This window comes from Platalea leucorodia (genome assembly GCF_965183815.1).
Source record: "Platalea leucorodia genome assembly, chromosome: 4".
NCBI classification, from domain to species: Eukaryota; Metazoa; Chordata; class Aves; order Pelecaniformes; family Threskiornithidae; genus Platalea; species Platalea leucorodia.
In genome coordinates, this window is record NC_138826.1 from 20,735,979 (window position 1) to 20,808,067 (window position 72,089).

Below are 72,089 nucleotides of genomic sequence, written 5' to 3' on the forward strand. Positions count from 1 at the left end.
GTTGTTGTATTGCTGAACATTTTTAATGTTGTGCAGTTCAAGTCCCCAAAACATTGCAGAGATGTTTCTGCACAAAACACTTCTTACCCTTGCGAGCTCTTTGTGTCTCACTGGGGATGTGAGAAACTCTGTCTTCCCTCGGTGTGCAAGGAGGGGCAGTGAGACATGCCCTGGATCCATGCTCCCTGCTACCAGTACTGGTACCAGTGGGACCAGTTGCTGTGTGCCCTGACATAGCTGGTGGGGAGAGCTGCTGCGGTGCCCAAGGCTGTGAACCCGCTCTCTTCTGCACTGCCAGCAGAGGGAAATCAGCCCAAGAAGAAAATCTTTGACCCATCCTGGTGAAATGAATATTACAGCTCTCATACCACACTAGCAGGAGACCTGCATACAAGGTCTTTGGTTTTAGTAAGATGCAGTTGGGATAGATTTCTTTGTAGCTTCCCTCACTCTTTTTCTTTTCTAGCAGTACATCTTCCAAGAGTCGGGTCTCTTGCTCAGGAGTTAGACTCAGGGTGTTCAGAAGAAATTTTCTTCTTGCAGAGGAAAAACTGATTTTGCACTAAAAAAATTAGAAAGTAACTCAAGAGTCTGTGGAAGACAAAAGAAAGTTACTGAAGCCTCCCCCCCGAGGAAAAGAAAAGGAAGGGAAAAAGAAACTTCTATCAGATACAAAGTGGAAAAATTTGGGGCATTTTGAGGGCTTCCAGTTTTCTGACCAAAAATAGTATACCTCCTAAGAAAGCACATGCTTTCCTCAAAATGTCAGTGCTGGCAAACGTCAAACCCCCACTCCTTTTCCCGCAGGAGCAGGCAGGGGGTGACAACCCAGCAGTGAGTGTCCAGGCTGAAGGCAGGGAGGCTGGGCAGAGCAGAGGCAGCTCCAAGGGCCAACTGCCTGGTTTCTGCAGGGGCAGGAGAGCTGCCGGTCCAGGCCAGCCGCAGGCTGCCTGACTGGATGGAGTCTCCCCTGTGAACATTCAACAGCCTTTGCCTTGCTCCTCCTTGCAGCCACAGGGAAACAGGGGAGCAAGCCTTCACCTGCCGTGGTCCCACTGGGATCGCAAAGGTATGTGGGACAAAGAAGAAAACTGCAGCCTTATAGATATCACTTCAGCTGGCTAAAACACCATCTGCTTTTTCTGTAGGTACATATAGATAGTCTCTACATATTCATATTCCTCTATAGAAAACACTGTGGCTTGGAAAAGTTCATCTTGACTGCTGTCTGTCAAAATATTTCCTTACTCCATTAATAACGATTATGAGTATGTTTACATAGCAGCTAACATTTGCAAAATGCTTTACCCATGAATACATATCCTAATTAGTCACGGAAAATTATTTCTTTACCCCAAATTAGCCCTTTTTGTTTGCCTGACCTGCTTCCAATCAGATCATGATTACAGCAAACTTAATGAATGCTTCACACAGGCATATTTCATCCTGTCGATGGCTGGTAATTGTGCGATTGCTGTGAGTTTCACTGCATATTCTGCATTTGCTTTCCAAAATCAAAGCACTTTTGACTGGACAAATAAATCACTGGTATATCTCTGTTATGTCATGTTTTTCCTAAAAAAAAGGCAGATAATTTTGAATTGAAAATTGACTTTCCATAACTCCCATGCAATCTTCAGGTACTATGCATTCCTTGGCCAGCTTTCCTGACTGTAAAACCCTCTTTTTTCCCCAAATGCCCAATACAGATCCAACCACACACTTTATATATACTTAAAACAGTCGCAGGAAGAAAAAAGCAGAACAAAACTCATTATGGGGTAAAGACCATAGTGACATTAGTTCACTTGCTAAAGTGAAATGCAATGTGTTTAATACCAAGCAGCCCTGAAAATGTTCCAGCCAAGTGACACGAGCATTTGGTGAAGTAGAGCATCACTGACAAGCTGAAATTTGTCCCAGATCATGAAGCCAAGACTGAAAAGATGCCTTTAAATCCTCTCAGAGGATCCCATTTGTACATGCTACCCTAAAACTGTGACCCTGCTGCAGCCCAGCATGGCATCGAGGTGGCAAGAGCTGCCACTGACTGCACTTGCTGACAGAGCACTGGGTGCCAGCTGGGCAGGCTGCCCGCATTGCTCTGCAAGCCATGCCGCAGCCTCCATGGAGCAAGAGCTTCTGAAACAGGGCTTTAGCAAAAAGGGCACAGATTTGTGATTCCCCCAGAGGAGGGAGCTTTGAAGACCTGCTTTCTAGAGATTCTGAGCCTCTCTCTCTCTGTAGATTTAAAATGGAGAGAGGTGAAGGGGGAAAGGGGGAAAAGAGAAGGGAATATGCCCAGATGGAAACACAACCTTCAGTGGTTACAGACACCATTGGAAAGCAGCTTGTATGAAGTCAACAACAGGCAAACCCAGTTCTTCAAGGCCAGCATGTGTGGCAGAAAAAAAACCCACCGAGATGCACATGCAGCCCCTCTGCATACAAATCCCTGCAGCTGCCAGCTTTCCACCACAGCAGCTTTCATCTAGGACTGTGCCCACGAGGATGGAACTGCTAATGAGGGGAGGGAGCAAGAGCAAAACAGCCATCATCCCTCGAAACCCCTTCAAGCAAGGAAAAGGGGCGACAAGTGTGTCACTCCGTACCTGGAGGGGACCCAAGCCTGCCACCTCCTAAATAAAGTTGGGCAGGACTGGTCTTGTTCTCTTGAGAGAGCAGCTCTCAAGGGAGAGCAGGCACAGAACAAAGCCTATTGTTTAGCTGGGCTTGCACCATCTATTCTTCTGTCCCCTGTGTACAAACCAGCAGGAGCCCTGGGGGATGCTGCCACATCAAGGCTGGCAGTACTCACGCAGGGCGGTGGTACGGAGCAGCCCCTCGGCACATCTCCAGCTTGGGGGGGCAGGAGGGGACGAGGCAGCCACGGCATCGTGCACGCTTTTGTGCCCGGCCCTCCGGAAGAGAAGGAAACCGGCAGAGACAGGCAGCTAAGGGACAGGCAGGAGACAGGAACAAGGTCAGCACAAATGCAGGAACCCCGGTCTCAGCTGCAGACAAAGGTAATTCGACAAGTGGCTTTAAACTCCTGAGTGAGTAAGGGTTTTATTGGGAGAGCTCCCAGCGGGAAGTAAGCAGAGGCTCCAGGTCTGGCACCACTCAGGCCATCAAGGCTGGGTGTTGTCTGGATTTGCAGAGGGAGATCCCAAGCTCAGGCTTTGGGTGGCCAGGTGGAGCCAAGCCTTGGGAACTGGCGACGCCGACATCGGGATGTCTGGCATGTCCCAGAGTGATTTAAATGCTTGTCACCAGGAAAAAATAGACTTTCCTTGAATTGCACAAATACGCCTCTCATCTGGACACTCACTGCTTTTAGGCAGCTTTTAGAGCAGCAAGGGTTGGATTTACTGTAAAGCTGTGTCCTCCCTGCTCCCGGTAAAAGCAAACACCCACGGCCATATGGGACCAGCACATACGGTGCCAGAGCAGCTGTACAGCTGTGCGGCCCCTGGGGGCTGTGCCGGATGGTGGTGGGATTAAACACCCCACACCCCCACCTAGGATTAAGCCCACCATTTATCAGTGGTTAATTAGCAGATTACTGAGGCTGAGAGAGTCTTTTTAGATAGATAGGGAACTGGTCTGCTTGGCCCACAAACATAAAGCCATTGGATTCACTTTGGATCCAGTGCTATTTCGCGGGGTGGTGGGAAGTGCAGATAATCACCAAAACTTGACAATTGCTCCATTTTTCACAGATTTTCCCACCAGAAAACAGTATATGGGCTTTAAAGCTCTCCTCCTTTGAAAGGCTTAAAGTAAGACAGACACAAAACTCTTGATACTGGGGTTTTACTGAAAACATGGCTTGCAATTAATAGAAAGTTTTAATGAAAACTGTTTACTTTCTTTGGAAAAGTTTGGCTTTCAGTCAAAAGTAAATAAATAACCAAAATGGAATGGAAAGTTTTCCTTTCTTTTTTTTCTTTTCAAGCAGAAAAGATCATTTGCATGTGGTCTGGTTCTCCAGTGCCTCCTGGGAGATGAAGCTGAACATCTTTGTGCTGCTCCAGTGGGGAGGCAGCTGTGGGGCAGCACGGCAGACACTGCCCTGGTGGGAGGTCACAGAGGAGAAGGCCAACAGAAAGGTCCCTGGGGCACCAGCGTGACTCTGGGTGACGACAGCAAAAGGAACCAGCTGGGATGCAGCCTGATAGCTTTTTGTGACAATTGAAAATTATCTCTGGAGAAGGGGGAAAAATGGCCAAAGTATCTATGAAAAGTAATAATGAGCTCCACTTTCCCCTCATTTTCTTGATGGAAGGCCAAAAATTTCTGTCACTGGAAAATAATTATTTCGAATGTGATGACATCTCCTTTCCTTGCTTTGTCCAGACTCTCTACCTGAGGAGCTGGAGGGCCAGAGCCAAGTAAGGACTTTACCACCCAGAAACTCAGTGTTCCAACACTTCTGTCCCTCCAGGCACATTTAACAAGTGATCAACGGACATCCTAGCTTGCAATAAAAAAAAACAAGCCAGCCTGGAAACAGACGTGCTCCAAACACCACAGGAAACAGCGATCTGGACCCCGTTAAAAGACAAGAGGAGATGTTGCCCTTATTTCGGCAGCATTAACACTCAGCTCAGAATTAGTGCAGCCTCCGCAGAATCTGCAAAGAGTCACAGGCAAAACCCAACCTGTCCCTAACTCTCATCCAGGGCTGTAAAGGATCAATCTCCTTATTACTATTTACTAAGTGATATCTTGCAGGGCCCCACCAGGGAACGGCTGTAAAATCCAAGCTACAGCTCCGCCACGTGAAAGGGACGACCTTCAGGCCCTGCAAACATCTCGTTTCTTCCAGCAGAAGGCTGGCCAGGAGGGCTGTGAGGGCAATCCTCTGGTCACCTTGCAGCCCCGGCAGTGAAGCCCAAGTGCCCGAGGTACAGTGGTACCCACAGGATCCACAGCCAAGCCAGCCTGACCCTGCAGCCTGCTCCTCTTCAGGCAAAGCTCCCATGAAGAAGGGGCCCTTTTGGGAGGGGGGGGGTACGTCTACATTGGTCTCTGAGGAAGAAACCTGACCCAGCACAAAAGGAGTACTTCCCATTTGAAATCGTATTCTCCTTAAAGTAGGAACAAGACCCATCCTGAACTCCAGTACGCCCTTCTCCCTCTCCTTCCCTCCTTGCTTTTGTCTTCTCTTTTTTGATCACACATTTCTATTTTCTGAAACATTTTCCATTGCAAAGCCACACATCAAACACATTAGCTGAGGTGCTGTTCCTGAAGACTTGGCATCATGCACAGGAGTGGTCCTTCGGTCTTTCTGGGATGGCTCAGGACCAGCTGCCATTGCTGCAGGGCTGTGCAGGCTGAATCCCACACCCCCTGGCACTGGTGGGCTTAAAGCATCCTGCGCTCCTTCCAGCATCCTCCAGCCAGCCTGGCTGTGTATGGACACACATCCTTGCAGGTCCAAGGACTCCCTTTGCAACCGCAGGGAGGGTCTAGCCATGTACGTCCCATTGCTGACAAACCACCAGAGTTGTGATCTGGAGAAGCCAGCATTTGGAGATCTCCCTACATACCAAGGCAACATGCTCAGCCACGAGGTGGGCAGGGAGCAGTGGACAGCGAGGGAGCCACAAGGGGCCAACAGGCTCATTCCTGAGACACAGTGAGACCTCATTTTGCAGCGCAAGGGCAAAGATTCAGGTAAAGAAGGTGACTTGAACTGGCTGAGCAAGACTGTCAGTCTGGAAGCATTTCAAGTGTAGGCTGTGCTGAAATTTTGGTCATTCCTCAGGCAAGGCAGAGCTTATATGCAGAATTCCATAAAATAGGTTTAATCTTCTTTTAGACAAAAATGCAGGTTTGGAGTCCACAAACTGCTTTGCAAACTCATGTTAATTCTGTTGCCGCGGTCATTTAGGAAAGAGTACTACAAAAGGCATTTAGAAAAAAAGAAGCACTCCAAGTAATTCCTTTCTAAACAAGCCACCTGCGACTTTTGGTTCAAAATGGCTTTCCATTTTTTAAATGCGCTTAAGAATTTCATGCCACTGTATTTTTATAATTGCAAAAGTATGATGTGTTGCAGAAAGTCACTGCAGAAATGCTGTTTCACCCTCCAATGTTCTGTCTTTTACTTCTCTATTTTATGACTCTTTAAGAGATCAATCTGTGCTGCTCCAGACACAAACTGCTTGTTTTAACTGCTGAAACTCACTGCACCCTCATTTGTCCTGCACTGTCTTTCTCTCAGAATGCTGCTAGCAATGTTATAACTGCACCCAGAGATTTGCCCTGAGAGCAAGCTCTCATTGTGCTTGACACCATGCTAGCTAAACCTGAGCAGCACTGGAGTTTGGTGCTAACAGGTAACCCAGCACAAAACAAGACCTACTGGAAAAAAAATCGTTTATTTTATACAGCCAGATTTTGGAAATGCTGTCCTGGTTTCCCCTGGCTATTTCTTAAAAAGAACAAAAAGAAGGGTGGAGGTAGAGCTGGGGGTAAGAATATATCAGCTATGGAGTAAACAGTTTGGAAGCCAAATATAATTGGCTGGTGAGTGCATATTGTGATTCACGAAGGGAAGGCTTTTTTTAAACTCCAGGAGCCACGGAGCAAGGACAGCCATGCAGTCATCTTCCTGTGCAAAACAAAAGCTCCGAGCCAGCGAGGTGCAGCACCAGTGTGCGGGGACAATGGGGACATGGAGCATTACCTCAAGCCTGCAACGTGCCACTTGGTGACTGGCCTGATGTTTCCACAGCCAAGCTATTGCTTTTAATATCAGGGCTTGGTGATTCAAGCCCTGTTCCCTCTCAGGGGCTCTGAGTGCAACAGATCATTCCTATTTGGGGAGCATACCTTATCTAAAAGTCCATTATTGCCTCTGCCTAATATAAACAGTGTTTCACTCCGTACAAGGTCTGTGCATTGAAAGTTTTCTTAAACCAAGGAAACTTGAAATAAATACCTCATTGTCTCGAGGACTTTATCACGGTGGTATGAAAGAAAATCAGTGTGTGACTGTGTTTTCCAGCAGTAAAGTTCTTTCAGTCTCAGGAAGGATAGTTTTGATTTGTGAATTTATTGCTCTCACAGTTAGGACTTCACACTTGACCGAAGTAGCTGATATACTGTCAAGAGTCTGATCTGGCATGCAGTCTGCAAACACAGTATGTTTGTTTGACATTAAAAGAAAAGAGGGGGACTTTTTCACCCAATTTTTTACATTTTTAACTTTAAAAGATTTAGAAGTTTAAAACTTTGCCTTTTAAAGCAAGAAAAGGAGATTCAACAACACCAATATCTTTCACAAACTTGCCTCCAAACTGCTGCTGTCAGGGGAAATTAATTCTGTTCTTGCAAAAGACAAACACTGGTTTTGAATGAGAAATTACTATTATGAAATGTTCTTTGCTTTTTTTTTTTTTTAATAAGAAGTCCTTCAAATTTGACTGAATCTGAATGGAATGCTTTATTTCATTCAAAACTTTAGTATTTCTTTTTTTTTACTTTCTGGCTTGCAATTTTGGAAGTGATGACATACACTTGGAGCTGTAGCAGCAGAGAAATGCAGAACTTTCTGTGTCTCTGTGGTGGTAGAGATCTGCCCTGAGCGTATTCTGCTGCTAAATCACAGCTAAAGCTGGTGCCTACTGCTCTGTGCTTCCAAGGGGCAGGATTCCAGGTGAGGAGGGTCTCTGCCTTTTCTCTCCCACCCCCTGTGCCCTCCTGATGGCTGAGCCCAGATTTTTGTCCCTGCTCACAAGGGTGTGCAGATGTGGGGGTTAATGTCAGCCAGGAGCCCCTGATCTCCTGCATGATGGAGCAACATGGGCACCCCCAGACCATCCTGGGCTGCATCTCCTTCCCACACTGATACATCTATCTCCCTGCCCAAACCCTGTCCCAGGCACTTTCCTTGCACAAAGAAACACCAATGCTGAGCTCCCCTGGCAAGAGGCGAGAGCTGACATAATAAGGGCATTAAGCTTCACAGCTCAGGCGTAACTTAGGAGAGTTTCTGAGCACCCCTGATCATGAATCCAAGGCAGAGACCATGCTGGCACTGCATGATCTCCTTTCCGGTCAGCAGGGAACCTCTGCCGACCACTGAGTGAAGGAGATGGCAAATTAAGTCTCTAGATAAAACTTCATAGGTTCTTGCCTAAAACAACTGTACTCTGAAATGCCCAGGCCAGAAGCTCATTTGTCTGATTCAGACCAGAAGTCATCCTCTGCAGATACAGCTGAAGAGATTCCTGAGCATCCTGCCCATCAGACCGTGCTAGGATACCTGCTAGGTATAACTAACATTTTGCATACTTTGTCTTTTGCTGTGTCCTGCCTGACTTCAGCAAGAGCCATAACTCCAGCTCCACGCTGGAGGGACAAAGTGCAAACAGTCAAATGTCTTAAACTGTGTCTAAGCTGGGGGCAGTGAAATCCCATCCTGACAGGGCAAGCAGTGTCCGTCTGTCAGGCCTCCAGTCCAAACAGGAATTCCAGCTGGCCAGATTGGGTTTTAGCTGAAAGATGTATCTTCGTAGCATGGAAAAACATGAGCAGTCCCTGGAGTGGGCGGAAGAGCCGGGCGGAAAGGCTCGGGAGCACTGGTCCTGCTGAGGAGGACTCGTGACACGTAACAACAAACAGGGTGTCTGGTGAGCCTGGCATAACACCCCAGGCATATGTGAAGGAAGAATCACTCTAAACACAAGAATGGGACCAGATGAGTTGATTTCAATGGTTTATTGTAAGAAAGCTCCTCAGATTACGCAGATTAAAATCTTCATGGAAACACTTCTAGAGACTGTGTGTTGCTCAGCTTCCTGCACAAGGCACTGCTTGGTCATGACTATGTGGAATAGCAAACTTGGGAGAGAGGGTTTTATTAGTTTATTATTATTACAAGGCTACAGAGCTCATGTGTTTCTATAGTCTCCTCCTGCACTGGAAGAAAGTAAATCGCTGCTTCAGAATCACCCACAAGTGAAGGAAAAGACTAGCAGTAAAGCAAGGGGTAGGAACTCAGGGAAGCTTTCCCCCTCAGCCCCTGCAAAACACAGCCTGGGACTCCCAGGCTGGAGAAGGGGAACAACAGGGCTGCAGTTTTTCCTGGCTCTGGAGCTCCACAATGAAACTGAATAACCTGAATTATTCAGCTGTGGGATCAGGGAAGGAGTTACGGCTTCACACGCCAGCCTGGTCCTTAGCACGATTCCTTCAGACCAGTGGTGCAGAAGTCAGAAGATGGTGCTGAGGTTGCACGTGATGGCAGAAGTTCTGGCAATGTGTGCTCAAAGCTCTTCTGCAATCTCCCTGAGATCCTTCTTGGTAAGAGGAGCCCTTATCTGCCCACTGTGGTCTGTTTGGTGAAAAAGCTTTAATTTTTTGTGACTACAATGTGCCCAGTGAGTCTAAATATGTTGAATGCCACTGCTGCTTTCGCCCTGAACAAGGATTGCAAATTGAGCAATGGACACTACAAGTGAAAATCCAACGCTTCATACTTAATGTCCCCTTCACAGCTCCCAGTCCCTTCCAGCTCCTGCATCCTTCTCAGCCTATGCCCCAGCTCCTCCCCAGAGCAGCCCTGGGTTCACCTGCCTGACCTGCCTTCCTCAGTGACACCCCAAGCCTCCAAGCTGTACCAGCAAAACCAGCTTCAGTCACTTCTCCAAAAGCCCGGTAACACCAGGAGTAAAGGAAAACTCCATCAGCCCAACACCTCACCTTCCCCAAGTTTTCTCCCCTCCAGGCATGTCCTGCCTACGGCCATCTCAGCAGGGTTACAGCCAGGGAGGGAGGCCATGTCTAGCTGTAGCCTCTCCAAGAGCTCCGCCTGCAGTAGGGCATAAAGCTTCCCTCCATAGACCACAAGGACATGTGGTCATGTTCTCCCGTTGCAGCTGGGGAGTTACAAGGACAGGGAAGAGGAAATGCTCTCTGGAGAATCTTCTCCTCAGCAGCTGTAGAAGGAGCTGGGAGCAACTAGCTCACATGAAATGTTTAGTTTTTAGAAAGCTGATGTTAGGCATGGAGCATTCTGGGCATGTTGGCTTGTGGCTGCTGCTCCTCCTGGGTGGAGGTGTCCATGGCTAAACTATGTGAAACACAGCTGAGAGGCCCTGGAGAGCTGAGTGAGGGGTCAGCTGGTGGACAGCTGGGAAATCACGGGCAGAAAAAAAAGACGGGGGAGTAGCAGGCTTGGACAGAAACAAAAAGAAAAAAAATTGATAAATGGAGGGGAGAAATAATTTTTACTAAATCCAAAATCCAGGGTTACTTTTTGCTTTCATGTTCTTTAACTCTTGTAAATATAGCTTGTTATCATGCTTGTTTCTAAATGAAAAATCTCCTTTCAAAATGAAAAGACAAAAACCTTAATTTTGCAGCTATCCAGGGGAAAGGGTGTGGTGCTTTAAAATCTCACCCCGTTGTTTTTCTTCCAAACTACTTATCGAATTCAACATGATTCTGGAAACCAGTCCAGCCCCTCTGAAACTGGCTCTCAGTTAATGTACTTCCCCACTCTTAAAACTTCCTATTTCATTTGCCTTCCCCTCCCTACCATGGTCCCCATTTGCCTCATCCTTTTGTTCTTCTTTTCAGACTTGCAGCCCCATGGGGCTGCGATTCGCAGTCCCCAGGTATCCCCCAGCAAGTGGAGCCTGACGTCAGTGACGTCTGTAGGTGCTCCCTGGTCCAAATGGTCTCTAATAACACATACACAATTATTTTGCGAAGTGCTGCTGGCAGCAGGAGTTGGCTTCAGTTATTAACTGTTCCTTTTAAAATTAGCAGCTTCAAAACCTTGAATCCGTACAACAAATCCTAGGGAGGTTACATACTCCTTTGTGTCCTCCTGAGGCATCATTTTTCTCCCACTGAATGGATGTGTAAAACTGCTATCGTGGGGTGAAATAACTGGCATTCATTTGAGGAAATAATACAGGAACCATGAATCTGAACTACCAGAGTAGCAAATAAAACACCAAACTCACTGCATCTCAGGCAAAACTCCTGTTTCAATGTTTCTGCCCCAAGACCTACCAGTGATGATGTGGATAAAACTGGCCTTAAAAACATGAGCTCAGAAAATTACATGTCTGTCTGAGCTGTCTCTGTTTCTTGAACCATGAATACATCTGTGGGTTTTGTATTGAAGTATTCAAGCTCCTGACTGCAATCACAAAGGACACAAAAACTTTGAGGGGTGTTAATGATAGCTGTGATACCACCTAACCCTGCAGGAGACAGGGCTCTGCACAGTGCCAGGCACACCAGAAGAAGCACATGATGGTGGACAGCCCCATCACCCTCACACCATGCTAGCCCTGGCTCCTTCTTGCTCAGCAAGAAGGACAATTTGGACATAGGAGCACAAGAAGAGTAAGAAATCCTCCCGGGTCCTACAGGCAATTAGGAGGAGCCCTGCAATGTGAGGGTAATTTTTATCATCAAGCAGCAATCACATTTCCTTTCAAGCCCCTTCCTCCAGAAGAGTAGGAACAATTAAAATGGCCAAAGATTCATACATATGAGCCGACATTGCAAACTTCCAACAAAAGCTTAGAAGTCTTTCCTTCACTGCAGATGTCATCCCAGAGATATTACCTGCCAGAAAACCAGAAACACCAGTGAAACATTACATTTTAAAATACAAAAAAATATGTTACTCTTTTTCCAGAGAGGCAACCACTTTTTGAGTGTTTTCCAGGAGTTCCGTGACTTATAGAGTCAATGGAAACTGGCAGAAAATAACAACATAATTATGGCTAATGATTTAGGTTGGGAGAGGGGTGAGCAATTAATTTTTATTATGCTTATCAATATCTTTGGTCACAATGTTATGTAGAAAATTCTTCTTTTGTGACCCAGGAAATTAAAAAGCCATTTGTGGCAGCATGTTTTAGTAACATAAGTAATTATATATTTGTACATGTTTTAGGTTGCTACAATACTGTTATTTCCTAGCATGTGGCTTATGCATTCTTGTAATTGTCTTATTAGGCCAGTTTGAGTTTCAAATAGCACCTATATTGCAGTGTTTCAGATGTTTGCTTTGGAAGGAATTATGGGACACAAAACCATATGGATCGCTTTATCATATATAGAAAGCATACAGTAAAAAGCTGGCTTTCATTACTCCATTAGCATGGATCTAGATATGCACTCTATGTTGAGACTTGGTTATTCATATGTTTATGATATTTAGGGCTGCTTTGTGTTATTGTGGATGTACATTCACTCTGCTGGAAATACAACACATCTCTCCACCGAATATTCCTTCTGGTAAATACTGTGAGACCCAGGATAACTGAAATCAGGGCTTGTTACCAGTGAAACATATGTGCTTCCAACCAGCTGGTCCTCCACTATCTCCCCTCATCTCTCTGCTTCATATCTCTTCTCCATCCTGTTGTTCTGCACCATGGTGGTGTTTCGCTGCTCTGACTGTATGACTGAGACCTTCCTAAACAGTGAGAGAAATCCAGTGAGATAGAGGTGGCAAGGACAGAAAATCTTCTTGGAAGACGCCTAGCCTTCACTAATGAAAATGCTCCAGCACTGTGGATAAGATTTTATTTGCTAGCATTTTCTCACATGCAAAGCAAACATGACACTCTGGATGCACAAGGAGGAGTAAGTGCTTCAGCAGCTCTGCATGGTTGAGTCCAGCCTGGTGTGGGTGAGGATTACTGCTCCCATGGTTAGGGCACCTCAGGGCAATGGAGGGCTGGTGGAGTCATGCCTGATTGATACACAAAAGAGAGAGCCTGATTTTAAACAAAACCCATAAACTTTGCCATCATTCCCTCTAGTGGTTAAATCCAGAAGAAGCTGAAAAAGTTTCTAAGCATTAAGCTTCATCTCTCCTCCAAAACAAGGCAGACTCATGCTTTCAGCACCGTAGGTCATGGTCCCAATCGCAGTGGTGGTTCAAGCAGTGTCATTTACAGGATCACACTGCCCTAAGAAATCTTTTAGGTACTTCTAGTTTTCTGATAATATCCAGGAATTGAATGCCATACCTCATTACATTACAACAGCCAGCCTTTGTGAGGGCCTAGAAAGGCACTTTCTGGAATACTTCCAGGGAGCCATTGGCTTTTGCAGAGCAGGCAAAAAGCCAGCAAGTGAGAATTTATTTGGTGCTGAACACACCTCCATAGCCAGATTAGAGCAAGAGTACTGCTGCACACCAGCAGCTCAAGGGAAGCCTGCTGAGGCTGTGTGGCAAAGCACTGCGCAGACATCACACTTTCTGCTGGCAAATGCTTTCACCAGCCAAACCCACTGCACCATGAAACACTGTGCTGGAAGGGCTCTAGCTGCCTCAGTTTCCCAGCACCTTTACATGATGGTGACAATAGCATACAGTCACCTCCAGTGACAGCACCTGGCACCACTGACTGCTCGCAAGGAGGCATTACAGCTGGTGGCCTCAGTGTAAGCAAAGCAGCCAGGACAGAGAGCTGCTGAGCTCTGAATTTCTCCCTGGAGGCACGATGACTACATTCACCTGAGCTACTGACATTACCCTTCCCCTAGTCCTTCCACTCACAGCAAATAGATATAGTTGCTGTTGAGTATAATTACAATTGAATGTTTCCAAACATGGCTTGTGAACAAGTTTCCATGAATCTGAAGTTTTGAGAGTCAGGTATCTTTCCATTACTAGTAACATTTGGGAAAAATAAAATTTGTAGGTACCACACACTTAATGGACCCAGATTTGAATTACTTTAATCTTATAAACTATTCAGCAGGTTTACTTGTAAATTGTCAGAAAGAACATCCTTTGCTTGTGGGAACAATGCTGAATTTGCAGAGGACGTGCTATGTTTCTTATATTTCTCTAGGAGGCTCAAATCATCATTTTAGCAAAGTACAACTCTCTCTCCGTGTGGAGCCCCAACCAAGATCTCCATGACATTCATGCTAGCAATGGTGCATGGCAATGGTAAAATGGTCTTTGTGCTACTTACAGTGTGGGCCACCAGTGGTGTTTATAAATCATAGGCTATTTATCTTGTTCCTGACAGAATGTGTATGATAAGAAAACACAGCCATATATAGAAACCTAATAAATTCTCCAGAGAATTCAGTCAAGGATTGAGGACAATATCACACTGACTGGGTACCCCACCAACACAAACCAATGGTCCCTGATGGGATTTGCTCCTTTGGTTAGGCCAGGCTTCATTTTCACCCAGTTTGCTGCTGTTTCGTTGGATTTGCGGAGAAAGTTTTTATTCCACAACAGATCATTTCTGGTGACAGCATACCTCCTCTGAGCACTTCAATGTGCAGCTCTCCTTCCTCCATTGCATACGAATGTAAATTTCTTTCTGCAGAGTTTAAAAAGCGAAATTAAGTGACCTTTCCATTGGTGCCCCTTTGCAGCCCTGGGGAACTGCGTGGGACTGTTTCTCTTATGTAATTTCTAGCAACACCAGAGGTTGTGACCTCAGAAGAATCGTCTTCTTTCCTTACTTCTGTTGCCTTTATTGAAACAAAATTAAAAGCTTTAACCGCCTAGGAATTCCATGATTTCACACACTTCGGCCCACTCTGATTTATACCTTTGTTAATGCAATAAACATATTTCCTGCTGTATGACTCTGTTGGCCTGATTTTCAGCTCCCACTTAGCTATCCCAGTGTAACCATCAACGATAAATGCTTTGAAAACTGGCCCCGAATTCCCCTCTGCCTCTTGCCTCAAGGGCAGAGTTGTTCTATTCAGTAAAATAAGAAAGACACAATGTACGATTGGACTTGCACCTCTTTGCTGTGTCATTTGATCTAATTCTGAGACCACTTTGCACAACAAAGTCAGTGAATAACAGACTTTTAGTTCACTTGCTGTTCCAGTAGATAATTAAGTACATTTTTTTAGCATGATGTAGATCCACCTGATAAAAAATATTTTCATTTAAATTTTTTTTTTTTGGATGAGATGAAAATTAAAAATAAAGAAAACATGCTGGGATTGACCCTAAACCACCTTTTGTTTCATTCCTGATATATTTTTTAAAGTATTTATTTTAAAGCAAACTAATTTAAACATTGACATAGAACATTTATAATGAAGGAAGTAAAATGTTTTGCACAGAAAATGCCAAAAGGAGATATTTTCATTTTTTCATGAAGGGAGGGACTTGGGCAAAATAATTTTGTAAATCTGACCCCAATTTATATGTTTCAGTCACTCCAAACCTACAGTTGCCAGTGAAAAAACCCAACTGTTTGAGAAGTTCACATGGCTCTATTTACACATCCATTCTGGTGGCAACTTTATCCCTGGCTCCCCATCTCGGGCTTCTGTTATTTAAAAGATCTTAGCCATGACAGAAGAAACAATGATCCTGAAGTTCACCACAAAGACTCACAGTCTTGGCTAGTCTGAAATCTTCCCCCCATTCATAATTTATCTTACCCTCAAGCCCACTAATTTGTAAACTGCAAAAACAAAGACAGTGCCCAAGAACTGTGCAAGAGATTCCAGCTCTCAGAGCGCGCAGGAGTTCAGAGAGTCCCCTGAGATAGCCTGTGAACTCAGCAGCACAAGTTTAATGTTGCCCAATAGCTTTTACAACTTACTTTCATGATCTTTTTTCAATGGCAATATAATAAATAATGTCAGTTTGGGATTTTTTCCTTGCCTTTTTTTTGTTGCAACAGACACACAGAAAATCCATGATAAGCATCTGTTGTGGAGAAAAATTAAGTACAATATGTATACACAGAACACATATTAGTTTCCCAAATCATCTTAATGATGGGCTATAAATACTTTTTTGGCCTGCCTGCAAGCATATTACTTGCGACTGTGATCGTGTCAGCTTCCATTAACAAAGCTGAATCTGTATTTTTAATGGACAAGTAACATAAATGTAGCTACAAAACAAGAGCTCTTTTTCCTTAGCACTGATCATAAGCTCCACAATATTTCACAAGGGTGTTGTATTACAGAAGAGTCACCTGTCTGATGGAGGTATAAAGCAGATGTTTTATTTGCACTGAGGATCTCATGGCATTATCTTAAGAGTGCTGCATGAATATGAGGTTCTACCCAAACTGTAACTCAAGATGTTAAATGTTTGTACTCTGCCTCCTGAAAGTCTCTATTATGGTTTGGTTAGATCCATGTCCTGTATTTCCAATGACTGAGTGCCCAATAAATTTATGCAGCTGCTGTGCTCCTCACTAGAAGTGGCTGCATTCCTACACCACAGCAAATAACCCCTCACCCATCACAAAGTGCTGCTATGAAGCTTATGTAGGTAAAACTCCGTAGGGCAATCAGATGAAATTTGACAGAGTAGGAATTATCTGCAATGGTCAGAGTTAATTATATCATTAAATATTTAGCAGCAGCTGGAATTCAGCAGTTGGACAGACTCTAGATAAAGGGGAACTCCAGAAAAGTATCAGAAACATTTTGTTCCAACAACAGCATTTCATCAAAATTTCCAGCTCCCAAGCAAGTTTGAGGTGACTGCACTTAATAGTATAAAATGTAGATGCTGCTAATTCTTGAAGAAAAGATACGACAGGGAACAGTGCTGGAATCACAAAGAGTTGGAGGTGGAAGAGAAGTGAATTGGGGAGGAGAGGGATAAAGTCCATGCAGTGAGGGAGCACTGGAAATGAACGGATACTGCACAGCAAGAAGAGCAAGAGCAAATAAAGAAAATGAGTTCTTCAAAGGATACAAAGACATAGAAATAAGAGACAAATTCATGCTGTTAAATGAATGAGTTATTCACTTGACAAGATTGGTTCTGGATTTCAGTTTGGCAAGAAATGTGTGGATTTGCCTGAAGTACAGAGTATACACCTTTAAGTCCCACTAACTTCAATAGGACTATGCTTACACTTAAATGTAGGTACCTAATTAATTAGTCTGCTGAGACAAAGGCACAATGCACAGTCCTTGCCAATGGCAAACTCCTGTTGTCTGTCATGAATCTGGTATCAGGCAAACAAGCGCAGTTAAAGCAAAAATTCAATATTCACTTTGCAGAAAGTTCTGATGAAAAGAATCCAGGTTCATAGTTTATTAATAAACTTTGTAACTTTCAAAGACCTTTACAAAATACTGGTTAATTAGAACTCCCATGATCACAGTATAGGTAATTATGTGATGGTTTGGGGCAGAAAGAGAAAAAAGAAAGTTTGGGTTAACCAACCAGTGACCTCAGATGGAGGCACCTTCCTTGCCTGCAGGGCCTGGATTAAGCTGACTTGAGCAAGGGCCCAAGTTCCCTTTTCCCACACTGAAGGGGAATCTGAAATATGTCAACAATATCCGAGGAAATCAGGGGAAGAGAAATGAGAACAACTGGCGATCTGGAGGGGCTGCCTGCAGGAATGGGGCAGAAAGCGCCGGGGGGCTGCCAATGTGCCCAGCGAGCTGCTGAGCCTGGGCTGCTCCATCCCTTTTCAGACAATTCTCTCTGCTGAAGGACACCAAAGAATGATTTCAACAAAATCCAATGAGTGCCCAAATCCCAAGCCCACTCCAGCTCAGCATCAGTGTGGTGGTATCAACAAGGAAGTACTTGTAAAACAGAGCTAAGTCACAGGAAACAGCATCGCGGACAAATTTAGCTTTGTCTGTTCACAAATCACCTGGGAGAAAGTTGCAACTTTTAGTAGCGTAGTTGTAATTCTAGACAAATTGCCCCCCAGAAGCAGGACGTGGTAATAACAGGCAAGGGCTTTTTCATCTGGACTCACATGCCATATACAGAGTTCCCCCTGAAAATGAATTACAAAATTGGTGTCACTGATGGCAGTGTGTGAAGCAGAAAAAGCCCAGCCCAACTCTGAAATACCAGGCTGAGCTGCCAGGGCTGGAGAGAAGTTTTCAGCCAACTTTTGAATCCTTTGGTCCACTTTGGCAGCAGACTCAAATAAAAGGCTAAATGCCCACCCTGGGTGTGAAACAGAGGTGGAGGAATGCATTTTCCAGTGCATTAAAGAGGTTTTTAATGCAAAGATCCAGGTACAAGCTCTATCAATGACCCTTGCAGAGGGATTAAACTGTAAGAAGGGGGAGAAAGGCATTAAATAAATTGCCTGTGAGTGTTTGAATATAAAGCAGTGACTTGATCAGGGAGTAAATCGTGTTGAGGATAGGGAGTCACCTTGTTTTCTTGCAAGTACAGACCGTGCCTGCAGTGGCCCTGGGGGTGTGTAGACCCAGCGCAGAGGTGTGAATGCCGGAGGCATGCCAAGAGCCGGCCCTGTCTCCAGGGCTTTGACTGGCATGGAGACAAGCACATAGAAGAAACCGGCTCCCTGAGACCCTCAAAGGTCTGAATGGGTTGAAAGGCAGCAGGAAATCCTGCCCAATTCCTATGCTGGAAGGCTCTCAGGGAGGGAGAGGTGATGGGGAGGCAGCGGCCACAACACAAGCAGAGGAGCCTTGTGGTCAGATACCAAGTACTGCCCAGGAAAATGCTGCCCAGCATTTGGAAACCATCCAGAGGCCAAAGAGATGGAGCCCCCAGAGGAGTGGAAGATGCGCAGATGTGCAGTGGTTTCTGAAAGGTGCTAACCCAGCTAAACAGTAGGCATTGATGCATAAAATGGAGCGGGATGCTATGCTAACAGCACCCTTGGTACCAATAGCTTGACCCTGGTGGCAAATGCCAAGCGCAGCAAAGATTTAGCCTTAGCTGGAATGGCCTAAGGGAATTCTAGGCTCCATGTCAGTCTCGACCTGATAAAGCTAGTTCTTGCTGCTGAATTCCCAGTGAATTTTTGCCTCCCCCCCAGCAAAATGGGACAGTATCCACCCCAGGCTGAGGGGCAGGAGAGGGGATCCCCCTCCTGGAAGGCCAGAGCTTTCCACATTAGGATGAACAAACTTGGCTTTCATTCTTTCTTTGCCCCTTTTAGGAGTTTTCCTGATCGAAGTAGGTGTGTAAATCCATGTCTGTCTGATCCCTGTTGTAGGAACAACCCAGGGGACAAGCCCTGGAGGGGATCCCAGAGAGGTCCTGGAATCTCTATCCCTGAAGATCTTCACGACTCACCTGCTTTAGCAGGGGGTTGGACTAGATGATCTCCAGAGGTCCCTTCCAGCCTAAATTCTTCTATGACTCTAATAATCCCCCTTCTGGCAAATATCAAAAGAGTCTCCTCACCTAAGCCAAGCCCAAAGCTAGCTCACAATCTGGAGCACCAAGGTTTCTTCTATAACCTCAGATACTTGGGGAAAAAAAGCCTTGAACTCCTGGAAGGGTGGAGGAGCACAGCTAGAAGCCATGACATGCTGCTGCTCAGCCTTCCCTACCCTCCCAAGCAGCTGCTAATGACTCACTCACCTCAGAAATGCTGCCAAGAGCCATAGGAGCCATAGGGACTGGGGGAGAATTCCTTTCTCTTCTGCGTCCAATAATATTTATTGAATAACAATGCTACCAGCTCTGAATCACTGCTCCTGTCAGTGGTCAGGTGGTGCGCAAACGTGCTCCTCCACCGCTTCCAAACTGACCTCCTTGGCAGGATGCTGGTACTAAAGAGCTCAATGATTGAACCCCATTTGTCAAAAAACCATCCGGAGACTAACTCTAGAGCTGAGTGACAGTTTCATTTCGGATACCAAGCACATGAGAAATTTGGCTAGGTTGAGGTTTGAACAGAAGCAAAGCTGTCTGAACTGTGAAAAGAGGCCATTTGTCAGAAGGCATTTTGCCTGGGCCTTGAACAGCAAAATATTGTATGTGTGATGGTTTTTATGATAGGCCTGCACTACCAGCATAGGAAAACAATCATCTGTTTTTTTAAACGGCTCCAAGATAAATCACAAGTAGTGTACTACTATTGATTTATTTATATCTCAATGGAATATTTGAGCTATAAATTATGGTTGAATAAACACAAACTGTGAAGAATTTTGCATTGTTTGAACTTGTCAATGGCAGGTCTTTCTCATGTTTTCATTTTAACGTAAATCAAACTGTGAAATGTATGGATGCAATTTATTTCCAGTTATGTTTATTGGACTTGGGAATGACTTATTAACTGGAGGCTTTACCCAAATTCTCATTTGATTTCCATGGATTTGACTGCCCAGCCTCTGTGGAGCTTTCATGGCTCGAGCACTGCAGCCCTAAATCTGATATAAGAGACAACAGTGGTTTTCTCACAGTGCCCTTGTGGAGTCCTGGAGTGAGACTCTAATGGAAACAGTACATCCTGCAGAGCAGAGCGCTCAGAAGAAAGGGCTGGTGTCTGGGTGAAACCCCTGCTTGGTTGCCAAGTCTTCCCTTCATTGCAGCAGGGCCAGGAGTTCAGTTTCTATGTGTAATTTAACTCTGTGGGGAGACTCACCCTCCGCAATATATACTGTAGATCCCCCTGGTGTCAAGGAAAAGACTGCAAGGATACAAGAGAACATAGTCTTTATGCAATTTTGAAATAAGGGAAACAAACCCTAATAACGCTAACCAAATCCAGATCAGCAAGGACAAAAAAGGTCAGTCCCAGGATCTGATGGTCTGTAAAAGCAGTGGAGATGTCTACAGCCAAAGTAGCGCATGCCTTTTCATGCCACGGCTGATGAGAGCCTCTTTCGAAAATGGAACAGACACAGAGGCAGAGGTGGAAAGGCAGAAGGGCACAGGTTTTTCAGTCCTCCTTTGATTTCACCAACTGAAAAATCCTGACCTGACATCTTGACAGAGCTTCCCTGATGACTCTTCTCCAGTCCAGCACTTCAGTGAGTCCCCTATGGGCCTTGGGGAAGTCCAAGTGAAATCCTGGCTATGAAGAAGTCAATAAGAAGTTTATCCTCGCCCTACAACAGACTTCCCCTTGTGACCCTGAGGAAGTCTCTCATTGCTGTGTACCTCAGTTTCTCCAGAGAATATAATGCTTTCCTGTTTGACAGAGGTGTCATGAGGACAAATTCCTGGTGCCTGGGGACAACTAGCTGTGACGCTGATAACAGGCACAGGAAAGTCTGTGTGGGTCACTGGACACATTCCATTCTTATGACACTTGAATCCAAAAGAGCATTTAAATCAAAACATCACTGGTTAAACTCAATCCTTGGTGAATGGCAGCCTGTAAATTTCTTAGCCTAAATTATTACAAGAACATTGCATACTTTATAACTGCACGTTTGAAAATACTCATGGGGTCAGGCTCTCCTTTTAGCCCCAACAACATAAAGTTGGAGTCATTGCCTGACTCCAAGGCAGTTACTCCAGATTTATTTCAGGGTAACTCTGAGCAGGATCCTCGGTTTTGTTTATGACTTTTCATTTGTATTTTGTGAAAACTTAATAAAAATCTTTTAAAATTGAAAAACATGGTTCCATAAACCCCACATATGGGATCTTTAAACTCGACCAACTTATGAACTTAACCCTGACTTGTCTTTGTCCTCTTGGCCTTTTCAGCAGCTAGCACTCTTCAGCCATGTCTGTATTTACAGAGGTCAGAAAACCCTTAGACAGCCAGCTCTTTCCTTTGCCTAAAACAATAACAGGAACATATGACAAAACTGAACCACAATGTCCTGAAATGAAAAAAGAAGTGCATAAAATGAGGCTAGACAGCTGAGGGAACCCAACTTAAAGCCTGCGAAGTGGAGAGCCTGCCCAGGTTGGCTAGGGCATGGCTTTAGATAACACTGGAACCTATTTAGAGATGCTGGTACACAACTAGCACCTTTTTTTTTTTTTTTTTTTTGGAGTTTCTATTAATGCAGTGGAAAAGTTACATGTCCTGTCCTAAATGTCTTCCACTCAAAATTCTGCTTGTGACTGGTTCTGGCCGTGCTAGTGACAGTTATGCAGAGATTTTAAGGCATGGGATTTTATAATAGTCTGTTCCAAATTGCTCAAAGCTGGCCATGGGTTTTTCCACAGTGATTTTCACATTAGACCCACCAACTTGTGGTTGATACAAGGTACATCTAATGCAAGGTATCTGGTTTTGATTCAAACACTTTGAAGGACAAAGAGTTCAAAAGCTACTAAATCACCTAGCAATGTTTTCCAAGATTTGACAATCCTCCCTGTTAAAAAAGTCATTGTTTTTCTGAACATCCCAGTGCAATTCCATTGATTTCAGTGAAGTTCCTCCTGTGTAAGAAAGGAGAGAAACAGGCCAACAGAAAACTTTGAGGAATGGGAAGGTAGAAAGATTGTTTCAGATTCAGACCTGGGGTAAGACCCTCTGGTTTAAACTCAATAGATCTGTGACACTTCATATCTCCTGAGGATCTGCCTCCTTGCTTTGCTCCTGAGTAAAAAAAAAGGTGTTGCAGGCTAAAATGTCAAAACTGCCTAAGAAAATTTCATTAGTTGAGAAATTAGCAAACAGATCTCTCCAGAAGCTTTGAAAACCTTTACTTCAGTGTTTTCAGGAGCCATAGAACAGTGAAGAATGAAAGGAGTAATTAAGGGCCTGATCTACATCCCTGGAAGCCCAGTGGCAACACATCCCAAGGAATTCAACATTGGATTTGGAAATGAAGGGGAATAAAATAATATGAAAAAGGTTAACTAAAGATACTACTTAAACGCACAGGTGATGTACATTGAGGGATTCCTCAGTCAGCAACAATGGAAAAACATTGACCTACCAGCCCCAAAAGCACCAGGAGCCACAGGAGAGCAGCTTCCCACTTGAGTACCAGGAGCTGCTCTCCCCACGGGTGCTCACAGAGACACCCTGGGCTCACCTCAGTGCTCCTGGGCAGGCTTGAGATCTGCAGCCCCCCAGATCACCACAATCCCCACCCATGGCTGGCAGCATTTCTGGTGTTGTTTGGGGATGCTTCAAGTAGTGCAGATGGCCGAGTGAAACTGCTTATTCTTTGACAGCTGCAGTCAAAGGTCAGACAAATAGCAGGAGGCATCTTCTCAATGTCACAGACAAAAGAGTCTGCCCAGGAAACCAAGGTCTTGATCTCTCTGGGTGATGTAGGCAAGTGCTTTCCAAACTCTTGTGTACCTTGTTGCAAGCTCCTTGGGGACCAGCCTGCTGCTTAGTCCTTCTTAAGGGAAGGTCTGACACAAGCAGACCCTCATCTACTTTAACATCACACAAGGACATAATAAATGACTGGAGAACTGGATAAATACCTATCTCAGAAGGTAGCTAATAACAGATAAACACCAGTCTAGGGTATGGGAGGGTGTAGTGAGGCCAGCTGGGTCACTGATACCAGCCTATACATTACTAAGCACTTTCCTTAATGATCTGGAAATAAAGACATGAAAAGCTGGATCAGTTGTTAAAGCGGGTCCATGTAAACAAGATAGAATTGACTAGAGACAAAAAAAGATGTCTAGGGAAAATGTAATTATTTGAGAAATGAGTGCCAGGACCTGAGACCTTGGAAATTTTAGATTTTTTTCCATAGACTGGAGGAAGGGAGGCAGGCAGAGCAATATAAAAGGCAATAGGAAAGCCTTAAAGGGACTTTACTGAAGGACTATACAGCCAGAGCAGACAAGCTCAGCCTAAGCTCCAAGCATGCTCCTCTGGCAAAATCAGCAAATACCATGGCTCAAGGTGCAAGCGGAAGAGATGTGAGGCAGAAGAGAGATGATTTTCCCCATGTCTGTAATAGTCACATGCTGGGTCACAGCTGTCAGTTTGGGTGTTTTTCAGAAAATGATGCTGGATGTTTGGGAAGCAAGCAGAAAGGAATCACTGAAATTATTTAAGGGCTAGAGAAAATGTTGTCCAGCACAGGTCTTGAGAGATGTCACCAGAAGGGGAAGTCCACGGGCTGCAGCCCCCAACATTTCATCAGCAAATATTCTCCTGTAGCAAGGCATCAAAGAGCTAAAAGTACTCAGCTTCTCAAAAAAATCTAGTAGTGATTTGATTTTGGTGTCTAAGTATCCTCACATGGAAGATATATCAGTCACTAACAGATTCTTTTAATCTAGAATGGAAAACAGTAACATGAACCAATAGCTGGCAAATCAAAGCCATACAAATTCCTGTTAGAAACATAGCCATACTTTTTTTTTTTAATCCATGTCTGTCAATAGATGTTGAAGCAAATGACCTAAAAAATTGGAGGATGTCTCCATCTCTTGAAGTGCTCAGATCACAGCTGAAGCCCACCCTGGAAGAGACACTTTTTGCTAACACACAATACCGAACTCAGTCCAGAAGTAACTTTGCAAAATGAAGTGGCCTGCAATGTGCAAGAAATCAGACTCGATGACTTCCTTGCAGGTTTGGCAGTGTTGCAGTAATACCAGTGACCTGAAGGCAACTGTTTTTTTTTAGTATTTGGCATGCAAGAGTGGGCAGTCAAGCACTCCCACGCTGCCCAGCAGGTGGGGTCAAGATTTTCCGAGAAGGGTAACTATCCCAATAACTACCCCAATGCTACCATAATGCTCCTCTCCTAAGCCTTCTGCAAAGCCATTTTTGAGCTACAGTAGGCTGACTTTGAGAAACAAATAACTGCTTCTCCAGCCTACGGTCTGTGGTCTGGTTTTGAATCAATCACTCCAGCACACAGGTGGTGGAGGGAAGCGTTCTAGCCCACGGCAGGAAGACTCGGCAAGGGCAGCCAAAATAAGCTTTTATGTCCCAGCTGACGTCTGTGGGAATGGACAGGTCTTTCACTGTGTGGGACATACATGATTTATACGAACGGATCCCTAAACACTTTAGTATTCATTATTTTTAAAAGAAGCTGGATTCTGCAAGGTGGAGGGAATGTGTTTTCATACCTTGAGAACATTGCTCCTTGACATGACACCAATGTTTTAATGACTCACTTATTTTCGCTTGTCTAGCTGAACAGAAAAAAAGAGAGGGAAGCATATATTTACCAGCAAATTATTACTTTTCTAGGGAAACAGAGAAGAATAACATTTCTTACTCATGTTGATTTTGTAAGATCCTCCATGCATGTTATTTTTTTGAGGAATTTTTTTTTTTTTTTCCTAAACAGTGGTTCATGTACATCTAATCTTCAGCTGAATATGTAACGGTCTTAACAGAACTGCTGGGTGACATGGCCCAGACCTTAAGCCTTACATAACTCAGGCTGCATTGCCGATTGAATATATGTAGCTGCAATTTATTTTGTACATGCAAATTAGGAATATAATGAAAACATTTCAAATTATGAGGCTGGAACGCCATTTTTACAGATGGCTTTTTCTGCTAGCGGGCAATTTGTTCTCCTCATATAAACATTAGGAAAGTTTAAGCATCTGCTCCTAATTAGTTCCCTTGCACAAGTTACTGATGCACATAACTCACACTTCCCCATGCTCATTGCTGAGATCTCAGATGATTAGTTTGTTTGCACACTGCTCCTTGGAATTAGACAAAGCTGAAGACGTGGAATCACAGCTGTTCTCTCTGCACCAGAAATCAAACCCAATTTTATTGGAATGATGAAAATTGCCAAGATCAGACAACCCTGGGAAGCTAAAGTGAGTTAATTGGGCCCCAGTTGACCCTAATGTAAGCACCTGAATTTGGGGAAATTCTGGCCAGTACTTAATTAATTTATTTACAGAACATGTTGTTCGAATGATTTTTCTATACTAAAGTAGGTCTTCTTACCCAGGAAAGTGTTTGTCCCTTTTATCCCTCAGCCATCATGGCTTCCTAACCAGAGCTGGGACCAAGCCATGGTACATTTTTCAGAGTGCATTGAGCCCTAACCCTGCTCTGCCATCTAACACCTGAGCTTTGGGTCCAGAGCAAATTAGGTTTTGGTTCTGGCCATGGTATAAAACTCTGTCACACTCAAGTGACGTGGAGAATCAACAGAGCCATCCAGCGACCCTTTCTCTACAGCTGATTAGAGCACTGTTTGCTTTAAACCCTTCCAGAAACCCTCACTCAAACTCATCTTTAATGCCTTTAACAACGTCATCAAAGCTTTACACATTCCTTAAAAGCTTCCAGAAATGTTAGCTCTGGAAAGAATTTTCCTCAAACTTTTTATTCAAACAAAAGAAAGAGAAATCATTAGACTGATTTGGAGAGTCATAAAACATAGAGTCCCAAGCCTCCCTATATTCTAGTATCCGACAGAAATATTGTAGCAACATGGATCCAGTTAAGAGAAGTGTAGCAAAGCTCAAAACCCCTTATTGTCTATAAGACAATACAGCCACATTCATCCACAGTACATGATCATATTCATCAGCAACATATTTAAACCTTACTTGCTTAAGTGCTAAACCAAAAGGTTTTTATGCCTTGTATGGTATCTTTTGACTTTATTGTTTATAAAGTAGTACAAAGGAGAGTATTAAGAGAAGCCCAGTGAAGTGGCCACTCTTGTACACATTTTAAAAAAGTGTGATTCAAATATCTTACAGTCTAACGCCTCAGCAGCAAGAAACTCGATTTTAAAGTACATGGAGCTTTTAATTACACCTATCTCAGGGACCATTTCTTTGCAGTAGTCAAAACACTTTCCAAAGAATTTAAGCATCATTAACCCCATTTTTAAAACAGGTCAGGGACCCCAGGAATGGAAGAATGGAAGACACTTACCCAACATCACCCAGCATACTGCTATTGAATCCCAGTTATTCAGAGCCTGCTTCAGTTCTCTGTTCACAGAAAATACTGCTCTCTTTCCAAGAATGCATAATCACCCATATGCTTAAGTTTTTTTCCAGAGAAGGATGTTTTTTTAATCTTACCCAAATACTTGAATGCAGATAAAACTAGGTATGCTGCAAAAACAAAAGCACCAGATTCAATGAAGCCAGTTTCCTTCAGATTTATGTTTCATGGATGAATGACTTTGATATCTAAAATTTTATTGCAACTGAGACATCTGTAAGGGTTTTTCCCCCATATGGATTCTCTCATTTCTAATAATGTGGACTCTCATTCTGCTCTTTTCCCTACTGTCAGGTCCTCCCAGCATCATTTTCTTCCACCTGGCCATCTGCTTTTAGAAGCTTACTTTTCTTAGACTTCTTTACTCCTCTGACAAATCTGGTGGAAGTCAGCCAATGAATTCAAGAGGTGTCAGGGACACACACAGACATACACATGTACATACAATCCTCTTTTCTGCAAGAAATCAGGGCTCATTTCCCTACACTCAACTGAAAAATCTAAAAAAATTGTACACAAATAAACTTGCCTTCTACAATTATTAAATCACGGTAATAATTAACTGCAAATTGGAGTGACTGGTATTTCATTTTAAAAGACTCCAACACCTAAGCATTTACTAGCATCTAGACTTGAGTCCATTAACACACCTGTTTAATACTGACATGAACTCCACTGACATCACAGCAGTCATATATCATACAGGAACACAAAATCAGCCCTATTTGCTTTAATTAATACAGACAGTAGGACAGTGACTGCAGTGTGTAGCTATCTACTAAATATTTGGAATAGGAAAGAAAATGTGCTGTTCTTCCTCCTCGATAGACCAGGGCAAAGACCACCGAGTTTGTTTTTCAAGGATCTAAATAGTTTTGTTCTATTTATTTTCTCAGCAATGAGTTTCACCCTTTGTGTGCGGTCAAGTCTGTCTAGTGTGGAGTTATGAAAAGGAGAACTGGTTCTGATAGACACGTGGTTCTATAGCAGCTCTTTAAATGTTCTTTGATTGTGAAATCCAAGGGGCCACGCCGCAAACACCCTCACAAAGGGCCAGAATTTCAAAGTTCATATTCACTTTTGCACTATGTGGCAAATAAAATTATTTAGATGTGATCTGGACTGTGTCTATTAGAGATTAGCGGAATTTTCTGTTACAAGAGCTTAATTTAAAACCACCAATTAACTGAGCACAAAATACTTCTTATGAAATACTTCCAGTTTAAAGACTTTCACCCAAACATGCATTCTTGATGCATCTGGGGCCAGAGACTTCCACAACTGCTCAGTGAAATGCATTCTCTTACCAATTTCATAGCTAGGTTGTCAGCAAAAATAACAGAAGCTATCAATTTTGGTGAGCAGATTCTCCAGATCACTGGAAATATCTCTGAATTTGGGTTTTGTTTTGATTCAGAGTGAAATCAACTTAAAAAATATATAAACATTTTGGCAAACTAGAAAACAGTTTTTGTTCAGCTCTAGTGCCCACTTCCACCATGGACCGGCCAACCCTTGTCTTAGTATCTCATCAAAGGCGACATCAGTGTACCTGTTTACCTCTTCCAGAGAAATAAAACATTTGCTGCTGCAAGCTGCTATTCTGCAGCCAAGAAATCACCCCCAAGTTCTTACTTGGTTTCCATGCAGTGCTTACTCAAGCAAAGGTCCTATCCATTGACTTTCGGTGGGTGACTGGTACACAAGTAGGAACTTCAAGATTTGGCCAACATATGTTTTGTAAGCAAACATAAGGGAAAAGCAATTTGATCTCATTTCCAAGCCTGGCGGAATACACTATAGCATAATCACTAAAAAATCTAAGACAGAATTTCATCAAGCAAAAATAAACATTGTTCAGAAACTCTGCAGGAGACAGCCTACAGTAATTGCAACGTTGAGAATAGGAGTAAATTCCCTGAAGATGCTCCATACAGTAGCAAACCATCTGTCTAAACACTTGCAGAAAAGGCTCATGTTTGAAAACCCTGGATCTCGCCAAGGCCTCTGCCATTGGCTTTGGAAGTGTAATGACATGGGATATTCACAGATGTTCTTTCTGAATGTCCCCCACTCCCTGTAAGCAGATGGATCTTGGAGACTGCAAAATGAACTAGCAGGAAAGACAACAAAACCTTTTTCCGCCTCCTGTTGCCTTTCTCTACAGTAGAGATCGAGGCTTCAAAATCAATTAGCATTTTTCCGCTGATGGGCAACAGTAAGGAAAATGTTTCCTTCAAAGATTGACCATCACTGAAACTGACCCCCACGTAGAATTTCATCAAGGCTTCCTTACATATGGCCCTGGACCACCAACCCTATCCTTCAGAACAAACATCTGTGATTCACAGCAACTCCAGAGAGTATTTTCTAATGTATATTGGGAAAATGATGACAGCTGTTGAGACCTAGCAAACACTGAGCCCTGGGTTTTTGCAGAACAAGTACAATTCATCACTAATACATCTGAAAACTCCAGTCCACAGCAGGGTCTTTAGTGAATGACACAAGTTTGTAAAGCAGAAAATAATTCATAAAAGCAATGACGTTTGAAGTTAAGGGTCAGCTGCCAATTCTCTTGTGAGCTCTATTTTTCAGGGCTTTAGAACTTGAAACACACAACATCAAGTTGACAGTCTCAATGATTTTTCAAACAATGGATTAACTTTCTTAAGCTGATTTCGATACTTACAGTAAGGTTTAATGGGAATTTTAGGAGCTGTGAAAAGAAAGCCCACTGAGTGGCATACAAACTGGAATCTGCTTGTCCCTGTACTAAGCACAGAGTGTACAACACCAGAGGAGGCTTCCTCTGCTGCTGCACTACTGGGCTTCACCCCAGCAAAGAAAAAGCCAAGAGCAGGTTCATCCCTACAGTGTCCTGCAAGTGGCCCTCACAAGCAGATAGATGAAGACTGACATTATGGGAATTTCATGCTGTGGAAAATCTAAACAGAATATTTCATTTGCAGTCAGCTTTCTTTTCAGCATCCAGCTGAACTCCTTGTGTTTGGTTTTCAGGCCCCACCTGCCTGCACCTGCCTGTGCAGGCTTTCCTTGGTGGCTGGACTACATCATCCACGCTGCGTTGTGCAGTCTCCCTGTAGCTCAGCTGCCACAGGATGCTAATTTTTGAGCTGCTCCACTCAACATTTTGCTCCATTGACAAAACAAAGCTGTTGACAAATGCAGAGGCCTTAGGTCCAGAAGAAATTCCAAACAGATTTTTGCACTTCATCCCAGGCACATGAGGAAGGGAAGGAGGGGCTCTGCTGCTGGGCTACCTCCTGTTGTCATCTGGCTACTGTCTGGCTAAACCTGCTCTGAAAGATTCACCTCAACCTCTACTTGCTGCAGTATAGTTGCTCGGTTTGGGGCTAGACATATGGCACCTATATATCAGTAATTGGTGGAGACAAATGTTCCAAGTATCAGCATCTGTGTTTCATAAAGAAACATGAGGATCTGATAGAGCCAGCCTGTGGGACCTCCCAGAGAACTGACGAGAACCATCTCAGCTCCCCATGGGCTTCTAGGTAACTGCGGCACAGCATTTTCCCCACCTTGACAACAGGGAGATGTCATAGCTGCTTTATGGCCCTTCTCAATGTAGTAGCTCACTGCCTCCCAGTTTATATTGATTGTTTCTTCAAAATACTGCTTTGAGGCAAGGAAGTCTTATGTCCCTATTCACACACCAGGACAGCGAGGCCCAAGTCTGATGGAGAGAAAGCACCAGGAGCCCAAAAGCTGCATCCACACATCTGTCACTCAGCTGCCTGAGCCAGCACCAGACTGGGACCTTCTAGGAAGGACGATCAACCACATCAGTGCATCTGCCATATAGTGGCCATAGGAAGGCTGTAAGGTATCTGACAAATGTTGGGAACCTTGGCCAAGACACCATGGCCTCCTCTAAAGGCTGAGCTGAAGATTCTTCCCAGCTTTACTCAGGAGCTCACTTAAACCTGCTCCCAGATCATTTGGACACTAGGCAAGTTTGGGTTCAAATGCATGCTCAAATTCATGCCTAAAATCTAAGCCAGAGAATCATTAGATCATGCTGTCTTGGAAGGTGTGTAGCAGAGCAGAGATCTGGACCCAGGCTTCTCTCCTGTAACTGGTCTTTCTCCCTATATCTTGCTTTACTCTTAGGGGTCTTTTCCCCACTATTTGTTTGCCAGCCACAGAGAAAGAGAAAAAAAAAAAAAAAAAAAAAAAGAGAGAGAGAGAGAGAAAAAAAAGAAAAGTGCCGAAGGGGTTAGTGAAGAAAAGGAAAAATGGAAGAGAAAAGCAGGAAAAGCAAGGAAAACAAAAATTTTCAAACTACATCATTTCTAGATAATGTTAACTGAAGAATTTTAAAATATCAAAACCTATAAAATCTTGAAAAAATAACATCAGTATCCTAATAATTTTATTACAGCAACCTTCGGGTTAAAAAAAAAGTGAGAAAGAAAACTGTGACCAGCTCCTGCCAAGAGCCTTTAAAAATTTCTCATGACAAGGATTACAGCACATTTATGAGATGGCCATTCCTCATGCAATAAGCCAACTAGCTCTTTGTGTTCCTAATAATAAAAAGGAGGTGCTGCTACACTAGTGTAATATTCCTGATGAGAGTGCTGAGATAAGTTTGCTTTCAGACAGGTCCTTCTCAAATAAATTTTATAAGCTATACTTGCCCCTTTTACACCAAACTGCATGATCTGCTTTACATCTGCAATGGAAAACATGATTATAAAAAGTTTTCTTTACCCTTGTTTTTATTTAACATAATACCAGAATCAGTAGCATAGAAAATAAGGACCCAGATTACATGCCAGGAGCCTTGGAACATAAAACCTTGCTGTGGGCCGATAATATCTCACCGATTCTTACCAGCCTCCAAGACTCTGTCCACGACCCTTCTGCAAAATAAACTTTATGAAATCAAAACTTGCACCCTTCTCAGAAGTCCAGTCCCTTCCTGTGGTGAACACTGCTTTTGTGATAACCAAAGGAATTCTATATTTAGGGACAGCAGTTGTTCTTGACCTTCAGAGGATTGTTTCTATTGACACATGCTGAAAAGAAAAGGGGTAAAAATCCCCTTTGGGATTTCAGTTCAGATCCTACAGTTCTAATATGAAATTTAACCTGCTCCAAGCTGCTAGTGTTATAATACCGCCTGCTAAGTATAAAGCAGAAAGGGAAAAGTCCAGAAGACAATACTTCATTACATGGAAATTCTTTGAATCCCAAAGCCATATGGGACATTAAAAGCTTCCCCCAAATCCCTCTCAGATCAATGGAATTCAATTGTTGTACAAAACTGATGTTTGGAAGAAGAAGAAAATTCTAATTTTCTGCATTTCTGGGACCTAGGAGCTGACTGAGATTCATCTGTAACTAGAAAACTAGCTTTTATTTTAGAGCAAGTATAAGAGCCAGGAGACAACATCGCTTTTAATCATTTAATCAGCAGCTTTCTCAGTGAATTAGGCTGTGTGCCCTCCTCCAGTTCAGTGAGATCAATGCTTCCCAGTCATAAAAGATCCTTTAAGACCTTTTGCAAACCCTATGCAAATTTTATGAGTAAATTTTCACAAATAGTTCTATGTGAATATTCCTACAATAGCACATTATAGGCAGCCCTGCTCACAGTCATTTTGAAAATCTTGTGTTTATTCTCTGCTGAAGTACAGTAGCTGTAGTGACCCCATCAAAAAGTCTGTAACTTACACAACTCACCACGTGTAAGGTGCAAATTCCTTCACGGACATACATAGCAGATAGTTCATATACAAATGAATTTGCATAAGCAGTTAGTCAATCTGTTATGAGAAATTAACAAATCTAGAAAGATGATGGCCTTGGTCCTGGAAAATTCATGGACAGAAAAAGAGTCCGCATTTGAGAAACGCACTATCATTTTCCTACCACCACCTTGAGTTCAAGAGCCTGTAATGCTGGATTGGGAAAAGGATGTGATCCCTAGCTCCCTGATCAGTGGCTGTTCCAGAAAGGATACAACTCTGCTTTAGGGCTTTCTTGAAAACCAAATTTGAAAAATTTTGATTGTCCCATGCCATCCTCAAAGGCTGGTGGTTTTTTTACATTAAGAAAACTTTTCACAGGACACAAAAACTGTTTTCCACCCAGACAACAGAAACCAGGATTTGGTAAAATACCATAGCAACATACTAACTTCCCTGGCTATGTGAGTGACACAGTCTTTACCACAAAAGGCATTAAAATGGCATGACATTTTAATGAAACTTTCAGAGCACCTCTCTAGTAGTTCGGGGGGAGTGTGCTGCAATTTTTTGCTGGAACAGCTCACACAGAGGAATAGCATGCTGTGCTTGTTGGCCTCCTTCCATTCAAGGTTATGAATCAGAGCTGTGTTAATGAACTTGGAGAAATCTCCCGCATGCTGAGCACAGCAGAAGACCAACCAACATTTAATTGTCCTTGCTATTACTCTCCTCTGCTAGGCTCAAGGTAGAGGCTTCAAGCCCTGGGTGGCATGGCTATTCCCATGACACATTCCCTGTTGCCCAGAACCCACGTCCAGCATGAAGGCAGAATGGAGCATGACCAATGACTGTGAAGCAAGATCTCTGCTTGCCATCACCTTGACTTTTCAATGTGCCGCAGACAGATGTTATTCATCCATTCTATTGCACACTGAGGGTTTGCATACACCTACCATCATTGTACCATCTGGTAACGATTTTCTGCAAACAGCAGCATCATATGTTCTTGCTGGGAGTTTGTATGAACTACATGGCTCTTGCTGCTCCCCATTCAGGAAATACCTTCTCTTTGGTAAGATCAGTGGGCCAAACCTTGGTGTTGACATTCAGCTCTTTCTCGTAGTGCAGAACTCTGACTATCCACGGTGGGCATCTGCCTCAGTCAGGATGAAGTAAAATACAATCACCAGACCCTCTCAAGCTGCATAATAAAGGGCTCTTATTTTATGTTAAGCTTCTTTCTAGTAGCTTTTCCTCAAATATGAGAGGATGATATGCAAATAGTTACACAGGTGAAATGTTCCCTGTGCAAAACTGGGCGTTTCAGGAGACTGCATAACCATGTTACAGTTTTTGTGGTCCTTTCCCATCATGGGGTATCAGGCTCAGCTTCCCATCACCTCAGGCTGATCACCTCTGATACAAAAGCAGCTTTCACGTTGCAATAGTGTAGCTGGCAATACAGCAAGTGAGGCTGAGGAGAGACAGGCACACAAAACCCACTTCCACGCCATGGGGGCAGAGGGCAATCATGAGGAGCAGTGAGCAGAACGATGCATGTTCAGGCAACTAGAGGTAATTAACCCAAAGGACTTGGTGGATCTTCTGTCTCTTGAAGACTTTGAATCAACTTATGATATCTCTGTTTTTTAAAAAAATGTACTTTGATTCTGCCACAACTCAGACCTCATAGATGAATCACAGGGTATCCCAGATGTATGCTATACAGAGTCCACGCAGACAACCACAAAAATTCCTACAGCCTTAAACACAATGAATCAGGCCTTGTTTAACCTACACCTGTGTTATTTCCACGGCCAAAGCCAAACTGCTTGCACAGCTTCAACACATCTGAACACAGTCGTGCCTGCTGATATCACGGGCCTGCATCCCATCTCCACAGAATATCTGCTGTTTTTTTTAACTTTTCCCAAACTTCTGAAAAACTTCCAGGCACCATGAAGCTTCACTTCTTCCAGCTGAATCAGTGACTAATGAATCCTGGCCAGAATCTCTCCATTAAACACCCAGGTTTCTCGATTGTGCTGATCCATTTACACCCAAGAGTTTATTTTAACACAGGACTTTTTTCCTCCTTCTCCAATTCCTTTTTTTTTTTTAAATAGAATTTTAAAAAATGCAAGAAAGTCTTTGCTGATATTTGGTTACTCACCACATGCTGAGTTGAGTTTCCTGTTTAAAGAAGAGAGAGACTGTGTGTGTGTGTATGTATGTATGTGTGTGTATATGTGTGCGTGTATGTGAACCAATAAGCTTAGAACAGCCAATACCCAGGCATGAGATTTTTCTGAGATATCTTGACCCAACTAGCACTAAACACAGCTTGTGCACTGCAAGCAGCACTAGGCAGAGGTCCCAACAAATGCAAAACAATACTTTTAATTCATCTGGGGGATTTCCTGAAGCAAACCTTGGCATGGAAAGAGCAAGCTGCAGTACAGCAAGAATGGTGATGTTTGTCTTTGAGGAGGATTTAGCTGGCGATACATGGCTTTAGTGGAGTGCAAGTTCTTCCCAAAGTTCGTCCTTGAAGTGGGGGTGCACGAGGTACAATGAGAGGGCTGCAGAGCATGAGAGAGAAGGAATTAATAGCAGATGGAGGGAATAATGAACTGCTTTCAACAGGGCTCCGAAACTGTATGGAAAGAAGTGGGAAAGAAGGGCTGCAGAGAAAGCTATCCTACCCCTTGTAAGAGTTGCAGAAAAAGGGGCAGGGGAGAGTGGCATGCCTTGAAAAACTAGGTTTCCCAATATACAATACATACAATATATACATGACCCTGAAAAAGAGGGTCACGTGTGGAAGGGAAGGAAAGGAAAATACTGAAACTAAGAGTCAATGGAGACAATACTGAAAAAAATCCTTTCAGATGCAAAGGGTCACTATCCCTCACAATCTGATTGTGGGTATTGCAAAATCTGGTGGTTTTCTAAAAGTCCAGCTTGCGAAATCCCAGGATTTATGTGTGAACCTCATCCAGCATTCTCTCTCCGCTGCATGGAGACTTCTCGCCCCCACTCTTAGAAATGTAACTCACAGGTTACCTAAAGGCTCAGAAATCAGCTGCAAGGAACAGAACACTCAGGTCTCCACTATTGTAAAACTCATTTAAGCCAAGCTCAAGACTTTGTAAGGCTCATTATTTAGCAGTAGTGGAAAATGTGAAGCTGAACTTTGCTCCCTTTTGACAGTCAGGGACTTGCATATCACTTTGGCAAAACAAAACAAGCCTGAAAACAATACAATTAGGTAAAGCCTTTTCTATTAATGTCCTAGCAAGAAATCCTCTATGGAAAAAACAATGTACTAATCTCTGATCTGCCTCTAACTCTATAATATTACTCCAGGCACTATATTAAGCCTTATTGTTCCCTTCAGTAAAAGGCAGTTCTGAAACTGCATTTCTGGGGACAACTTCACACAATTAGAGACTGAATAGCTTTAAGCATAACTTCTACAACTGGAGAGGAATGAGGATTTAGTATGGCCCTTCCTAAAAGACAGAAGACATGAGGATAAAGGTCAAGTACTTTGAACCAAAGGCTGAGAAAGAAAACCAGCTTCTTGCTACTGTAGGCAATGATACCATCATGTCTGTTTTGTAGATCTGCTAAGCTCTGAATGCAGGGTGCATGTGATAACTTCCACGCCATTTTCTCATGAGGTTACAGTTTGCTTCGTTTCTGTTATACTCATGATTGTAATTGTAGTCCAGAAAGAGGGTTAGAGAACAACAGACCCTAAAGAGTCCTTCCACATTTCTAAACGTGCATTTGTTGTGAAAAGCAGGAAAAGGAGCAATATGAAAACAAAAAGAGAGGCTAGCACTCTCACTTCCAGAGCCTTGCTCTGGCATTTACATCTGCTTACACTCAGGTGTATCACTCCCTTGTTGCCTTAGTTTCCCCCAAAACAATTGTACTTCTATGGTAGGGAGAACATTGAATCTGGCTACTGCTTGCAACCTGCCATGTAGATGTAAGGTATGATTTAGTAAGTGATATTTATGACTCATAGGAAGGGCTGTATTTAAATATACAAACTAATTTTCAAATATATACAAGATTATTGTCATTCGATCCAGACTCCTCTGAAGTCACCAAATATATACCATTTTGATGTGAATATAAGCAGGATTTAGCCAAACACCCTTCCCCACAAGATACTAATCCTTTCCTGGTGCTGAGTGCCAATCTGGTCTTGACTCTGGGCATGTCTATTCTGCAAACTGCTCTAACCACAGCACTACTGGATTTTGCACATGTATTTTCAAAGAAAAAAAAGAATATGTCCTCTCCACTCTTTCAAGGTGCACTAGCACACTAGTACAAAGGAAAAGGCTCACAGGTTTAAGGCTCATCATTTTCCTAGTAATGAATTCTAGTTTGGACCCTGTTTGGAGGCATTAGACACTGGATAAGGAGTTTTGGCAGGTAACACAAGATCACGGTTACTTCCCTGGGTAGCAGGAGGTTACTCTTTGGTTTGTTCCATGGCAGTGACCAGAAAGGTGGCAGAGAGCCTCAAAACTTACTGGAATTAACTAGAATCAGGGATCATTGCAAAGCGCCTTAAGTTCTTTCTTTCCAATGCAAATTGGTCCAGTGCTGCCCCTTCAGCTGAAGGGATTTCCTATTTCTAATCAAAAGGCAAAATCCAGAACTAAAGCAGAGCAAAAAGCTGCCAAAGTCTCAACCAATCCCACATCAGCCTTTTTCCTGTAGGTTCATCCAAATCTCCCACAGAGTAATTGAAATATCACTATATAATGAAGCTTATAAAACTTTAATATAGGATTTATACTTTTTCACGTCTATCATTTCCAAAGCTTGCCTCCAAACCTTGTCAATAGGCTTCCCCAAGGGTAGGGGTAAGGATCTCAGTTGCGTCTGATTTGACTACATCCTAATGAAAATGGTGAGTCGATCAGTATCGGATATATCTGAGCATTCTCCCAAAATTACATCTGACATTTACAAGGAAATAATACTGTAAATTCAGCCTTAGGATCTAGTAGTTGCTTGTAAAGCAAGAATTGGCATTGGCAGGCTCATGTTGATCTAGAAATTTCAGGGAATATAAGAATTCCTTCAGCAGAAAAAAATCTGTGTCTGCATTGGCAGTAAATTTTAAGCATCCAATGCCAATCAGAAATGAAATGCAATGTAATTCAATCCCACCCCTTGAGATCTGGCCAAAAAGGAAAACTTTCGCAAGTCGAAGAGCAGATACTAACCCATCCTCCCTTATTGCACAATGCAACCCAGCTCACATATGGTTCTGCTCAGTGTTTATCAGACAACACAGAACCCTTCCATGAGCGGGAAAGAAAGTCCTAAGGACAGACCAGGACAGCAAAAGGGACATCCACGACAAGCTGCATTCCCCCAAGGTAACTCCTGGAAGTAGAGGGCTGAACACCATCTCTTTCCTGAGACAGCTGTTGGGCAGGGAAGATTAGTTTTTTTTCATGGTTTCATAATGCAAAGCCATTTCATTAAAACTGTTTTTCTCCCAAGGAAAGAGTTTTTTCTTGTAAAGTTTCCAGCTTGAAGTTTCTTCCTCCTCCAAATTGCTCAAACTTCTACTTTTCAAAGTAGCTTTTAATTTCCAAATTTAAGCTAATTGTAGTGGCTAGAAACCCTTTATAAATATCTAGAACTAAACTAAAACATTGGAGTATTATCTAAACAAAGTGCTGCACTTGACCCCAACCTTACTGCTCTTTTCCAGATTTTCAGTTCACCAATATGTTTCAGATTTTGACTTTCCAGCCTCTGTCAGGACAAAAAGGTTCTTCCAGTACTTTGGAAATCCACACAAACTGAGATAATAATTTCCAGCCTAGATCTAGTGCCAGTCCCTTGCCCTGCTTCCTCTATAATTCTCAGTTTTGCTCTAGTGACAAGGATGCTAAAAGAGAAGAGTTTTGGCATTCAAGAGCATGCAAAGACTGTAGCTGTGGTGGGGACAAAGGAGAGGCAACAAGAAAGGAAATGGTGTCAGACAGATTGCATCCTCCTGTGAACGTCAGTCCTGCCTGTTTCAGTTTTCTCTGCATCCTCAGTAAGTCTCTGCTGAAGCCGATACGAGACATCTCCCAGGGCACCCTTGCTCCAGCCCACGTGAGGTCCTGGTGGCAGTTCCCTTTGTCTTCTGCACTTGATCCCATGTGGATCAGCCATCAAGTTCAGATCTCAGTTAGGGACAGCCTCACCCACAGACTCATTACTTGTTCTGGGTCAGATCCATAATTTTAGTGCCAATTCTTACTCAGCCAAAACTCCCAACTGACTCCCAGAAGACCTGACTGCAAAGTATGTCTCTGCCATCACTCATAGCTCTTGCAAAACATCTATGACCTTAGAAAAAACACTGGGTGCCCTTTTGGATTTAGAGAAATCCTTCTTCAGAAGAGTTTTCATTCACATCACCCTTGCCTCTCCAGCTGCAATAGGACACCACAGCCAGCCTCTCCAGCTGTCACAGGCCTGAGTGGGAATAGGAGAAGATCACACAGCCACTAAAATTTGAAGTACTTCTCAGATTAGATTAGTGCTGTCTCTGCTCCCCTCTCATTTTGTTGCACTGGCCATTGTAACATGCTGGAGAGCAATCTTCCAGCTACAGACATACAAAGCAAGGAAATAATGCAAAGATTATTGTTGACACACACAAGTCTGCTCAGGGGACTACTGCCCCTTGAAATCAGTCATGGACCAAGCTGGCAGAGGTAGGGATTCACCTGGCTGTAGCCATTTAGAATAAAGCATATAACATAGGCTGTGTCTTCTCCCTCAGCAGTCAAAAGAGAGGTACTGCAGGAGAGCAGAGACTTCATCACAAAAACATCATCTCCTTGTCCACACATAGTGATGTCTGGGAGACCAATGGAGACAGGGCTTTAGGCAACACTCTGGCATCACAGTATAGTAGGGAGAGAGGTGATGCCAAAGGTGCCTGTGGTGCACTGGGCCAGGCCGCCTTGGCTCCACTCCTTGCTCCTAGGCATGCCAAGAGAAACCAGCCCAGAAGGGAAAATAAACCCAACTCTAAACCAAGGGCACCACTTGGCACAAAGCCAGCCAGATGAAGAGACAAGGGTGTGCTGCACTCCCTGAAGGCACATAAAGCACATGCACACACTGCAAGCTGCGCAGCCAAGCCCAGAGTGGGGCCACATGGCTAGACCGCTGTCAGCAGACCAGAGAGCTCATCTCTGAGCTGTCACAAGAAACGCAATCTGCCACATCTCCTCACTAAGCATGACTTTTGCTTACAAGCCCAGAGCTGAATGCCCCACATGCAGTGGGACAGGGTGCAATACAGCCAGCATGAGCTCTGGGAATCATCTCATGTGAGCAGTTCCTCCAAGGCGGGACACACTGTTTCAGCAGTTAAGTTTGAGGGGGAACAGGCTGTTTGTTCTGGCATCTCATGTGCCTCATTAAGCCAAAGAAGCAGCAGATACTGGAAGTGGCCTTTGCAGCTCCCTAGTGCTCCCATTTCTCATCCTCCCTAGTGCCTCCACTTCTCACCCTGATCTTTGTAATGACTGGAGCTGTGTCTTAGGCAGACAATCTAAAAAGACTGATTTTCACTCCAGACATCTTAATACTACAGCAGATCTCAAGGCAGTGAGTGACTGCGAGTGCTATGAAGAGCCTGTGTGAGGTTTAGAAGGAAAGAGTGCTATAAGACCTGGGTGTGGAGAAGCATGTGTTTCTCACAAGTCTGGCCAACCCTACTGTTCCAAACCCATACATGAGATCCCCTGAAGAAGGCAGCTTAAAAATCACTGGATTTTATCAGCATAACAGTAATGTTTCTGCAATTATTTTTACTTGCCTTCTGGTTTGGGGGCTTTTTAGATAATTTTTTTTCCCTGCAATCATAAAACTTAAAAACCGTGTTGAGATTTTTATTGTTCCCATGAATCTAGGAGCTGGAGGTTCACAGAATGTTCATGGGACTTACGGTAAAACTCATGAGCTAAGAACGCGTAGGCTTGCATGAGAAAGGCTGTTGTGTTGTGCTAAGAAAATTTAGTCTGTATAACAACATGTGAAGGGAAGCCTGTGAGGAGGATGTTGTAAGTTAGTATGACATGTCTGCAGGGGAGATGATGGGTACATAGGGGATTGTTGTACTTTAGGACCATACGTACCTCTCTGGCAAGCATGTTTTCTGAAGTGTGCCTCGTATTTTATTTTTTTTTTTGCAAAATGCAGAAGTGCATGAACACAGTTTGCTAGTGATTTGCTGGCTGCATACAGGAGGTGTTAGAGAGCACAGAAACACAGACAGGTATTTGAGGGCTACATGGACAAGGCCGTGAGCAACAATAGACACAAATGGCGTTGGCCTTTGGGTTAATCCAGACATAGAGCAGACTTTTCTCCTAGCACAAACCCACTATAAGACTGCATGAGCTCCCTGAATCCAAATCATAGAGAGGATTCAATCTAGTTGAATCACGTAGTGCTGGCTGGCGGTGAATGAACTCTAAAGCTAGAAGGTAAAATACCAGAATCAGCTATTTTTGGCTGTTCTGCATCCTTTTAGTCCTCAATGCTGGCAAGCCCATGGCTTCCTCTAGTAGGCCCACCTGCTAGTAGGAACCCTGTGATGTGAATTCAAGGCACCTACAGTCTTACACTGCCTGGCTCTGAGATCTGTCAATACGTGAGCCACCCCTGGCCCCCACACCCTCTTCATTTCAAGAACTCGCACGTGCTGTGTACCACACAGGCGCACCCCTCACAATAGCACAGTGTTTATCTGCAGGGGCAAATCCTGTCACAGCCTCACTGAGCTCCCAGAGCTGTTGCAGCCGGAGCCAGCATTGTGCTGCTGCACAAGGCAAGGGCAGGCAGCCAAGACCGCCATGCCAGGCTTCCCTGTGAGCCCCAGAGACATGATGCTACTGAGGCAGTGCTGGAGTATCGGCTGCTCTGTGTCCCTGCTGCCCTGCATAGCCCCACGGGCATCAGCGGCGATGTCACAAATGGAAACATTCAACATTCACAACTTATTGTAATCCTCTAAACACCACTCAATCTTTCAAGTGAGACCGCCCGTTCAAGCCCAAGAGTGAGATATCTGGTTACCCTTATCTCAGGGACATAACTACCACGCTATTATCAGCCATTAAATTGACTGATCATTTTTTGATACACCGCCAACACAATTGACCTGGTGACCTCTCCCCTGCAGTGAATACCACAGGCAAAAACCTCCAGGAGACCCCCAAGAAAGCCAGCACTCAGTAAACTGTCTCGCTCCTGTTTTCTGGGCTGGCTCTGCAGTTTAAATGCTCAGTCATGTCAGGGTTTAGCTCTTTGGAAGACCTGGCTCATCTTCCTATCAAGATACAGTACCTAATCATTTATCATTTGTCTTCTCACAGTTTTCTGTCTGAGGGCCAGCAGCTCACTTGGAAGTTAAGTCCTAATTGGTTTTTAATACCTATCACTTTACTTGGTGAACTCTGATTTCTCAGTTAGCTTTCTTGGGGATTTTCACTGGGAGCACATAGAAGTGACCACCAGGAACATAAAATACTGCAGACTTTCACATTACCCACCCAAGATTTAGTACTCTTTTAGGCATGCCGTAAAATGGACTCTGTTGCTAATTAATCACCTGATTAAGGTTATTGGCTTGCAGATCTCATTTCTTCTGCTGAGCCATGCTTTCTTTCACTACCTGTTACATAGCTGTACTTGAACCCTTGCCGAATGTAAGCACAGCAATGTTCTCTTCATGGGCATTGCTTTAGTGATCATCAGTGAAACAGTGGCTTCAGATCCTGCTGACCTAGAGGATTACATGGAGATCTCAGCTTCCACATGACGAACTGATAGTGACAACGTAGAAGTGTTGTAACAAATACAGTAAGATAAACATTAGAAGAAATAAGACTTTTGCATATGCACAACACCCTCAGAAGCTTCATCAGGACATCATATGGAGCTTGCAGGGCTGGATGGTGAAAAATAACCATATTTTTTTTCTACTACTTCTTTCATCCTAGTGTTCACTTCTGATCTTGCACTGGGAGCTGAAGCAGAAACATCAAAAAGAGCAAGAAATTCTTCTTTGGAGGTGGGCATCACAGTGATGCAGGCAGACCTGAGGAATCATCAGGGCTTTGAAGAGCTGGAGGCAGAGTTGTTCTGGTCCAGTTTAGCTTAGCCCATCAGGTTCAGAGCTGAATTTGCACTTCTCAAGATTACAGGGGTGGTCTGTGCCAAAGATAAGGAGGAAGAGCTATATGAAGAAGTAATTTTCCAGTGAGTTATGTTTCAGTGATTCAGTCATGTTACTGGTGAGCGTCGAATGGCTCTCAAGTGATTCCCTTAAACTGATGGGCAGCTGTTTTTCAGCATCAAAAAAATTCAATTACAGCAAAATTCCAGGCATGACCCTTTCCACATGTATTTTAGCTCCTATATAAATCCTTCTGGCAGCATCAGAAGGGAGGAAAAGGCTCTTCGGTCAAACAGTTTAAAACTTATTGTTTTTTTTAAGTAAATACTTGATAACATCTATTTAACACAACCTCTATGTGAATACGTGTATAAGGAAAAAAAATCTGTGTATGAGAGATATAAGATTATAAATAAAGCTGGTTTGCAAATTTCCGACTAAACAAAGTTTCATCAGTAAACACTGCTTCCTTGAACCTTTCATCTGAAGCATCTCACGTTTGATCAAGTTTTGCTGAAGTTGAGACAAAGCAACATTTTAAGAGACTTACAATGAAATAGCTCTGTACTACTAAGCAGCTCCAGATGACTTTCATTTCTCAGACTTTTCTGAATTTTCAGTGCACAACAGTAAAGAACAAATTGGAAACTGAAAATAAGTGCACCCCAGAAGACTTTTCCAAGAGCCAGAAATGCTGATTTTTGGTCACACTTAATGACCACATCTTCAGTTGTGATTTGAGAAGTTCCCATCCTTATCCTTGATGCTTTAGAGAGGCGAGATCAGATATTACTAAACAGAGACCAATTATAATAAAAAAGTATTGTAATTTCTGCCCGAAAAGCAAAAAAGCAACTGGGGGGAGGGAGGAGGAACAAACAATTTCCAAAGTAGTTTCTAATTCTCACCTCTTCGGTATTACTGTGCAGAACCAAGACAGACTGGGGTAGTAAACGGAAATAGCTGCAAGCTCTTTGTTTATTTATATTTCTTATTTTTGACCTCTGACAAAGTGGTCAGTGATCCCAAAGACACCAAAGATCCCACAGAAGGAGCTGTAGCCACTTTTTTTAACAGTGACTGGGAATTTAGAGGAGCATGCAATTTAAAGCCTATCCCAGGTAAAAACTTTCAGAAAGCGCTGAGAAGTCATGCCCTGGGAATCAACTTCTGCAGTATCTCCATTCAGAAACTCAAACACCAAGGCATTCAAAATCACCACCACATGGGCTCTTTGTAGTCCTGAAATCTCAGTCTCTAATTAGGTAGATGAATAAAAATGTGGTCAACGTTGCTATTTTTAGAAACTATTTTCTAAATAGTAACTCAGTTAATCTCCTAACTAGATACTGGGAAATTACCTCCCTCTTAATCATCTAAAACACTGATTAAAACAACTTTGTAAGAATGTGCCTCATTTACTCTGGGAACTTTCAACACTATTTCATACAAATCAGCCTCAATGCTATCATTGTCACCCTGCATCATATATGTAAGTGTGTGTGTTCATGTACCACACACATATATACATGGTGCTTGAAAGAGCCAAAATATGCCAAAAGGCCGTCCTGGCACTACAAAAAGTCTTAGAGGTATATGGAGTAACTGTGAAACAGAATTTTTTATTTCTCAGTGTATGTCAGCATCCATATCTGCACTTCTTAAATACTATTTCAAGCACTAACTATGCCTGTTTGTGTGTGCATATATGTGTGCTTTGTTTTCTTTTCTCTCTGGGTCATTAACTGGAGTAAGTCAGCTCATGTGCAAAACATCTGTTTTTCAGTAAAGTCCTGCTTTTCCTCGGCTTAACAGCTGCATTGACTGAGGCATGAAGCTGTTGCTGAATTGTTCACAATCAGTGTGACACAGGCAGAACAACAACCTAGACTCTTTTCCAACCTTGGTTGCTTTCCTTCTGGTGCCAACTCAGAAAAATTAGCATCTTGAATGATTGATGGCATGCAATCAGCTGCTGCCAGGACTATTACCATCTCTAATTCAATGAGGGAGGAGGTGACCCAGTCTTGTTTATACTATTGACATGTGGCTGGAGGGCTTTGGCTAGCCTGTGGAGGCTCAGTTCAGTCCATTTGGGGACTTATGTCAGCATTTCACATGTTCTGGGAAACTTCACTCACCTTGTAGAGAGTGCCTCTAGCTCTAGAAGTTAACCTGGCTTAGAGAGACAACTACATCATTATCCAAGGTGGTTTCCATCTCAACTCTAGTTTATGGCTAGTGTTTTTTATTTCTAGAGCACCACAGGTATGCAGAGCATGCTTTATGGCCATGTACAACACAGAATCTAGGGCTCAAATCCTGCAACTAGGTCTGCTGCTAGAAGCTCCAGTGACCATGCTTTGTCTGGGAGGGCTCTGCTGGAGCATCAGCATTTGAGTCTCTGCATCTTGAGGCATTAGCCTCAATACACAGATAAGCATGGGTCGGGGTAGAGGAAGGCTGAGATGAAATCCTGGAGCGCAAAACACTTTGGTAATAGGTAGTTTCAGGTATTACTCTGGTGGTGGCAGTGTTGCTATTAAAAGAAATCTTCACTTAATTCTTTTTTAGTTATACTAATTTAATTCAGCCCAACTAACATCTGGACTTGCCTTGTTTATGCCTGTCTCTCACCACAGATGAAAAAGGAGTCAGAGGCAACAAAGATCCTAATTCGGTATCTCAGTTAAGTGTCCATATTTGGGTTCAATGGATGTGGGATGTAGTACTGAGGAGCCTGGAGAAAGACAGCATTCCTTTGAGAAAAATCAGTACAACTACAGATGATCCCAGTAGAAACAAAGTTGGGGAGCACGCACAAACAGACAAGGCATTCCCAGGAACTGTGAGAATGACAGGCAGAGATTTCAGCACGCCAATATTTAATCTTATCAACCAGTCAACCCACATCAACCAAGCCTGTCCACTGCAATCAAGGGCTTCTTGATGCAATGACATTATTGCAAAGTTTTTTGCTTAGATGAACTAGACTAACCAGCAGCCCTGTTTTGGCTGAATTTGAACCATACTGTTCTTCTCAATGTAAATATGAGCTAGCTGTCCTATAATAGCAGTGTCTTTAACCTTTCAGGAAGAGTGAGGCAACTTCCATCTGGTCATCTGTCTTTCAAAATGCACACATATAGGAGAGGAAGCAGGAAGACCAGGTGACTTATGACAATGCTGAAGCCCCAAAGTATTGGTGACCTCAGTGCTGTAAAGTCTGTTTTTGTCCCACATGTATTCTGTTGCTTTCCCTTGCTCGTGGGGTTAGCAGCCACATGCACGATCACTGCCAGGCTAGAGGTCCTCCCTCTCTTCATTTGACATTTATGAAATTGCAAGCAGATATGGCTGTACGAGTCACACTTACTGCCCTGCTTCAGCAATGTTTACAAAGCTGTTACCTTGCTGGGCTCCCAGTTCAGTGCCAAGTGGAGGAAAAGCCTTTGAGGTTGCATTTACTATTTTACCTCCTTGGATAATGTTATGTCTGCTAGCTGGAAGCTGGATACCAGTGCAGACAGAACCAATTAGCCAAGCCTTTCCACATCTGGCACGCAAGTACCTGCATGCTACCATAGCTAAATGGCATTTGACCTGGGAGCCTGATCTTCCATAGACAGCAACTTTATTAAGAACAGCTCAAGGAAATTCCCCTCCCAAGCTGTGCCGTGCTGAGTTGCCCTCTGCTCAGTCATAGCAGACTTCGGGGCATATGCACAAAGCCACTACAATGGATTTTACTGGCATCCCCAACTCTGCTGGTGCTTATTGCCATCTTTCAGCACAGTGTCATGGGATGTTTGTGTAAAAGGTTTAAATATTAATCTCTCCGGAGGTTCATTTGCACTGTAACATCTCAGACTTGGACTCTACCTTTTTTTAATACATTTATGGGATTTGCAGTGTGTAAACCAACACAGAGGGGTTTATGAGAAGTTTCCTCTGGCAGCATGTGCAGCCAAAGTTTCTTGGAGCATGGGAGTTTGTGTGGAGGGTGCGAGTTTTGCTTTTTGAAGCGTTTTTGTTCTTTGTAGCCTGCTTAGCCCAGATGTACATGGCACATTACATCTGAGTGAAATCAAATGCTCAAAATGAAACAAACCAGTTTCATGGTAAAAAAAACAACCAAACAAAAAACCCAAAACACAAACCCTGTGTAGTTTTGATGCAATTGATGAACACGACATTAGCAGAGCGCTCAGGAGCTGCACACCCAAGTCATGGTAAAAAGGCCGAAATATGCATAACTCCACTCATACATACCAACTATAGCCTTCTTCACAACTGAGACACCTTTGTAGATTACTCGACCATGAATGGCACACCAAAAAAGGTCTATTAAGAGATGACCCATTCTAATTACTTCTATGACTCCACTGTTGTAGCATATGAAATTCTGTAATGTTATTATTCCTAACCTGTCCTGCTGAGATGACAAGTGCAAACTGGGACATAGAAAAATAAAAATGGCACAGTCAAAGCCTCACAGGCTCTTCAGGGCAGAAAATTGACTTTGGAGGCTTGGAGCACAGGTCTAACCTCCTTTGCACTAGACTGGCTGTTGTCTCAAGAAGCTTCACTTACAGATAATAAGGACATGCATTCTCTCTGTGTATGTACAGCAGACAATGGGTTTGTTGTACTATAGCAGAGTACAGAAGAGACACTGGTAAAAGTCACTTGAGGCTGAATCCTAAGGAATTCAAGATCTGGTTGTAAATCTCTGCTACAAAGCCTGAAGTGAAACACCACTGTCCTTTAAGGTGAAACACCATCTGTCTTCTTTTGGATGTTGGTTGTTCTACTAGGCTGCTCTAATCTAACCAGTCACCTGTTTCTAGGGCCATCTTTCTCTACAAGTTCGTGTCACTCCCTTTATAAAAAGTGAATTTATGTTCTAAAAAAAGAGAGAAGTGGTAGCACTTTCCAAACAATACTGTTTCAGTATTGTTTCCTGCTATGGGTAGACTAGCTTAGAAATATAGCAGTAGGAAATATACATCATGAACTGTCATTGCATCTGTACTATAGACTCATGATTTATATTAAGTGCCTCAAAGTCTGTGGGCATTTTCAAGTGACATTCCCCTCCCCCAAACCAGAGCTGAGTAAAACTGGATTGGTTTATAGCTCCAGGTCAGAACTATAAGAAATTTTCTCTTTTGACCTCAAAGCAATTGATTTTAAGTACGCTTAACCCTCAGACCTTGGATATGTCGATCAAAACCAAAGAAATCCTTTACAACAGAAACTCTTTCACTATGAATCTGCACAGCTTTCCTTCAGAACCAAAGGAAAGCAAGCTGTTGCTCATTCAACTTTGAATTAAGAGCACAAATTGTTTAGGATCAACAGTGTCAGAGGAGCAGGATGCTGCGGTGGTTTATTAATGAGCCTGGGATCCTTTATTAATGAGCCTGGGATCCAAGACATGTGCCTTCACTTCCCACTTGTAAAACTACACAATGTGATTTTCAACTAGTTGTTTAGTATACTAAAGAGGTTACCAATGTGGTGTATTCAGAATACAAAACTTGCCACTGGTGAAGGAGGATTTTAACCTTGATTAAAAACTGTAGGGGCTACAAGGGAAGAAATAGTAACAATCAATATGAGAATACCACATGAAAGCGCTATAACCCGTTCCTTCACTCAAAGTCTTCAATTTAGAAAATTAAGTCTCTGAAAAACAGAATGTGCAGAATTAGCAACATTGCTAATACAAAGACTAACTTGACATCCTATACCTGACATTTAGAAGAAAGAAAATCACTACAGAAAGGTTTTTTCACACATTTGGATGAATGTTTGATTCTGCCTTGTACTCTGCTTTCAGTTGCTAATTGATTACAACATTTACATCAGCTAGAAATTCAAAAAGGATATACATTTACTGGGATCACATTTCAGGCAGGTATAAAAATAAGAAAACTAGACTGGTGGAAAAGCAGCAGCATCCAGGGACATCCATCCTGCAGTTACTCAAGACTTCCCTTGCGTTGCCTAACCTGGTTCAGAGCAGAGCAAGAGGACTGGGAGAGGGGCTCAGGTATCATTCTGGCAGGCTCCTACAGGGATTCAAGGCTCACACGTGTCTCAGTTTTTCTTTCCCAGAAGGGCTTTGAAGCTCTTAGGTCATCTAGGATCTATTGTGTGAGACACAATGAGCCCCAGTCACTGCAGAAAAACATCATTAGGAGTATTTTCTGCCTTTAAATCTAAAAGCCCTTTCCACAGGTTCTGGGACTCTTTGTCCCATCAGGTTTTCAGCAGCTCTTGGAAGCCTAGGACGATATCTCTAGCCACCACCCCCAACAGAAAGATCTTCTCCTTTCAAGACTACACCTTCCATGTGAGTCTGTAGTGAGACCCAGAACTCCATAGGAAACTTCAACCTTCAAGAGAGCTCTCTTAGGTCAATAGCAATATGGAAGCAGGCAGTGGGAACCTGACCCTGTGTCATGGGAGCATCCTGTTATCCCTGGCGACTTGAGCAGAGAAAGCAAGCTGCCCTGGGTATCCAACAGCCCACAGAGAGAGACCACTTACTTGGTGGGCTGCCTTTCTAACTGACTGTATCCTCTGCAAACCTAGGATCTTTGGTCCTGAGAATCAGCTTCCCATTCAGCCTCTGCCCTGTGGGAGAGAGAAGAGGTCATCTCCAGACCTCACACCTCTGACAGACAAAACAAAGGGAGCTGGAAGACTCAAGGGCTTTGAATATATATATATATTTATATAAAATAAAATTAAAAAAAAAAAAAAGGCAAGCTGAGAAACTCAAATGTTGGATGTGAAAGCTAGCTAAGCTCTGTATTACCCAATCCAGAATGCCATGAAACCTCTAGCAGGTCGTTCCAAGGGAGAGGGATTATTCAGTGGTATTTCCTGCACTTTCTGCATTTCTCCTAGGAAAAAGAAAGAATCCTTGAGCTTCCCTTTCTACCCAGCCCCTGCAAGTCCTATAGCAGTGAGCTCCTTGGGCTCGAGATGAGATGCAGCCCTTCCACCTCTCACAGCACAAGTAAGTCTCCTCATCTGCATCTATTGAAGGCAAAACAGGTCTGCTGCACTCATAAATATGAGTCAAGACTGCCTGCTACACTTATAGACATGAGAGTCATGCCCTATCAAGAAAAAAAAAAAAAGTCATTTCACTAGGCAGTCTTCCTATTTTTAATTCTCCATTGTTTATGCTCTGGCAGAAATTATGTTTAGAAAAGGCCATGCTTCCCTTGCAATAACTTACCTTATGAAGATCACTATTCCTTAAGCACCATATACCTCTCTGTGGACATTTTCCCTCTAACCAGTAGCACACTCCTTATCTGCCTGCTCTTCTAAACAATAAAGCAATGAGCTGGACTGACTCTTAAAATAACTGAGCTCTTTCTGAAAATTATGTATATATCAGTGCTTTATAACTGAAGCTGGCCAAATGATTGGAAATGACGAATAATTGAGTGGGCTCAAATCTGTTTCCCCATCTTGATTGAATGGGCATTATTTTAAATGTTAATGACTGAAGAGAAACAACCTGGCTTGATTAGCTGTGACTGGGTGGAGAAGTCACCTGAGTTTTTTACTGGTGGATACAAATTCTACATATGCTGAGCAATATACTCATTTGCAGGTGGTTTGCCTAAGCCCATGCCAGTGAAAATTGTCCTGTCAAAAGCTCCTTGAAAGCTGAAAGCACCCAGCTGCTCTCAGATCATCAAACAGTATTTAGCAAAACAAAACCTTGTGAAGTGATTGGTACAACCAACATCCCCATCCTCACAACTGCCTAGAAGCATCCAGTTTGAAGAGGATCCACTCATGCTAAGCATGCTCAATACAGTACAAAAAACCTGATTCAGAAAGCTTGTCTTCAGTGGTATTCCCAGTCCTCCTCTTGTTGTACTGTGGCTCTTAAATCTCCTTAATCAAAATAGCTGATTGAATTCTGTTTCTCAATGAAAAATAGCTGGTATTGGATGGAAATTTAAGAGATTGCTCCTCCTCTCTCTTTTTGTGTAACAGGACACCATTCAGGATCACAGTGTTAAAATCTAAAGACTAAAACAATCAAACCCAGTGTGGTTTGTGTGGGAGCACCATAAAATTTGTGTGGGATATCCTGTAAAAGTTTGCTTTAAAGTGCCATGCCAAAAATGGAGTTAAAAATCAGGCAAATTGTATGGGAATGGTGGCAAAGAAATCCTCCTCCAAACCACTCTTTTCTTTTCAGCCACCCTACCCCAGGGCTGGTTACCCCCATAGCTCCCATACCCGTGTAAAATCTGTCACTGGAGACAGAAGTTCAGTTCTCGTTGAAGTCAGCGGGTCTTCCACAACCCTTCGCAACCAACATGTGCCCACCACCCATCCCTCCCTCCCCTGCACCGGGTATACCATGCAGAGCACCCCTTGAAGTGAACAGGAGTTTTGCCAAATTAAGATCTGCAGATTCAAGCCCTGCACGTTATAAATACTTAGCCTTAAAAATATCCACACAACAAAATTCACTGCCTGAGGACTTGTAAATGTGTACGGTAAAAATAATTCTCTTGCTGCCTGTAAAATGTGTTTCTTATTAGAGATCTCTCCTGACCCCAAGAGTGCCCACACTGTATTTCTCTCTCTGCCTCTCACACTTAAACTCATGCGCATGCGTGCACACATAGTTTGTTCATTTCTAAACCTGGCAGCTGTAGCAGTAACAGCAGTTGTAGACATTTTGAGTATTTATTCATCCCCCATATGTTGGGAAAGTCTTTAGGGTTTCAAAATAAGATCCTTTGCCCTCCTAGAAAGAAGAATAAATATATTAAAAAGAATGTTACAAATTTGGCAAACATCACATCACAACATCAATCCAGACCCTCATCAGAGCTAAGCAAACAACAACGTGCAGATTTTATTAAAAGTACAAGAATGAAAAAATTGTTTCCCACAACTGAGGAACCTAAAGCCAAAAATAAGCAAGGCTGAACTCTAGCTTTGCCTGTGGTAATGAGCTGTTCCTCCCCTGGCGGACTGCAGATGACTATTTGCTTCACCCTGCATTGCACTCCTTTCTCTGAGAGTTGTCAGTTAAAAAATAGATTGCTCTGACCAAAAAAGAAAACATTTTCTTCAGTAGCCAATGAATCCTGATCCCTCCTCTGCCCCAGCTTTATATGTTCTCTAAAGCAAAAATAACATTTTAATGGATGAATGCTTTTCCATGCAAGGTGCCTTCTGTTCGGTTTCCCACTACACAATGGCTGTTCAGTTTCCACAAAGAGGCAACATCACTTGATCTTAACTTTAACCATTCCTGATCAGAACTAAAAGCAATTTATCAGCACAATTGGGCACAGAACAAACACATGTAAGTGACCGTGTTCTGGGTGCAGCGATAACCACAGCCATCAGCACCACCGCTCAAAGCATTTTTTGAGGAGAAGGAAAATTCTTTTTGCTGTCATTTGGATTGTAATCACTGAGATCAGGCATAAGAGGGAGATGTGGTCACATAACAGGGCAATTCAGAGTTTAATTCCATTCTTTCTGCTTTTAACTGAGGATAGCATGAGATCAGAATTTCCCCAAATGAAAATATGGAATAACTATTGGTTCCGCTGAGGCTGTTCTGATTTATGCTGATGGAAACAAAACACTGTCTGGCCTTAGGGACTTTAGCTTTTTAAAAGGACTTATTAGAAGGGTAGAATGCAGCACAGGAGATTAAAAAAAAAATAGAGTCAAGTTCCCTGCTCTAGACAGCCTCAGCCCAAACAAGAAGTTCTGGGATTGATGCTGAACTCAGAGAGTGAGCTTTCAGACCTATGCTCTTCAAGAAGTCAGATTAGGTGATCACAGTGATTCCTTCTGGCCTTAAAACCTCCAATCTATGAGATGAAACTAGGTAAACCAAGATAAACATTTTATGAAAGATCCTTCGCCTAGTTCCTCTGTTTTCCTTTCTATTTCCTATTCGCTCCCTTCATCACTGCTGTACTTTGTCTTTGCGTGAAATGAAATGTTCTTCAGCTCATGAAAGAAATATCACTAAGGCAAGTCTCTAGCTAATAATTCCCAGCAGAACCCCTTGGTGGATAACGCTTATTTATCAAATTTGACATTGACTTGCAATTTCGACACTTGCAGCAATTTGATCTCTGGCACATTTACATTGTCTTCAGAGCTGGAGGGTGTTTAGAATCATTCTTCAGACACTGTGAACCAAGATCCTCATCCCACAAGAGGATTTTACACAGAACTTTGACTGCAAATTTGAATCAGTTATATTAAACCTGAACATTTTTCAAGCAGTCAGACAAGTTTAAATTCCAGTGGAGCCAAAACATTTTCAGCCATATAACAACCAGCTTTTAGTGCTAATAAGTGTCATTTTCTTCCTGTCTACAGCATGTCACTAGATTCCCCCAGCATGAAATGAAGCTGCTCCTAAAGAATGCTAACAGAGACACACAATACATTTTACCTCTTTGAACTCCTACAGTTGTGCAGCAAGGGTAATTCAGGGGTACACTCCAATCTCTGGTGCTTATAAAGTAATTATTCTTTGTCCTGAAGACCACACTTGTCTCTCTGATGAGGTCAAAATGATAACTGGGATGGAGGGACTTCTGACTGCAGATCTCATTTCCATCATAGATGGGGCTGCTAATTCTAGGCAGGTCACCAGACTCCTGAGGGCCAAAATCAAAGAGGGAGTCTACAATGTTGTAACATCTATTTTCAGTGGCTCCTTTCAGCTCCCTCCATCATTCCAAACACAGTTCCTCTAGCTTTGTTCAGACTTGGACTCACTTCCTACCATGTAAATATATGACTCACCTTTACAGAATCAACCCAGAGCATGATTAAACCAAGACAGCACATATAATGCCATATGGCCTTCGTCTGCCTCTGGCTGTCTGCTTGCATCCCTTCCCCTGCATGTATGTATGGAGTCCTACATGCCAATAGCTCACACCAAGAACAGAGTGAAAACAACTAGCAAGATGATGTAGAAAGTTGTAAATTAGGAGTCCTACTCTGATGAATGTGCACCAAAGTAGATCAACTGCGTTGGCTGGGGATAAACAGATCTATGAGAAAATGAACATAAAGGAATTTAAATCAGAACATTGCACTACCCTACTGAACGTAGCCAAAATTTATTTCCCAATTTGCTGTCTGTAGTCTGAGCTAATAAGACCATATTACCTCATAGTGAATTAATTAGCTTGGCTGAGTTTGAATGCATGCGTCACAGGACCTCTTGGTGAGCTGTCAAGTGTTGCCCCAGACGTATTATCCAGTATAACCCTATTAATGGAGAATAAACTATGATGTATCAGAACAAGGCTCTAAATGCAGATGAAAAGTCCGCTTGTATCCAGTAAATGCATGCAAGTAAATTCTGGTGATAAGACTATATAAGCTGCCAGGTGTAAATTCCCAGTAAAAGGATACTATGGTTTCTGAAACATTAATTTTAATGATTGAAATCTTCCAGGCTCAGTTACTTTCCCAAAACCACTTGAGAGTTTGACCAAAATGTTCAGCAGCTTCTACAGTAAAAGGATAATGAAAGCCTTCTCCAAACTTATTTTCATTATAAAATAGGGAAGGAAGGGGAGATTTTTTTATTAAATCCAAATGCAGTAAAAGTTTGCACCAAAATAAGTAAAAGAAAGAATTAAAACTCTTCCTTGGACATGTGTATTACAGATCCTGCATTTCTTGTCCTCTCCTCCAGTCAGGCCCTAAGACAGATAGGAAAAACAAGGTAAAACCAGTCATATTAATAAAGCCATAAAGCATAATTATTTATGGGCACGTAGCCAGTATCTACCTGCCATAACCTGGAACTGCACTATGCTCCCAGATAAGAATGTGAACTGTGAACAAGTACAGTGGAGGTCACAGACAGCTTTGGGGGAAAAGGAAATCCAGCATTTTTGCTCCTGTTTAAATCTTCAAATAAAATAACATGGCTCCAAATTGGGGACGTGGCTGTTTTCACTGGCAGCTAGAGGGCTGGCTGGGGTCACTGTGGAATTCAAGGCTATCTGAAGGTAATAGGCAGCATGAACAATCCTGGGACTCTGGCTGGACACAGAGGCTGATTCATCCCTTGGCAATGATTGTCCACAGAGCCTACAAGCAGCAGGGAAGCAGAGGAAGCAATACAGGGAGAATTATAAAATACTTAAATATTCTACAGAGTTAGCCAGAGGATGTGAGTTAAATTGATCTTGATGTCATGAAGTTCTAATTAGCCATTTTACATGTCACTGTGAGAGCTATGAATTCAGGCAGGCACATATTCACAGCGATATTTTATTACACATCTTATGATTTTGCCCTAAGGGGGAAAAGAACTTGAATGTAATTTCAGAACCACAGTGTACACATATATAACATGAAGCTGCCTTTGTGTCATCTCTTGATACTGTTATATCACGTTTTTACTGAGCAGGGGGAAGCTTCTTCCAGAAACCACAACAGTCACACTAAGACATAAGCAAGAGTTAAGGTGAACATGTGCTGGGGGCAATTGGACAGTACAGTCAAAAGTGGTTCTTAGAAGTGGTTCATGGGCCATTTAAGCCTGTGATCAAAAACTTCTAAGTATGGAGAAATCTCAGACCCATCATTTCCTACTGAATTTATACATAAGATTTCTCCAAGGGCTTTAATGGTTTGGTTCCTGTTGGTTCTGGAGTAGACAGGCTAAAATTCCAGCCCAGATTTCTGATATGCCAAATGTGAGTTTTGCAACACTGAGACACAGAGCAATCTTTAGTTCAAGTGTTCTGCGTCCTAGTCCACTGAACTAGTCTTACTTTTTTTCTGACACTTCCTTATGTAAGAGAGGTGTAAACAAGTACAGCATGACAGTTGTTACTGTGGTTTATTTCCATCCAATCTTTTTATTTGGAAATTTGCAATTAAAAAATAATTTTAGAAAATGTCTCATCTTTTACTATTTTTTCTTCAAAATCCTGTAATTTAACAAATTTAAAATTTTTGCCAAAATGTCTTGACTGGAGATGTTGGTAGAAAGAGGCAGGTATGCGGGAGGCAGATAGTAATCGATAATGTCTGGGGGAGGGGAGCCGTTTTCTGCCAAAAAATGTTCAACTTTCAGAAACAAACGAATTTTGAGTTTTCAGAGTTTGAGGCAGATTTCTGAAAAGAAAATAAAAGTTTCCATAATGGGAGTTATTTTACTAGCCTTACAAGATTCATCAGCTCAGTTGTGTGTTGGATGAACCAGCAGCCTGAAGTTCACTGTGCTATTAATTAGCCAGAGTAATGGGGGAAGGCTGACATAAATGAAGCACCAACATGTATAATATAAAATACATGTGGAGAGGCCTGAGCACTGTACATGAGCAGGGTGTAGTAGCAAAAGGAAAGGTCATTGAGAAGAGATCTTCAATTTGGCAGAATAATAAGGTATTATTGGGCAGGTCTCATGGCAGTGGACTGGGCAGACAGATAACTCACATCCAGAAGCTCATGCAGCATCCACACAAGACAATAAATCCTGCCAACAGTTTACATAACCACTAGTTCAGGGGCAGCCCTGCAAAGGCACAGCCAGCCTGCTTGCAGGGCAGAGTTGGACAGACCTCATGAGACACAGTATCTCTGAACCCACTGCCTGCTTAAATCAGCACTGTATCATCCAGAGTATTTTCCCATTCTTCCCATTTTGTTAAGATGAAAAACCTGTCTTTACACATTCTGATCCCTTGAATAACCAAGCAGGTAACACAGCATCTGATTGACTAAAATGCTTGCTGATTGCTTTTGAGTCACCTGAATGGAAGAATTTCAGTGAGAAAAGGCACCTTAGTCAGGTCTGGAGTGGAACTTATCCCAAGAGGAGATGGGGTCCAGAATCTGAATCTGAATCTCTGAGATCTTATGAACAAAATTCTGTTGTCTAGGAAAAAGATAATTTCTAAGAAAACTTCATTTCAGATTTCCCCATCAAGACATAGTGGCTTCCCTGCAGGAAAATTAGAAAAAAATTGAGCACGGGCAGGGGGAAGGGTAAGAAAACAAAGACTCGCTTTGTTCCCCATCCTCTGACCATCCTTAAGCTTTTGTCAGTTGAAAACCAGATAATTTTTTTTTATTCTAACTTTGCCAGTTGGAAGAGAGCAGTGGAACTATGTGCAAGCGTTACTTTCTGAGTCGAAATAACACTTCCACATGGAAATGAAATTATTTCCAAAAAAGCTGTTCAAGAGAAACAAAACCTGCAATTACACCCTATTTCATCCTGGTGAAAAATCTTATTTTTTCACAAAATCTTTTATTTTCATTTAAAAGGTTTTCTAACCAGTTCTGCCTACAGAAGATGTTTTAAAGATCTGTTTCACAAATCAGCGCGAGCCTTTCTAGGGCTCATCATTGAGGCACGCATTACTTTGTCCAAAGCTATTACCCTTATCCAAAGCTTTCTGCCTCAGCTCTCAAGCTGGTCAGCTTGCAACTGCCTCATTTCATACTTGAATGCCTCATTTACACCAATGAAAACATGTGAGAGCCATTTGTGTTGGCTCACATCATATTCTGCTCAGCACAAAAGAACCGTGGGCAATTTCACTATAGGCATAGCAACGGCCACTGTGCCTGAGAGACCCATGGCAGCTCCAGCCTGCATTATTTACAGCCCCACACGTGCTCCACCACTGCTCCAGCTGGGAAGACCAGCCTTCCCGTTGGGGCTGCTTTGCTCTGAATGTTTTGGTTTCTCCAGCAGGAGATCAGAGGCAGATCAAACACACAGGATCCTCCTGCTGAACAGAGAAAGGTCCGGGAATCACCACGAAGTCACTCTTCTGTTATGATTTGGGTGGGAAAGAGACTCTGGGTACTTTCTCTGCAGTTATAAAAAGTCAGAAACACAAAATGTAAAGATATACATGGAGCGGTTCACATGACAACAGCCAGAGTTTAGGTTAAGTAAGTGCCAAATTCTCAGTGTAGAAAAAATGCCAGTCTTCATGAGGAATAAGTGCCCAGCCTAAGACCAGATGCTACCCAAAGAAATTCATGGCAGTGTTCTAGCAGTGCAAAACCGGCCCTGAACGTTTAAGGGAGGTGGTCTTTCCTACCTAGTAGTCAGTAGCAGGGCTGAGAAGTTCTGCCTGGGATCCCTGAATTAATCCACCTGTACCCACAGGCTACACAAAAGGCGTAGCTTTAAAGATTTCCATTTCTAGCCATGTTGGAGACTGGATTCGAAGCAGAGGATAGGAAGAACGTGAAATCACATGGAGCACTCTTAAAAACAGCTGCTCGGTGTATCTCTGATTGAATGGACAGATCAATATCTTTTTTTCTCTGTTGAAAGAGTCATTCCTCAGCCAAGACAAGGATTATAAACCTTGCTTAATTTGGCTCCTGCATAAGGTCATGCCACCATTCATTACCTTCCTCCCCTCTCTGCTCTGATATTTGCAAGCCCTCAAGCCTTCCTGTATGACAGGGCTGGAAAGGAAGACACTCCACTGCAGCCTGAAACAGCTTCACACACCAGTCTTTGTCCGTCTTGGGTTGCCCTTTGGCACAAGAAGCCACTTTATAATCGTCTATTAGTTGGGAAAAATATGCAGGAAACACCTAAGGAAAATATCTGATTTTTCTTTTCTTTTTTTTTCTTTTCTTTTCTTTTCTTTTCTTTTTTTCTTTTCTTTTCTTTTTTTCTTTTCTTTTCTTCTCTTTTCTCTTTTCTTTTCTTTTTTTTCTTTTCTTTTCTTCTCTTTTCTTTTCTTCTCTTTTCTTTTCTCTTTTCTTTTCTTTTTTTCTTTTCTTTTTTCTTTCTTTTCTTTTCTTTTCTTTTCTTTTCTTTTCTTTTCTTTTCTTTTCTTTTCTTTTCTCTTTTCTTTTCTTTTCTCTTTTCTTTTCTTTTCTTTTCTTTTTTTTTTTTTTTTTTTTTTTTTTTTGTGAGGGGCACAGGGGGACTGTTAAATTGCCCATTTGTAGACAGTATTTTCTAAAATGTCCCATTTATAATTCATCTCCTTTCATAGCTGACCTGTCAGGTAACTCTCTCAGGAATGCAAATTCCTGAACTCTAGAGTCTGCCACAGCAATCTGTGGTTGTTACCTGTGTTAAGACTTATTTATGAAGGAAACTAAATGGTAGGAACATCCTGGACGGACGTGCTGGTGACTTGATTTCATTTCTTCCCTGTGGCATAAGTCTCATTACCAAACACATCGTTATCCTCTGGAACTCATTTCCACAGGATCCTCAGGAGTGGGAGTCAGGAGCCAACTACACATACATACAAATAATGGGAACAACCACAGCCAGACTAGTTGGAAATCACTTCAAAATGCAGAAGAGATATAAGCCTAACTGTACTTTGGGGAATTAGCCAAGCACCATTTAACAGAAATTAGAATAATGGTGCATCCTCTGGTAATTTTTTTCCATAATAACAAAACAATAGTTCACCAAGAATTTTTCTATGATTTCTTATGACTTATTTTCACAGCATTTCATACTGGTCACTAGCAGAAAGAGGAGACGGGACAAACTATTTGACAGAACTTATGAACAATTTCTATTTCCTATCTATTTGAGTAAAAGCCACCAGCAGGCTTTAAAGAACACATTGGCACCTAGATGATGTTGGTGTGAGCTCAGCTCTGTATATGACCAAAGAATCAGGGTTTAAATTGCTTCAGCCTCAATTCGGGCACATAGGTAAGCACTTTCCTGAAGAAAGGCCCCTGTGTCTCAGTTTCCCACCTATTTAACAAGCTCAGTAAACTTGCCACTTCACAAAATCCTTTGGGTAAGGAGAAATATGTTGGTTTCCAAAGGGTGAGAGGGCCTTCTCCCTCTGCCTCTTTGCATCCCTACAAGGAAGCAGAGGGAATCAACCAAGTGACCAGTCAGATTTTGAAGAAAGGCAGGTTCATGGTGGTAGCACTAATAATAAATCCTCTCAGCCACCCCACTTTGCCTTCAGTAGCAGCCTTTCCTGGGACTTATAATGCACTGTGGCCCTTCCATGCCAAGCAAAATGAGGACCTGTTTCTTGGCTGAGAACCATTTTGGTATGCTGTGATAATGACAAATACACAAAAGATCAGTTTTAAGCCATGAATCCAGATGTACGGAGCAATGCCATGAACAGCTGACTTCAGCTAGATTCTTCCCAGAGCTGACATGGGATGGGATATCATCTTTTGGGGGCTGCTGATGGTGAACTCAGGAGACAAAGACAAGCAAGATGTCTGTCTGGTGTTTGAAAGGAATCAGGAAAAGTTAGAAGAGCAAAGGGTGTCTCCACAGAGGGAAGATAAAGTAGTGATGACATCCAGCCAAACTGCGCATTCACATTCATGCCTTAGAGGGATCTGAATGAAACCCCCAGACTCAAATATTACCTTGTTTTGGAGGGCACCTGCCCCAAGATCTGTGCCTCGCAAACACCCGCTCTAAAGACAGCGAACCAAAACTTGTATCTGAGTTTCCCATGCTATGGGGTGGCCAGAGAGAATTGCCAGACTCAAATTCTGAGCTTGATCCTCTTCCACAGATTAGATCCCTTAGGGAAAACCAGAGGTTCAGCTTGGTTGCTTATCTCAGCATCTGTACTTTGCACAGTGGCCTAGAAACCACAGCAAGCTTGGCTCCCCCTTGGCACTGCAAGATTTCTGCTAGAGTTAACACTGGAAAGCAACCAGAAATGGCCACAAATCAAAACCACAAAGGGCTTGCTGCAAGTCTCACAAACCTTGGTTTTGCACCAAGCTAATAGCAGCAACATCACTGAAGCTATGCATGATTTGTAGTCTGTAAGTGAGAACAGAAGCTGGCCGTCTGTGTAGACAAGCTAAATCCCTTTAATTATTAAAACATATCCTACTGCTGTTGAAAATCCCATTGCCGTTGGAAAAACTACACTTATAATAAATGTATGCTATACATCAAAGGCCTCTTTTATAAATAAAGCATTCCTTTTTTTTCTTTTCTCTAAAAAAAAAATTGGCCCAGGGACTAAATTAATGTTTGATCTGTTATCTTAGAAACATTTTAGAATGGCAGATTTATCTGCTGTTTACATTTTTCCTCCTAATACAGCAATGAATTATTCTTGTTGATAAGGGGAAATGATTTAATATAAATGGTTGGAGGGTCCTCTTCTGAAGTCAGTGGGAGATCTGGTTGGGCAGGAAAGGAAGCATTGGAGCAGAGGGTAGTAAAACTCAGAGAAGCATTCCTGCAGTCCCAAACGCATTTTGCAGAGCATAGCACCCATTCAAGCCTGCCCCATTCTGGCCCCCAGAGATGAACAAAGCTGGAGGACCATTTCCAGCATGTACAAAATTTTGGCTGTGAAATAGCAACTGTGAAGTTATGTCTTACTTATTATGTGTTACAAATTCATGGCTCTTGCTCTGATAAAAACCTGCCTTGGCTTTGAACTGCACCAACAGAGGTCTAGGCACAAGCAGCTGGGGTGCCCGGCTCCCCTCCCAGCCAGTCATGTAGGCAGCATTTCTGGCACACAGATACAGTCAACTCTGCTAGCTCCAGAGTCAAGCTCAGCCACCTGGGTGGGTGCAATTTGGCTGCAGAGACTGGAGAGGAGAGCTGGTGAGTGCTCAGCCTGCAGCGGTAGGACCTTTGCCATCCAAACTGCATCAATAATTTCGACTCTGCAGGGAAACCCAATGTGAAAGGAGCCACTTTTACTAGCTGCATCTGTCTTACCATGCCCTTGCCTCTTCTGCAGGTAGCAGACAGGCAGATTTTTGTCCCCATGTCCCATCATGGGTTCGCAATCTTCCTGCCATCGCTCCCCTTGCTGAAAGCAAGGTCCGTGCCTGCCCCATGCACCACCTGTTCCGCCCTGGTGCTGCTGGCACAGCGGGATGGAGCCACACGCATGGCCCACAGCCCCTGATGCATCTGTGTGCAGCACCTCCCCACTGTGCCCCTGCAGCCCCAGGCACTGAGCCAGGCTACCACTTTCCCTCCTGCAGCGCACCACGGAGACCTGGCCAGCATTGCATTTATGTAATGCTTCATAAGCAAGACTATCTAAATAAGCAATATGAGCGCAACATCTGCTACCCAGCCCTACCCATTGTTTTTATGGAGAGCTTCAATCAGCAGTCCCCCCACCCAAATTCAAATTAATGTAACAAAAGTGACTGCACATTTCTGCTTAGACCATGTTTTACACTGCAAAGTTGCAGGGCTGAAATAACAGACCCTCAGGGGTTTACAGGAGAAATATGTTCTTGGAGGTCCTATGGGCCTTAAGCTCTGCACCTTCTTGCTGGCTTCCAGTCCATTCAGCTCCTGTGATCACAAGGGAGGGACCCTGCCATGGCCTTTTCCAAGATGTCTGAAGGAAAGGCGCCATCCCTCTCCCACCCTGCCTGCCCCATTGATGGAGCCTCCAGGGCACCATCCTCTACCTGGAGACTTCAGAAGCGCTCTGAATTTTAGCCACACATACCCTGCTCCCTCCATAGCCCCAGGACATGTCCCTGATGCACCCTTTCAGTAAGGTCTGACGGGAAGATCTCTAGCCATCATAAAATGCTTGGCTCTGTCCTTGTTGTCTGCACCCTTTGTGGTGCTGGGCTGGCACAAAGGGAATGGATCCAGCCTGAGGACTGACCTCCTGCTTGAGTGCTGCCTGACCCTCACCGTACCTGAGCTGGATGAACTTGAAAAAACTATGAACTATGAAAACATAGGCTATAAAAAGGCACGGGGAAATTATAAATTAGCTCTCCAAATGGTGAATCTCCCATCTAGCTGTATCAGACACTGATGGAGCTTTAAGGCAGGGCAGGAATTCTTCTTAAGTAAGCCACTTGAAAGCAAAGTGTTGTATCTGGAGCAAGTATCAAGGGTCTCCAGAGAGTCAGAGGGCACAGATACCTCCAGACACTATTCAGATTATTGATAGCTGGGCAGCGCTGACAGGACCTTTCTGGAGATGCTGGTCTCTCTCAATTACAGAGCCCCAGTGCCTTTACATTTGATGCCATTTACAGGGCTGAAGTTGGCAAAAAAACCCAAAACAAAACAAACACATATTGCAGTGTGAGCCTCACTAATGAAAGCTCCCAGCTGTGGGTGGGGCAAGCCTGGAAAGATGCCCTATACCAAGTTTCAAGAATCATGAATGTATCCCCTCAAACCAATCCCAGATATAAATGTTCCCCACTTAGGCCTTTCCATTCCACGCTAATTCTTATAGTTGTTATTTACAAAACTGCTACTCCCTGCCTGATCAGATCTGCAGACGAGGAGACCCTCCTGTGTGCCTTTGCCAAGTGTTCATGCAGTTCCGGTCCCTGAACTTTCAAGTCATTCAGGCAACTCTTAATTTGTTCTATAATAAATCCAGTTTTGGTTGGCAGGGCATTGCAAGCACTCCGTGAGCTTTCCTGCTACCCATGGGGCTGAACTGAAAGAAAACCCACAATCTGAGAAGAAACAAATGCAGAGACTGCTTTTGGGCAGCTGAGAGAGCAGGATCTATTTTGGGAGTAACTCAATGAGAAATTTGTTTATGAGACTCTGGGGAGAAACAGAAGTTATATGCTATAAACCAAAATAGGTCCTTTACCCTCTTCCTAAATACTGTGTACTTGAAGGCTGCTTTAGGGTGGAAACACATACAATCCTTGGAGACAAACCACAGGAACGAGAGTAAAAAGAAAAATAAGGGATCTCTGCTCACCCAATCCTGTAGCAATATCCCTCTGTGAGATACCTAGCGTCCCACAGCAATAGTTAGGTTGTCTGAATGGACTTTGGTCAGGGTGAGAACCTTGGCAATGCAAATACTGCTGCGGGTTGAAATACAGACCTACAGGGTGGACTTCCAACCAGAGGCAGTTGGTGCCTTGCGCTCCTGGCTTCCATAATTCCCAAGGTGACTGGGGCCAGCCACCTTCGATCCTACAAGAGACGCATGCGGGGACAGCTGCATGGCTCTGTCTTCTGATGATCTGGCTATTAGTAATTTTGGCAGGCAGTATTGTGCAATGATTTATGATGCCAAATATTCACTAGAGAGAATATAGTCAGGTCTTCATGAGGGAACCAGTGGCTGAAAGTTTCATTGAGGTTTTCATAAAGGATGAGTGTTTAGCTTCCTTATTGCATTTGTATCTCCCTGAAGCCTCACAAAGCAACAAACTGGCAATCCAAAGTATATATCCACATCAAGTTTATACACATTTACATGCTCTGCTCCATATTATTGAGATTACAGAAACCCCGGTGATAAGCTCTACATCACATGTCCTCCTCTTATTCTAGAGCAGACCATGTCCTCAAAGGAGCTTTACAGCTACTGGCAAAATTAGTTCAAATATGTTGAAACCCCAAAAAAGAGAAGATTTTTTTTTAAATATTCTAATGACATTTTTTAAAATCAAAGATATCATTTTGAAAATGCTGAAACATTTCATGCTGACTTTTTAATTCTGTTTAGGTCAGAGTTTGTTTTCAAAATGGAAATTTTCATTTAAAATTACGTACACTTAAAAAAAAAGGTGAAAAGGTTTTCACATGAGCAAGCTAACTCAAGAGAAACTTTGTTTTGGTTAGATCTGAATTTTGATGGAAATTAAAAAGTTTCCTTTTTTTCCACTCTATCTGTTTGCTACTCACAACAATTGCCTAGCTCAGTAACAGTATCAAAAGACCCACTTGCTGCTCCAGCCCTATGTGATATTCATCCTTCAGCTATCAGTGAGATTGGTTCTCTAACTTCATAAACACTTCAGAGTGAGGTCACAGCAGCCCCACGTGAAGACCCAAGGATGTTATAGCTCAGTGCTCTCATGATACACCATACTCAATCCTCTTTCTTTTCCACCCCTCTTTCCCCCAAGAGTAGCACAGCTATGGGTGGGAAATATGCTAAATGGTGAAGTTATGCAGAATACTGGGAAGACCCTGATGGAATACTGGAATAGCCCCCAGTCATCATAAAGGTTCCTTTCCATTGCTCCAGTTACAGCCCGTCATCGACTATGGCTCAGGAAAAGTAGGAGCTGGACACCCTCCAAATCTGCTGAACAGAGCACTAAGATGCTGATTACAAGGGAGAAGTCTCCTCATGGCCTCTGCTTCAGCCAGACAGAGGCATCTGTGTGAAGGATCACACAGAAGGGTCTTACAGTCCCAGAACTGGAGGAGTTTGCACTCTGAGGTCCCTCTTCAGGCCCATCAATTACCCTTCATTAGAGGGGTGATGTTTCTCTGCAAAATCTGATCTGCCTCTTGGGAAAACCAGAGCTGCAGCAGTTCACTCCAGAATACATTTCCACTTTACTGTTTCACTTAGCCCCACAGAACCAAACACATAAAATAACTGTGCTAGCGAGTTAGCTTGCCCAAGAGCAGACAACCTGGAGTCTATTCCTGCTCATCCACCGGCATGAGATTTGTCTATTAAGTTTCAGTCAGGACAACAAGGAAAACCCACCTCAGAAAACTGGGACAAGTGAGTATAATCTGTCTGTGCTCCTTTTTGCTGGTAATCTCTTTGTGCAAATCATCAGCCAGCTTGACTCTCAGATTCCAGCTGGATTCACCGGGCAGGTGGCTGGAAAGGAACATATTTCCTTCCCGGTAAAGGGGGTGCATGGGACTTGGGCTTTCTGTGCAGCAGTAACCAAGGCACATTTTTGCTGCCTCACTTTTCAAAGCAGAACCACACTTAACCAGCAGATACTCAAGTTAGGGAGCAAGAAACTGAAAGCAGCCCTGATATCCTAATTATAGGCTGCTGCCTCTCCCAACTGGAATAGCCACTGAAGGCCTGCAGGAAGACCAGCCATCCCACACACAGGGAGCTTGTCATTAAGGGCCAGCCAGTCCTGGGGCCTGCCATTCCTGCTGGCATTCCCTGGCTGTATTAAAGAAGGCAGTCTCTGTCTGCTCCTCTGTGTGCACTCTGCACTGGACTGCTGGCAAGTTACCAGTTGAAGTCGTGGTGGGAAAGCCTGAAATTCTTCCTTTCCATCTACATTTTCCCTTTAGTTTCTCATGCTCTCCAGACAGTCACTCCTACGGCTTTCCTTCCCTCTTGCCCCGACCCACTCAGCACCCCAGTGAGGTGGTGACGGCACTCTGCCAGACACGCTGAACCTGAAAGCATCCCCATCTTGCCCAGCAATCACCCAGGGAGGGAGGCAGTATTTATCACCACTCCATCGGCTGCTGCCAGACACTCTTGCCATTAAGGTGTCAAAACAGGTTTCTCTCTGGAAATCCAACAGCCCTGCAGACTTACCCTTGCCGGCAGCAGCCCCAGTTGGACATCTGTTCCCTTTCAACCTCACACATGCACTTAAAATGCCAGTACTGTCCACTTCTTCGGGGGATTAGGCTCCTATTAAAGCTGCCTTCTGCATGATTCATTGTTATCTCCTGGTGTTGATCTGATTTATGGATTGGCTTGTGTTAATTAAGGTCATAAAATTGGGAGCGGGAAAAGGCTTCCAGCACTGTGATGCTGTTTAACATTGGGTTATTTTCCAGCCCCTATGTTATTTTGCAGGGGATGGGAGATGGTGCAGCTGACGTCCTGTGGTCAGAAATGAGACTTTGCTGGGACGAACCCTTGCTGTCCTCTCAGTTTCGGGACAGAAGGCAAGTCACCGGGAAGGTGGAACCATCTCTGCTCAGCACTGATTCACAGACACCAATGAATTCATAGTCCAAGCTGTTATTATTCAGATTAGGCTTGTGTCTACAGCCTCAGCTGAGATTGGAGCTCCATTGTGCTAGGCACTGCACAAGCATCTTGTAAAGATTATCCCTGACCCAAGAAATTTTGCTGTCTGAGCACCCAAAAGAGCCCAATGGGCACCTCGCAGTCTCCCCTGTGACTGCAGCGTAACAGAGACAGACCTGAGCCTGCTTTGGTCAGCTCAAGAACCACCAGCAATGTAACCCCAGCCAAACGCTGCTCCCTGTGGGTTACCGCTGTGCTCCCAGGGCACACTGAGCTCTGAGTTGCCATGGGAGGTCTGCTGCTCCTTCCTGAGCCACATTGCTTCAAGCTAGCTCAAGCACCTAAACCAGGGCTCAGTGTATGAATCAGAAGGTGTGCTGTCACTAAAGTAGCACCCAGACATGGAGCGACTGGGCACCATGCCCCAGGTCACACAGTGAGCCCACAGAAAAGCCAGGACCCGAGCGGGTGCAGCCAGAATGATGCTGCAGCTGCCTGACCACTTCCCACAGGACCCAGATGTCAGTGCAGCTGCAGCGATGCTGTCCTGTCATTTCAAAATATGATGTATTTTCACTCTTAGCTTTGGGGTTTTGGTTTGGGATTGGGTTCTTGGGTTTGGGAGGTTTTAGTGAAAAAATCTTCAACACCTAGAGACTGTTGTCAAGGTAAAAATTACTCATGAGAGTCATCTCTGACGCAGTAGATGCACATTTGGCCTCATGTGCTAGCTATGAAATAGGCAGATAAATACACACAAATCAGTGCTACATATTTCTGTCTGTAAGCTGCTACACTATCTTTCACTAATTTGTTAAAATTTGTGATTTCTTACACTTTCATGACAGTCCCTTCACTTATTTTACAACATACTTGAGCCCATTGGTAGTACAGGTTTACCCTTGGCATGGAAACCTGACTTCCCCAGAAAGGGTGATTTCTTTCGCTGTTTCACTTTCCTCTTCCAGCCAATATCATTACAAGGTTCCCATGAACTGGGTCAGAAATTCACTCACTGTGGCCATATTAGCCACCAGGGACTTCATAAGCATATGCTTATTACACTTTTATTTTAACACCAAACTTGGCCACTGTAAATCTGCTATGGCTCCACCATCAACCACAGCAAAAATGTTTGCTTCATGCAAGCATGATGCAATCATATATATTCCAATGCTAGACAAAAATATTTTATGTCCCACAAATAAAAATGAAAACCAGTGCTAAATATTTTGATCTGAAATTTCAATTTAAAAAAAAAAATCAAAAGCAATATATAAATAAACTTAATTCTTCTGTTAAGAGTTTGCAGACTTTACCAGAGGGAGAGCCAAGTAAGAAAAATTAAACATGGTAAATTCTTCATCACATGAAGTCTTTATTTAAAGAGTGCATATCTTAAAAAAAAAAAAAAAAGGTACAATTTATAGTGTGGTTGAAAGAACTTCTGGGTGAGTTTCTGTGACCTTTGTTATGCATGAGGTCAGATCGATTATCATAATGGTCCCTTCTGGCCATGAACTATGAATCTGTTAATTTTAGCTCAATATCCTCTTTCTCTGGGGGCTACACTAACTGAAATGATATCACATTTTCCACTTTAGGACTCAAGACACGCATACAGTCCCTACAGTTGAGCTGGCGTGCACTGCTGTACTATCACACACTAACTTCTATGTATCTCTGAACCTTTATTCAGCTAGCTGATAAGTCACATTGTCCTCCTTGGATCATGAATTATTACTGATATCCCTGATGATCAAAATCGGACTGAGATATCCCTTCTGCTCCACTCTCCAAACACTAGGACATTTAAAAACAATTAAATATTCATCTTCCTTCTGACACAAATTTTAAGTTCCTGTTTTGGAGTTCCCCTTGTATCCTACTTATGTATTACCACGGCTTATTTATGTATTTTAAGAGGACCTGAAATTCTTTCAGTCACTCCATTCCCATATGTGGGGCTTTAAAAAAGGGTAAACAGATATCGTGATATTTAGCAGTGCTGCAAAAAGCACTACAATTGTAGGTTATCAGAAGACAGATTGAACAATTTTGCAATTAAGCACATCAATGTATTTCATGGCAGCAAGGCTTCTTGGTGGCCAAGTAAAAGCCACAAACTTCATTTCCAGATCCAGCTGTTCGTATGATACAATGTTAAAAAAAGGTTCTTTTTCAACACAGATAATCCACCCGCAGTTAACTGAGAGCTGACTATTCCATTTTGGGCTCCTTAAGCTGAAATCAAAACATTTTGTCTTGGCCAGTGGAGCAGAAGCATTTTGCTTCAAGTCAGTTTAATGCTCCTTTGCCTTTGGCCCTGGAGCCTCCCAGCTGTTTCACAAAGCGGGGAGCAACACACCTGAATCCTTTGCAGACTGCACCCCTCATCCACTTTGAGAATTTTGATTCCATATTTTTCCTATTTTTCCTTTCTGTGGGAAACAAATGAGTTAGCTGGTCTCTTTCTCCCCACTTGGAATGAAAACTAATAGTGATATATGAGGATTTCCCTTGAGAGAAAACATCCAATTTTTGCACAGCGTCTATCCAAGATGTTGAACTTGGATAGAGGAAAGCTTTGGTGAAAGCAGAAAGGAGGATTTTAGCCCAGGAAAAGCTATATAATGTTTAATCCTGATCAGTTCACCAATCCAGTCCTCCACAGGGACATCCAAAGAGCTGTGCTGGTACAAAGGAAGGGAGAAAGAAGACATGTTGGGGGCAGGAAAGAGTGGCATGAAGCCAGGGCAACTTAATCCAGCTCTCAAGAAACTACAGCCTCAGAGAGGGAAGGTCAAAATGGGGTTTACAACAGAAATGCAGACACAACATGATGATGGGGAGACAATCTGCTCTCCATAATATTCCTATTATCCTAAGCAAACAGAGGACAAGAATGAAAAGTACCACGGGGCTGTTCTGTTGTGTTTGTGTAAGAATGCCATTGTAATTCACTTTCACCAGTGCCTTTAAGTCAATACTTTTTTACAGCTACATTCTCATGTGAAATCTATATCCTGGCAATTTGAATCATGATTGCCCCAGGTCAGACACCTGTAAAGCTGAACTGCAACAGGAAAGAATGGCACTTTTGTATTAATAGGCAAGAGACAATTCAGAGTCATAATTTTCCTGTTGTACCGTTAGAAGGCAGAAAGAAAGACTTGTCATGCGATTACATATGTCCACATCATTAAGCAATTTCTCAGGAACCTTCCATCTTCACCCATCTCCACACCCACTTGCAGAGAGGCAACTCAGGGAGGCAGCTTCCAGGGCGACTGGGCATACAACAGATCCATGCCAAATCTGTCTACAAACAAACATTTTTGTAGATTTAATCAGTTTTAAAGACTTACACTCCAGGTTCTTTGCCTTTCCCAGACTTTGGTTTCCAAGATTTGTCTAGTGAGATTCCTGTGGCTTAGTCACTGAACTCTACAGTCAGGCAGGGGATTGGGAGGAGGAGGAAAGAGTTCAGTCATCTGCAGTTTGTGCCAATATGGAGCTATTGTAGATGGCCTCAACACTAAGTAAAGACCTGCTTTTACCTCAAAAAAATACAGCCAGTGCCTTGACCTAATGGTTCACAATGCAAAACATGTGCTGTGGATTCTGAACCACCTTCACCCCAACCAACCAACCCTTAGAGGATGCTCTTATATGTACCCACAGCCTCTAGATACTTTGCCAGCTGAGGTTAAGCATGCAGAAAGCAACCTTAGTGAGGTGTCTTTATATCCCTCACCATCCCTGATGCCTGTGGTGAGAGCTGGGAAACCTTGCTTACAAGCAGCAGCAGATGGGTTGGGGTGGCTGGTTGTGTTACCCTTCCCCACCTTTCCACCCCCTCATTCTCTCAGAGGTAGCTGCCACTGCAGCATGGGCGGCTTAACTGCTTGTGAAACTGTTAGATGGGCAACTGGTGCCTCAGAGAAGTGCCAGGGACACCCTTCTTGTCCTGTATCTTCCAGAAAACACAAAATGGTAATGCTGTGCAGGAGGCAGCTGTAGGGGAGCAAGATGTTGCTGCTCTGTACATCACTGCTGCTGCTGCAGCCTGGAGGGTGTCTTCTCTTGCAACCAGCTACTAGGATTCTCTGAGCAATTCTGCTATGATTTGCAGTAGAGCTGCTAATTTCCTGGAAATGCTAAAGAATTATAGATCCTAAGTCATAAAATCTATCAGCCTTGACTCAAACAAAATTGCTGTATATTATTACATAAGCTGAAGCCCTGTTATTTTTCCCATGCTAAGTGCCTCTTAATTGAAATCCCTGATTGTTTTTTCCAGGCCTCTCTCCAGCCCGCCACCCAAAGATTAGCGATGTATGTAGTAATGTGGTGTTAACATGCAACGATGTGTGGTAGGGATTGCCCACGATTATTTCACCAATTCCCTCTGTGGTCTGGTCTTCTTATTGACGCAAAAAGGTCTTGCCAGACTTAACTGAAGTTAAATAAGAAGAAATTTTTCCAGGGGGCTCCATCCACAAATTACAGATCATATACATGACACTCAATTTTGCAGCCCATAATCACATTAGCAATGCCACTGAAGTGAACAGAGCTCCTCAGGTGAGTAAGAGTTACTCGCACAAAAAAGTATTTCAGATTTGGTTACAGCCTAGGTTGGACTCACTCTAAACCGAAAGTTTCATGTGCCCTAGTCCTGTTCATAATTTTGGGGCAAAGTTCATCTCTTTAAGAAGCAATGCCAACTGCACATCAGCTGAGTGTGGGCGTTCTATTTAAAGAATGGATGGTTTCTAACAACTTAATTCCACTGATGCTTTACGATTACAATTCCAAACACTGTTTTTGCAGTTGACAGATTAGAAATGAAATAAAACCAAAGTATCTCTGTAAGGATGAGTCTTTTAAGCTGCACTGGATGGCATGCATGCACACCTCAACGAGACACAATGAGAGACATACAGGCTGAACAGAACAGGACAGAGTCAGTTCTGGCACCAAATACTATGTAATGTAGTTCAAGTCCATAAAAATTATTAAGCTGGGATGTTCGAGCTGAATGAAAAGTTGTGAACCTTGCTTCCAGTGTAACTTTCAGACAGCAGTGTGTCCTAGGGCTACAGCCACAAAGTTTCAAGCAAAGGCTATATCTACTGTAGGCAGTACAAAGCCTGTAGCATGCTTTGGGCTCACACAGAGGGGTCATGCACACCACCAGAAGACATGCCACGGCATTTCAGTTGCTAATGGAGATGCTCATCTGGAGCTTGCTGACCCACTGAGCTCCTCTCGGGCTCTGGCAGGCAGCCCGGCAGCCCAGCAGCCCCAGTAGTCCTCCTGTGCCACACCACTGCAAAATCACACAAGCAGTGGGTCCTTTGGGAGGTAGCATCTAGTTTCCTTGGGATCCTTTTTTTCATAGACAATGCTGAAATAACTTCACCCCTTGTGGCCAATATCAGTGACTGTATAGCTCTCCAGAAACAAAGCCACAAGGTTTCAGACTGACTTGAGCCACAGAGCTAGTCTGCGCAATGAATGTCTGCACCACACATATCCACAACAGGTCAGAGCTGAAGGGGCCCTGGAGAGTCATGAAACACTCCCTTCCTCACACAGAAATTTGACTTTTGGTCTTAATTCACATTCTCTTGGGGTAGGTCTGGTTGCTCTCTGAGAGAGAAATCCAGCCCTGGCTCACTCTGAGGCTGGAATCAGGCCCCCACAGTATGGTCTCTCTTTCAGCATGAATTACACATTATGCTCCAACTTTGACATTCCCTGGGGC